The sequence below is a fragment of the Nothoprocta perdicaria genome, unplaced genomic scaffold (assembly GCF_003342845.1).
Source record: "Nothoprocta perdicaria isolate Ctin4 unplaced genomic scaffold, notPer1 scaffold_24, whole genome shotgun sequence".
Classification (NCBI taxonomy): Eukaryota; Metazoa; Chordata; class Aves; order Tinamiformes; family Tinamidae; genus Nothoprocta; species Nothoprocta perdicaria.
The window spans coordinates 1,183,541-1,255,629 of record NW_020455466.1 but is presented as its reverse complement, the minus strand read 5'-3'; the positions used below and the strand labels follow the sequence as shown (position 1 = coordinate 1,255,629).

Here is a 72,089-nt window from a genome sequence, read left to right as displayed (position 1 = left end):
AATAGAGTGCGTGYGTAAGACATGCTTAAAAAAATTATCTTCTCCCTAAACCATATCTTCTCCCCTTCACTTCAGAAACAGCATTTCCAGTATTTTCTGTTTTATGTCATCATATGCAAAAAGCAACCAATCTTCATCTGAGTGACATGTGAAGTGACGTGACATTCTTTGTTCTCCCTCAACAGGCAGCTTCCAATGTCACTATTGTCTTGGTGTGCACATATCCAAGCAGGRGAGAGAGAGAAAAAGAAAAAAAGCCCTGACTTCRTGGAATAAAGCCAGATTTTCTGGTCAGATTATTTTCTCGTATTGAACAATGACCATTTATATTGAAAAATAAAAAGCAAGCTCCTCAGTGAAAAAGATAAGAGTAGTGAGGTGTAACTGGAAAAGGCTTGGAAAGAGTCCAGGGGGGAAGCTCCCCATGAAAGGCCTGATGACAAGCCTGTAGTTGCRCTCTGGAAACAGCTGTTAGCTGCTTGCTGAGCAAGCAGGCCAGGTGCAAGAAAGTACTTGTGCAAAGATTAAAAAGATAGAGCAAATCAAACTGATCTTTCATCTCTTTCCACCAGCCCAAGCAAGGACTGCAACTGGAACCTTGCTAATGTAAGGGGAAAAGCTGCATACATTACATGCTGAATCTGCATTTTTATTAGGAATTAAAAGGAGAATGTGGCCAATTTAAGTGTGGAAGGAAGTGGCACATCGTGGAATATAACCAAAAAAGTCATTGTGCTGAAAGCAACTGCTTTAGATCAGAGGAGCTGGGATACCCTTAATCCCAAATGCTCACCACCACCTTGCAGAGCCAGCCACTATTTAAACTRCTTCAGAGACTTCCTTGTCCTTACTGGCAGCTGAAGGTATTCACTAAATATTTGCTCTAAGATATCTGCTAGAAGCCCTATCCGTGGGAGCCGTGTCCYGGTGAGCAGCTGGCTTTCCTCCCCGGGGCACCAGAGCCCATCCCAGCCTGCCAGGCCCGCGGGCTGCAGCCCTCTCTGGGGGCAGGACAGGCAGGAGGTCGAGGCTGCTGCTTTGAAGCGCAAATTTAGCACGTGAGGGAACATCTAGAAAGCAGGCCTTATTCCATATGCCTTGGGCTTTGTTTTCTCCTGAGCAAGAGACATCCAAATCTATTCTGTGGAATTAAAGAGTAACAAAAATGGTCCTAAATTTTGTCCATGTGTCAAGTAAGATGGTTTTGAACTCCTGTACTTGCAGGCCAGAGAATAAATAGAAAACAAATGTCTGTTCAACCAAAGGAAAGCCATGCACAGCAAAAGGTCCGAGGAAACTAATATTTCAAGTCCTAAAAGATTCCCTCCAGGTCAAAGATAATTTTCCTCTGTATTCATGCAATAACTTTTGTGGCCAGGGAACTCAATTTTCTCCGACAAGGTCTCTGCAATAATTGCATGCCGTTCTCCGCCTCACAGCACCAAAGGGAGGGCCTGGCCAGGTCAGCAAGGGGCTRCTGCAGCTATTTTCCCCATTAGCCACTTCTTCAGACCCCATCCTACAGGCAGGGGCACGAGGCAGCCATTCCAGCCCCCCAGATGAACTCAAGGGTTAGTGTGTGATGGCAGCTGCCCTACTCTTCTCCCACCTGCCTTGGCACTTGTGTGCCAGAAGGGATTTACCCAGCCCAGCTGCTGCTCTCTGTCCTCCTCAGCTGCTGTGCACATGCCAAAGAGCGCAGCAGGAAAGCCCATAGCTGCTCACCCATCTATCATCCCCCAGCCACACCATTGTCCTCAGGCAGGCCGGAAAGATGAAGCTGCATCCCAACCTGCAACACCAAAAGCTGCAAAACCAAAACACCTGCAYAACAAAAACGGCAGTCAGAAGTGACCCAGTCCTCCTACAGCCAGGCTCCCCCTTGCAACTGGTCACTTAAGCCAAGAACAGAGCATTARTTCTCTCCCAACAACTCCCAGCTGCATTTACTACTGTACTCTCTGTAAAAAGCTACCCAGAGGAAGAAAAAAAGCAGTCTGTTCATAATCATTTTGAAGTGAAAGATAAAAAAAAAAAAAAAAAAAAGTGACACACGCACACAGACGCCTTTGTGTGCAAAAGCAAGGGAGACAGCAGAGATATCTCCAGCAGTGTACAGTTGAGCAAGCTAGGATGGAATTAGTAACAAACTCATTGTGATGTGACTTAATCCCTCTGCCCAAAGACAGATCTACTAAAGAAGCGTGCTGGTGTGTATTCAAACACCCACCACCCGTGAACATTATYTGATTATTTGATAGCTCTTTATCCGTCACCACTAGACTAAAACTAATGAGTTTTAACAGTTCAGGATTAGTCAGATGAGCAGAGTCTTTTCCTCCTAGTTTCCTTAGGACTGCTGGACAGGAGGCACATCGTCTGCAGGATTGCAGCCATACAGTGGCTGGTTTATTGAAAACATCACTCAGTTATTACCTTGGTTGTTGCCAAGGTCCCTCTTCCCCTGCACAGAGGCATACACCAGCCCTCCCTGTTGGATAGCAGCACTAAGCCTCACTGCTGGCCAAAATATGAATCAATAGGAATTAGCCCTCCAAGCCAAGCAGCAAGAGACTGTGAAGCAGGTCAAGTCCTGCTCTGTCACGGAGGGCAGCAGAGGTGCACCCAGCCACAGCCTGTGTGATGATGGTCATGTGTTCTGAACCAAGTCGTCATCAACCAGCTCCCATCCCTCCTTCAGATGGTGCTGTGCATACCTATTTCATTAGCAGTGCTAGGGAAGCAAGTCTGTTGGTGAGTAGAGAAAAAAATAATTACTGTGTAAACAAATCAATGAGCTGTAATCAGCCCTTTGGTCTTAACTATCTTGAAGAGACCAATGCTCAGCAAGGAAGAGCTAAGCTCCCTCCAAGAACATCAGCAGAGCAAAAGCTGGGACTACCTGGCCTGTTCTGCTGGAAAACAGCTTCATTAGTGTTTCACAGGTGCGTGTAATGGTGCCCTGATCACATGTCAATGCTGATTATTTTATAGACTCCCACAGCAGTGGTTATGAGAGGTCAAAAATAGAATGGTTTCCTAAGGCTAGCTCTACATTTACCCAGGWTTTATTATATTAATGATCCTGTTCTTGTATTAGCTAGTGTTATCTGTGAAACATTCAACACAAAGCCTCCAGGTGCCCTGGAAACCAAAATATACTGCTAAGGCCAAAAACTTTTCACTGATCTTCTGCCACTTCTGAATTCAGAGCTCAGCCTATCTGGTTACTCTAATTATTACGGATTTATTTCCCTTTTAGCAAAGCTTGTTCACTTGAAATTGCACAAATCCTTGCAGGATGCGCTTGGGAAGTGTCAAAAAGGAAGCAAAGAGACAGGATTGCTATTCCTGTCAGCCAGTGCTAGTCAGCCAGTTCTTCATTAGAAATGGAAGCAATCAGCTAGAAGAGGAAGCAGACCATGATTTAAGATGTCAAGGTATATTCTGTAGAAAAATRTTCTTCACTGAGACATCTCAGGGCTTGCTGGAAGTTTCTGGCTGTTGCTGGGCAAAGCATTTGAGCAAGCAGCTCGGGGGTGGAAGCAGCTAACCCCTCAGCACTCCTCCCGGGGCTCGGCATTGCCACCGGCTGAATCTTAGCGTTTCATCCATTATTCAGCACTTGCTGCCAACTTTCATTCACATACATCACCTGAGCATAAATAAGTAAAGCACCATACATACATGCATACCCATGACAGCAGGGAGAAGTAAAAGCTAACAGTGAAGCAGACTTCTCGCGTTTGTATTGCAGTCAAATGCTGACCATTTCACCAACACCCATTGTGTTAAAGTCCGGATCTCAGAGCATTTCTACTTCGCTAAACATGAGAAGCTCTTCTGCCCTCTTTTTTCAGTAAAGATTGTCTTTTTATCTGGACAAGTGATGTCCAAATAGATGTTTTTAGACTTCCAAAACAAGCCTACAGTAATTGGCATAAAAAATGTTCATACAGGGCATTACCATGGCACATTACCATGTTCCAGCACCCACAGCCAGGGCTGTTTTTGCGTCAGCTGCCAGGGCATGTTTCTTGGCAAACAGCCTCACACACAGACCTTTACCTGCTTGGCCAGTTTAACCAAGAGCCCTCTGTGGTTGCAGCCCTGAGACTGGGTCATTTGGCTAGKGTTAGCCCACAGACCATCAGCCGCAGAGTCCGGATTGAGCCTTTACAACATCTTAAGCAAAAAGCCCTACCACAGCATGACCCCTTCCTGAGGCAGGTCCCCTTGGTGGGACATGGTTAAGTCACTCGGTCTGATCAGAACCTGCTGCACGTGCAAGGGGATTCCAGCTCAGAAAGGACTCTTCCTCCTGCAGATTTTGGATTCAGGTCACAGCCGAAGGATAAAATAGTTCTGAACAGAGCSGGTTTTTAAATGAGGTTTAAACCTAACAAAGCTATAAATCACTAGTATATATCAAAATCAGATATGGTGGGAAGCCTGACTATTAGGATGTATCTATCTCTAAGCAACTTAGACTGCTTTGTTGCAACAGGGAGCATTTGCCAAATCCCACTCTCCCTCAAATACCTGTCAGGAGCAGCATATTTATAGCTGATCCTGTCCTGGGCAGAGATCAGCTGTTTTTCYGAGTCCCAGAACACCCCGGGAACTTGTTTCAGTTTGCACTGGATTGCCCAAGATACAGGAGATGTCCAGCACCATGGACGGGAAGAACACCAGGGCGGATCTCCTTGCCAGGTCTCAGCTTTCATCACCTTTCTGCATAACATTTCTACTGTAGAGAGCAAAGCCTGTTAGAGGTGATCAGAAACTCTGTCATAATGGGGCAGCTCAAAAAAAAAAAAAAAGAAAAACAGCAGGACTGTACAGGAATTAAATTATTACGGAATATAACTTACCAACACATAGTCGTGTTTTTTTTTTCTAGTTACAAACACATTCTGCTAGTAGAGATCTGCTACTTGTAGAGATCACTATTTGGACTTTAAGAAGAAAATTAAATTGGAATTAAAAAAAAAAAAAAAAAAAAAGACAATGACCAGGCTGCAATCTCCCTGCTGTAAGTCCTGGATACAAAGCTGAAGTTAAGCACTTTGTCTTTCTTTCTGTTAAGTAAAGAGAAGTCATAATTTGGAAGAATGATACATACTCCCCATCTCTTTTAAAGTTTCCAGAATAAGTTTTGGGCTTCAAATGGTTTTAAATACTATAAGATGTCCCATGGGAGGAAGAAATAAAATACTATTGAATACCATTTTACATAAAACTGGAAAGAAAGCCATAAAAAAATTAGATATATTTCCAATTTTTGTCAAAAATACTCCAAGTTACCTTCTGTAATTGCAATTCCTCACCCCCACACTTGGAAATCATTGCAATCTCCCACCTCTTCTATCACTGCCTGACCTTGAGGTGGGTGCTCTGCTCTGCTTGCTGACTGCCAGGTGAAAGGACAAGGCCTGGGAGGGTAAGCAAGCTCATTACAGTTGGCAAGGACCAGTGCCTCAGAAACGCCTGCTCACCACTGAGCTAAAGCAATCTCTGCACAGGCAGATGCACATCAAGATTTGCAGAGAGATAATAAAAACTGCCTGGAAATGAGGTTGTCCCAAACATCTGTGCATACACTGMAGAGCTTTCATTCATCCTGGCAGAAAAACTGTAGGCCTGTTTTTCATTCCAAAGGAATTAGCGTCTGACCCTCTCATGAATCTGTTCAGTCCAGATGGGCAGTGGCACAGCTCTGCTCCACCTGCTCTCACTTTCTCCAGGCAGCTCCTYTGTGGCTTGGCACTCATTTCCCAGGAACATCCACTAGCTATCTGCTTACCCTGTCACAGGGTCGGAAAAATAGTGGTATTAAATGTCAAGTAGAGCTTGTCAGGACTTGTCAGCTTGGGGAGGATTTCACTATTTCTCTTGAGCATAAACACTCTGCACCTCACAGAGGCCAGTTTTAATTGTATAAGGTAGAACTGACAGGGAGAAGGGGAGACATTTGTCATCATCGTTGCCTAAAGAAAATCCTCCTTGCAGCTGACACTTTTGCAGTCTGACTGTGGAGAAAACATCRCACTTCCTACCTTAACAGAAGTCTGATAGAAAAACTGCATTGGGTTGAAACCCACATAGAATGATTTGCAAAGACATGAATGTCTGGCTAGGGCTACAATTTAAAACCATCATCTTTGCAGGAACTGACTGGTTCAGTTAGCTGGTCATTATCGTCCAACAGCAGTTTAGTTTCCATTGGTTCTCATTAGATAAGTTTCCATAATATAAAATTGCAGCTGGCAGTAATTGGCATCTCAGCTGGTCGGAGGAAGAGAAGCAGTGAACAGAGATGTGAACAGGCAGGACAATCTCCAGCTGTGAAAAAAGTCAGACTAATACTACCTGTACTGACATGACATGTGAGCTTAGCATCTCAATCATCAGCAAAGCAGTCACTGATTATCCACATTTAYCCATATTTCCTTTGAGGTGCAAGGAGACTGTTAATTAGATAGCCAAGAAATTAGACATACAATAAAAATATGAGATACAACTTTCTGTTTTTTTTTGTTTGTTTGTTTTGTTTTATTTCTGAAACTAAGGATAATTACTGAATTCAGTAATTACTGAAATTTACTGAAACTAAGGAAAGATACCTGATTCAAACAAAATCTTCAGCTTTACCTTTCTGAGAAATTATTAGTATCACTTGTAAGTCAAAAGGATATTTGAAAATAAGAATTTAAACCAAAACAATTTCTTTTTGTTACAGCCAGCTGAGAAAAGCTGCAGCTGATGGAGTTATAGGGGCAGAAAACATAACAAAACAAAACACAAACAAACCAAAAAAAGAGCATATTTTAGGAAGAAACTTGCCTGACATTTGGAGATAACAAAGTAGCAGCTAGGGCTCCAGCACACGCTGGCCTCTCTCCTCATAGTTCAGATCTCTGTGTATTGTCAATAAAGATCACTTTCCCAGGGCTCGTAATAAATCCTGCACCAGTTACTGCTAATGAATCCCTCAGGGGGTTAGTTATTAAATATTGCARCATAAGAAAATGCCATAGAAGCAAAAAATAAATAAATAAATRAAGCAAAGGCACCTCAGTTTTAACTGAAGTATTAATCACAACGATCCAGATTCCTCCTGGAAGCTGATCTCTGCTCAGTGCAGGAGCATAGGGACATCTGTCTCAGCTCTCAGGACTCAGCATTCAAAACCTCAGTGTCCAAACCTGGCACAAGCTGAAGAAGTTCAGGGCATGCTCTGATTTATGCAATTGGTCTTGATGCCCTTAAGGCCACTGTGGGCAGAAGATCAATGAGGCCCACACCATTCCCATCATCACAGCAACAAAGAATCATGAAACAGGCCCAGGACTTCACCAGAAGAAATTCCCAGGCTAGCAAGAATTTTCCCAGTCGTGCATAATGACTCCATAACATGGTCTACACAAGGAGAGAGCTGTTGGATGTAGATTTACCTGTACTGGCAAGGCCTCTGAGCACCAACACAGCCTACACAGGCAACAGAATGATTTTGCTGGTAGCAATTGCTTTGGTATTGCTAGTGAAAGAAAATCTGACAAAAAGGGGCAGCTTAATACTGGCTTCAGCCAATATTAAAATCTCATAAAAAYAAACAAAAACTTTAAGCGTTCAGGACAGCTACCATTCTTGCACTCATAGAGGAAGATTTACAGTCAAGATACAAATGCCATTAATATCAACTTTCTGTTGACTTCCTGAAGGAGTACATGTTTAAACATATATGTTAGGACAAGGGCTTATCATGCCATGGTCTGTTTAAAATTGTGATTGACACTAAAGCACATGTTGCAGCGTCAGAATAGAAATAAGTTTAGCAGTACTTTGCTCAGACCGCAGAACAAGGTGCCATCTAAGAAGGTTAAAAAAGGACATATAGAATATAGAATTGATTRGGAGTGCATTAGGTAGTACGTAATCATGTTGTGCAAAGCCTTGGGAATAGTAAATATTCCCTTTCTTACGGTATGATGTAAAACAGTCTACATGCAAGACGAGGAACATCTCCATAYATCCTGTCTACCAGCCTGATGTCCTTACCTCCACAAAGTACATCAAAATGTCTKGCCCATAAGGTTATCAGTAATCATCACCAATAATTATGGACCATGAGCAGATGCCTCCTGTTTCTCTTACACCACACAGAGAACTGAATTTCAGCTCTATTTTCACCAGTCAAACCAGAGGATCYACCAGATTTACACCAGCTGTAGCAGAGATCCCAGTCTGTTTTGCCTACTCTAAAAGCCTAACAGCATCCTCTAAGGCCTGAGCCTTTCCTATGGGTAGCAAAGTTTGCAGAGGCAGCACTCAGGCAAATACATATTCCTCTCCTGACTCTGGAGACCAGGAAATAGCTATGGGCCCTTTCAGTTAATAGCTCCCAGCTGCCCCATGCCACCAGCCCACGCTGTCCAGGACACAGAAATGGGGATTTCCACAGTGTCAGGCAGCTGCTCCATCTACTGGATTAGACTACAGCTGAAGCAGTTCAGCTCTATCCACACGTCGGGGTGTCAGTCGGTCAATGAATCATAACGATGAATAATTTCAGCAGGAATCCAGGGATCTCATGAGTACTGTGGGTGAGCTGAGTTGTTAGAAGAGGAGATAAGGATAAAAAATGTTAAGCCCACAGACAGGCTTGTTGATCTGTAGTTGTTCTCAGTTCAGCCAGGCACTTGGAAAGTCAATTTGTGAAGTAATGTGACCAAAGGGACCAAAGCCAAGCCATAAGTGAGGTTTCTTAAAATACATAARCAAATTAGCAGTGATGCTACCCTTTCCAGGTTCCTCGGGTGCGCAAAATGTCAAGTGACTGATGATGCATGCAGAAAGCTCTGCGACAGAGAGGATCAGTATCTGCTGGAACAGAGCACGTCGTGAGGTTCTGCTTTTGATGGGACCGAATGCCAGCATACTCAGTCTTCCACACTGATAGGCACAGCCATCTAGGAGGAAAAAAAACAAAAAGATTTTTCTCTGTATCACTCTAACTAATAGTCTAGTAGCCATAAGTGCTTCAGCAGTTGAAACCTCTCTGAAAAATAAAAAGACTAGGTAAACTACAGCTACTACAGTGTAGAAAGATTACTAGTCAATATTGCCTTTATGAAAACATTTCTTGTTTAAAAGAAGATCTTGTTTTGGGATCTCAGGATGAAGAGATTCGTGTTTTATTCCCAGCTCTACTGGAGAAACTCTTTGTGGTGTTGGCCTAGCTGTCATTTCCCCATCTGTCTAGTGGTTATTATATCATGCTTTAATTACAATACTTGTATCACAGCAAGGTCACTTGCATCCTGAGATGGAAGGTCCTGCATAAATATCATTATTCCTTCATGAAATGATTATCTGCTACCTGCAAAATAGGTATCTTCTTTATTCACCAGGATATGTTTCACATTTTGAGAAATCTCACTGAAAGAGACCTTGTGCAATAGGAAAAAAAAATGTGGCCTTCCTAAAAATTGTTTGGAATTATCTTTTGTTTTCKGGATGTTAGAGCATGTGTTTCTTCTTTCCTGTCCCATGGGATTTGGCGAGTACACAAAGCTCCCGTCCTCATTTACGCTGTAGAGGCTAGAGATGGAGGACAGGGGTTGTTCTTTCCTCACATGCTTCTGCTTTCACAGTTTGCCAGCACTGCGGCTCACAGGCCACAAGGGGCCTGTGCTCGGACATCTGTGCTGGCATCCTGCTCCCTAGCCCGTGAGYCATGGTGGGAGCAGTGAATTTAGGCAAAAGGGCTCTGAGAGCTGACTCATGCAGTGTACATAACCCGCACGTATGCTGGGCCATGCGGCCCGKTTTCATAATCAGCTCAGTCACTGCTCTTACCCTTACCTTTCATTTCCACTTTCTTGTTTTTAATTCTTCCTTATTGTGTCTGGCCCAAGTAGACTGCAAACATTGGGGTCAGGAATCCTGTGCCTGTGAGTCTCTGGGCTGCCCCATAACATGCAATAATAGACAACTGTAAGAATCATATGGTAGCCTAGCCTTTTTCCTGCAAGGAAAACTCCCCTAGATCTGAGAAGCAAGTACCATGAATCCAAGTGAAGGCAAAATACTTATATTATGTGCTAAATGTCCTCGCAGATTCCACTCCTACTGCTTCACAATGATTGGCACAGATGTCTATCAGAAGGTACTTGAGAGACAGCTATATCAAAACATGAAGGTGACACATGCACCAAGCCTTTTTCGATATAAGTAGGATGTCATTACTATTCTCTGTTACATACGATGGTAAATATCACTTAAGAGAGTTGAGTTTGCAGCAGTGCTACTGGTACAGGGAAAATCAAGGACCTTTCCACTTAAAACACAGCAACACCRTTGGTGTTCTGAAGCCACAGACAGCTTCGTATTTCTTGTGCTTTTCATAAGTAAAGTAAGAAGAAGATAAAGGAATATCCTTTGAGGCTCGCAAGCTCCTAATGAGCATTCGGTGRTGAGTTAGTGGAGCCTGATGCCTTTCCTGAACAAACAGTCTCTGTCTGTGCAATGTGTACACAGCTCAGTGAATTTACTGAGGGTGAACGGAGAGTACATCGTACTGCTGAGTGTACATCATACACCTTTTATATTAACTCTTCAGAAACTGATGCCCATCCTAACATCTACTAATTTACGCAGAAGATACAGGGCAGCAGAGTGTAATTATGGGTAGGACACTTTTACCTTATGTAGCGAAGTTAATAATGCTTACTGAGCTGAAGTAAATACAAGAAGACCCTAAACAGAAAAAAAGCAAAAAAAAACAAAAAAAGGTCCCCTCCTCTAATCCTCAGTATAGGCAGAATAAGGGCAAACTACCCAGATTCTCACTTATCCCTTACCTGACTCAAGAGAAATTAATCTTCATTCCCAGTCAATCGTAGACCTCTCTAATGAGATGATGGTCAAAGCTGCCAGATACTGGTGATCATTGCATGATAAAGATGTCTGATGAACTGGCATTTGGTGTTAGTTGAGGAGATGGCCATGCTGTTCTTTGGACAACCGTCTGCATAGTAGAGAGCACATCTGAGGTGTGGGAATTGCCTTGCAGGTCTTCTAGCACTGGGCTGAGGACAATCTGATGGCAAGTGTGGCAAACACACTGGCAAGACACAGTGGGAGTCTGCTGTATAAGCTGTGGTCAGCTCTCTGCACTTGTATCTGTATTATCATTATTATTATTATTATTATTATTATTATTATTATTATTTATTTGTTTATTTTAGTTGCTCTTTGCAAATGGATGATTTGTACCTATTTAGCCACATCTGATTAACATCAGAACAAGTTAGTGAACAGCTGTTCTGCATCATCTATATTCTGGATGATGCTGTGAACCTGATGCATCTAGTTCTCTGAAGGAACCAGAACTATTGTCTCCAAAGACAGTATACTTCACAGGAATTCTCCCCTCATTCTGCACATCTTAATTCATCTCCTTACCTTTTCTACCCATACATAGCGGATCCATGCCTTCCTTATCACAGAGAGAAGTTGTTTTTTTTTTTTTTAAGTACTCTTACCTTTCACAAAAACAAACAAACAAACAAAAAAATTGTGACAAAACTTACATTAACACAGTGAGGGGATGGTGGAATATTGTAGCACATCTCCTGTCTGGAATTTCTACCAGATCAACTGCCATGTAAGTCTGATCCAGATGATATATGGTCTCACAAACCTTCCTGTCAGAAGGACCTGATCTAAAGAACCTTTCTGCATACTGTAAATAAATTTCAGCTATTATAACAAAGATGCATCTAGCCAACATGCATCTATCCAAGTGGTACAGATAAACAGCAACTGATCCACCAGACTCTGATGGAAAACAGGAGACCCACTGGCATTTTAAAGCAACCTGAAGGTTGTCACAGTATGTCACAACAGTGTGTATTAGGTGATTTTAGCATTTTCTGAGCTGCTTTTAGGATAATCTTTCCCATCCTTCCCATTAACAGCAAAAGAAATGACAACCTGCTCATGCGGAGGCTTAGCTCTCCTTGCAGATCAGAACCGTGTACTAGGTTACAGTCTCCAGTGTTCCTCCTGGGGCACCAGCTTGCAAACCTGATTTGCTGCGAAACCTCCCAGCACCAGGGACTGGTTTACAGAAAATATTTCCCACCAGTTTTACTATAATCGGTTATTAAGCTGATTCAGTTAATACTTTGGGAACTCCRTTGGGGACACAGTTAAATTCATTTATAACAGTTATGGCTTAGAGCAATTTACCTTTCAGTTGGTAAGTTAATTGTGATATCAATTTAAAGCTTAGCTTGGTAGTTTATTAAAAACTAAGATATAATTACTATCAGCCAATTCACTGTGTTTTTAGTGGAGTTTTCCAGTGATATGATCCATTCAGTGACTGACTGCTGCTAAGTCCAAACACCAAGAGCTGAAAATGCCAAAAACAACATGCTGAACCAAAAGAGGCAGCTGAACCTTAACAGAAGCAGATGTTCCTGCTAAGGTGGTTGTCCCAAAAGAGTTTCACTCCTGACCAGCACCTGCAGATTAATTAGCTGTGAAAACTAATGAAATAAATCAATGGCATTAAATTGATAGACTTAAATAAGATTAATAAAACTAGATTTTTTCTTGTTTCTGGTGTGCAAGGAGAGCAGTGGAGGAAAAGACAGTGGAGGAAAGTCCCTGTTTTCTGACTCACTGGTGCAAAAAAGAAGCAGCGTTGAGGTGCTGTGAGCTTTGAGGCCTGTTTTGTCAGAATGACTCAGCAACAAGCAGCCCCTACCATGCTGGCAAACCCACCCGGGAAGCTGGTTGCCCCCAGGTCAGGCTATTGGTGCCAGTGGKCCATAGGATACAGGAAAGTGCGTGCTGGCAGGCAGTGAAGCAGTGCAAGGCTGGGTCTGGCTGGCCACTCACCTCGTACTTCCAGCCACGGAGCTGCTTGCCCACACATGGGTCAGGAAGCCAAATAACTCCTGTAGCAGCTTTCGGGAAAAGGGACAGGGAAGTTAATGAAGATTAAATCACTTCACACTGTGAGCACTTCGGAGTAGYCTCCTGGGAAGTGAATGGCTCTCGGGACACATTTTCCATCATAGCATTACATTGCATTCTCCAGGGCCACTGCTGCTGTGAGGAGGAAAGCAAGAAAGGAGTTTTCTGCCTGCCTCTGGTGGCTGCTGCTTTCTTGGTTTCATTGCAACTGTAGTGATCTTTTCCATTCTGAGGGTATATATTTCTAAAGTCATTAACTATTTTGGGGGTGGTGGAGCATCAGTTGTCATAGCAACACACTGAGCTATGTCAAAGTTTTCACTTTGTGTTCTGSCTTAAATCTCTGTCATAATTGAAGTTAGCATCAAATTTCTCCTGATCTGACTTCTCAGCTTTTCTTTGGACAGTCTGTGCTGCTTGAAGAAGCGAACAAGGCAGAGAATTAATCAGCTTTGTTGGTGGGTTTTTTTTTTACCTTCCACTRCCCTGCTGCTGCTTGACATCACAGCTCCATAAATGCAACTCATGTGAGCCTGCCTACTTTTCTTTTTCTAGCAATTGGCATGCTGCTTACTAGCAAGAAGGCTTCTATAAAGCTTAAGTGTAAAAAGATCCTTGTCCTTARCAAAAAAAAGAAGATCCTGTCCCTCAGCACACAGTGCCGAAGTCCATTACTTCTTCTGCATCTGGTTTATGGCAGTATCACAGGGCAGCAAAGAAAGAGTTGCTTAAGCTAAACCCACTCCTTTCTCTGGCCTCCCACTCCTGCATGGCACTCAGGATCTCCATCCGCATCCTTGTTACCTGCAGCGCGGGAGGTCTGATGGATGGCTCACCCATGCCAGCCATCAAATGCCTTCCAAAAGCACTTTAGATAAAGAGGGAAGTTTTTGCTCTATCCATTCATCTAGGATGTCTTCAGTGGGAGTGGGAGATGTCTCAGGGCTGATGGCAGCCTCTTCTCTAAGCTCTGCAACTATTTCTTCTTTCACCTGGGACTCTCATCAGAGCTCATTACTCCATTCATCAAACAATCCCCAATAACAAGCCTCCATGCTCTTTCACCYTCTAATTATACCCACAGCATTCCCTCTTGCTTCCCTATCCTCCCACATTTTTAAAGAAATATGATGACATCCAGATCGGTCTTMGAGAGTATTGTAAAGGAAAACCACACCTGTGCTGTGAGCAACCTGTTCTCCTTCRCAGCCAAAATCTGCTGAGCAGGGATGAGAAGTGTCACATTCCTGGTCACAGCTCTCTGGTGTTGGGATGGGGCAAACTGCTTTTATCTACGCTCTTGGTATAAAACTCTTCACCAGTCACAGACGGATCACAACCTTGCTGCTATCATTCCCCTTCAAGTCTTTGAGGATGCTTCTTGCAAAAGCTGCCTTTGCCAGCCTCACACCACTGTGCTAGTATTTTTGAGAGAGACAGTTTCCCTGCTAAGCATCTGCAGCCCTTCACTACCCACTGCATGTTGCAAGAGGGAAATAAATGCGACCCAATGTACTCATGAGAACAACTTACCCTGAACAGACTGCATGGGAAAGAAAAGACATGAGAATAAATGTTTCTTTGTGTGAAGCACYTGCACATAATTACACAGGATAAAATAAGAAGACCTGTGGCAAACTTTGGGACAATTTGAGACAGCTCAGGACTTTACTTTACTTTTATTTATTTGTTTATTTATTGCATGCATGCAGAATGCTCAAGCCCCCAGAAGAATGCCCTCAAGCAGGGCTTGTGAGACACTCAGTGGTTTCTCCATGACACTCCTGACACACTGATGCAGTATCTGACCAGCTCTGAGCAATTTTTGTCACTGCTTTGCCGCCTAGCCCACGAGCTTGCCRGAATTTAGGGAGGCTTTTCTATACAGAGGCTTCTTGAGCAGAAAGAGCCAACCACTGAGCAATTTGGTACGCTGCTGGGCTGCCTGGTATCTCTGTTTTYAGGAAAAGGACAGAGCACCAAAAGGGTAGATACCACCATTTACTTCCTGAGGCACTGAAATGGAGGTGTATCCCCCTGTTCACACCCAGGGTAGCCAGGGTGGATGGTGCAGATAATGCTGAGCTGAGCCCTGCGGGAGAGGACTTAAGACCTGGTGGAGCAGATCTCCTCATAGCATTGGCGGTTGGTGCTGGTATCAATCTGTAGCAGCTTTGATTAGAATTGCAGAGGATTTGCAATTTGGACTGTGCTATCAGGAACTGTCCATCACAACACTATTTTAGCAGCACTACAGAACTGCCAAAATTTCATTACAGGTCCAGTAGATCACTAGGCAGTTGGCTTCTGTCAGAGCTCAAGGAATGTGGTGTTTTTGTGCAATAAACCATGCTCTGCATCTCTACCGGATAGGAGATTTTGCTAAGGTCTATTCAACATAGTTAGGAGATTTGGTATCTCATGTCCTGGTTTTCATACAGACTGCAGCAGGAAACACAGCAAATACAAAACAGGCCAACTGCTTCTACCAAGATGTTTTGGTTTATAAGCATTTAAAAATATTGCAGGTCATTTGCAACCCACAATTTGGACATGTGATGGCCAATTTTCAGTTTGAAATTTTGGTTTACTATTGGTATTAAACTAAGGAATTCGAAGAATATGAACAAAGGGAAAATGGCACTCTCGGGTTGTTTCAGACTCATGAGCTTGTGGTAGGCTTGGATCTAGATCCCTTTTCTTCTAGTGAACAAGTTGCTACTTTTAATCCAAGCAAGAATATATTATTTCTTATCTGCAAAAAGTCTCAGATGCCACCCAGTGGAATTAGGAATCTCTGCATTATCCCAATCATTCTCAATGCAACCTCATAGATTTTTKGCTCTAGGATTTTAACAATCATCAATAAAACTGCTTTTCTACAGTGCTTCCTGCCTGTTAATTACTAAACATGCCAAAGAAGTATCATCATTTCCATTTTTCACAAGGGAAACTGAGGCATGAGAGCAAGGTGATCTGCCCAGCCACACTGCAGGTCAGAGTTAAGGCTAGACCATGGTCTAGGGACATCCTTGCCTSATGTCCTGAATATCATCCTGTGTTTGCTGAGCCAAAGACGTTCCTCCTCGTTGCCCTGAAGTCCAGCTTGAGGGGAGGGAACAGCACAAAGCAGGAAGAGAAATGATCACACAGAGGCTTACATGGGCGTTGGGAATGGTATTAATATCACTTTTAACCAGGACAACRGGTTGCTGGGGGGGTTGTAGTTTTCTGGGGTTTTCCTCACAAGTAAAATGAGTGAGCAGTTTACACTAACATGAGTGCTAAACCTCTATTAACTTTTTCAATGAGAAAAGCTAGAATATCTGGAATACTTTTTCTCCATTCTACACAAACACATTGCCCCAATCTGCAAGCCTGTCATATAGCAGGAACAAGGACCAGTAAATGGTACTAGGATGGATGGAATGTCCCTAGAAATTAGTAGCAGCAGCAGCAAGAGGCATATTTATTTCTAAGGACAGTGTGGGGATAGGGGTAGTGTGCATTTACATGGGCATGCATATATTTACTACTTGGAAGATGAAGAAATTAATGTCGTATTCCCAAGAGACCCAAATTCCAGAAAAGGTGGCTCCCAGTTTTTCATAAAGCTTGAGCTGGTGTGACCTAAAGTACAATGGCAGGATATACATAAACAAGTTATCTTTYAGAACGGGAACTCTTTGTGCCTTCTGCTAAGCTCCTGAACAGCACTCGGCAAACAATCATCACCAGCAAGTGCMCAGCTGTTGTACAAGCCTGCGTCTTCCTCCCCAAATAGCCAGATTGGAAAGATGCATCTCCAAAGACTCATCTGGAGATGCAGGTAGCTCAGAGCACAAAGCAGTGACCATTAGGGCTTTATGGAGTCRAGGGAGGCTGTTCAGCAGCTGACAAGTCCAGCTGTTCCTATTCAAAYGGCAGCTTTACCTTTTAAATTACATTTGCAGTGCTTTTATTCTGGTCAGCAGAAAGATGCAGGAGTTACTGAGCAGGAGGTGAACTGTCACATTYATCTGTTCATCAAGGCTATGGAAGMACCCACTGATGTTTTGCAATATTTTTACTTTCCTACTAAAAGTTCACATCACTKGAAGCCAAATTCAACCAAAAAGCCAACAGTGACTAAGTACCGCAAAATAATCCCAGACTACAGCGGATATTGTGGCTTTATTTGTCAATATTATGAAGCCATGATATAAATAACTTGTGTCAGATTTACCAAATGTGGACTTCATCTCAGATAGGGGCTATCAAGTCAAACTTTGTATTTTAAAGATAAAAATGACCTACTTAATTTTTAAGTTCACTTCTGAAAAAGAAGGCATCTTTTATTGCTGTAAGGGGATTTTAAAATAGTTTCAAGTTAAAATAAGAAAAATCCTGTGTGGTGTTTAACRTAACAGCAGGCCTCCCTGCTACCATTATAACCCCCAAGCACWGTTGGAGGATCAGATTCACAATTGGTGCAAATCTCTTACTAATGGACTTCACTGGTCAGGGGCCAAATAATGATTATTAGCAACAGCTAATAGAGAACAAGATGTGGTGTGAAATTTTGTATTTTCTAGGCAGTCTCATGCAGATCTAGGCACATATATGTTCAAGTAGAGAAGTCCATGAAAGCCTCAAGAGTGTCTAGGTGGGGCGACTGGGGAAAAGAAAATTTGAGCAAGTGGAAGTCTTATTTATCAAACTGTTTCTCTGKATGCATGGCAAATTAAATCCAGGGAATACAGTCTGCCACCAATTACCTTATGATGGGCAACACATCTAGGCACACAGTCTGCTGAATTCCCCCCAAATCTTCACCTTGGAGCCATATAGGACACCCAGCTGGGCTGATGGACTGATTCCCTCTCTAAAGAGGTGGTGAAAGGTCAGAAACCCTTGTGCTCCTACACATTACACACAGCAGACCACATGTATCTACTGCCATCTGTCTCTCCCTGGGGAATGTGCAACGTTGGCTGTCCAGTTGCACTTCCAGGTGCAATTTCCGCCTCAGCCCAGGGGCTCACTTATATACCCAACAGTGTCCAAACTGCACTGGTTAGCTCATGCATATTTTAAGTGCTGCATGTTAAAACTACTCTTGTCCTGACATGTTTGGCCTTCTTATTCCTTGTGTTAAAAGCAAACAAACAAAACCAAACCAAAACAACAACAACAACAAAATCAATCAACCAACCAAAAAAAGCCACCCCATATACTCATGGATCTTTAAAGCTAAAATGTACAAATTAGATGTTCCTATGCTATTCAAAGGAGGTACTCTACCAGTGTCCAAGAGAAGAAACCATATTTACCTGCTTGGCAAGGTACTGCCACTGTGAGTTCACATCCTTGACTGTGAATTSAGCTATAAATATATATGAAAAGGATGCAGAAGAGAACTGCAATATCACAGTTATTCAGCCTTGCTCAGCAAAACTGGATTTCCTTACATTACTTTACACGGGGTTGTTTCTCCCTGTTGACTGGATTTTGGTGGGACCAAGAACTCCACGCTCTTCAAACCTCTTCAGCCCAAAGGGGTGGCTACTGTTCAGCTTGTCAGATTGATAGTGTCTGAAGCACTTGCTGAAGTGTGAAAGTCACAAACTGGAAGAACTGGGGTCAGAGATWTAAATGCCCTTTAAATGCCACCAGCCTGATGCCCTGGGCTGTGCTAAGGGAACCCACTTGGAGAGCTGTGCTTATGGACTGACTCTACAAACTGGAGTTCTTTGTTTTTCTTCATTCCAAACCCCTACATCCATCCCAACCCAACTGCCATTGCTCCCTGCACAATACCTGTCCTATGAAAAATTTCCACTCAAAATGAACAAAGCTTATGGTCAATGATCAAAACGCAAGTAGAGTTTCCAACATAATTTCTTATTAAAAAATAGATAATTCAAATGAAGTTACTTATTCAAGTCTCAAGCAATTACAATTCCCAAGACTRCTGTTAACTAGGAAGTTTAGCTGTACATCAGTATTTCATCATTAATTTTATTCTGCTTTGACCACACTCGTACAAATCCAAATTCCTTATAATCAGTGAAGACAAGTGTGGTTTAAAAACTACACCTGCACTTTGTCTACATCCAAAAGATCTCTCGGGGCTATTTTAGAGACTATCGCAATAGCAGGAGTCCCCATGAAGGCTGCCTACTGGACACAATCTCTGTAACTGAGGACATGATATATAAGAAATTTAATTTTAACTGAGGTTTTGCTAAAACAAGAACACCTAGGGGGAAAAAAAGACCCTATGAGACTTAACCTATCTTTCTTTCTATTCTTAACCTGCCAGTCAGCAGGAAACAGAAAATGTGAGTAAATAAAGTAGAAGGGACAGCTGTGAAAGAGGATTTAGAAAATTCAGAAATAAGTACTTAGAAATGACAGTTTTGGTGTTTATTTGCAATACGCTGTCTAGCACATAAGAGTCATATGAAAGATAAAGTGTCAGAGCTATTCTCTAGAAGCTTTGCATTCCAAATAAATACATCAGTATTTTGATGGTATTATGATGTCCTCACCRTGAGAAAGGATTGGGTTCAATACAGACTAATGGTTCCTGCCTCAGAGAGCTTATGCTAKAGCGAGTCATTAACTTATGGAACAGGCAGGCCACAAAAAGCCCAGAATAGGGAATTACGTTGTATGGCTTTGGAAAATGAATTTMACAGTCGATTATGCAATATCTAGTCAATATTAGCAGCAAATTTCAAGTCTTTTGCCTGGACAAAGTCAAAATTCTGGGAAGATTAAGAAAGAAAACCAATTCTTCTTAAGGGTTTTTTTGGTTGGTCTAGTGACTGCAGGAGAGTGGCTTATTTCTGAATTTTGGTAGGATTTCATTGCCCTTGGGGGGAAGAGAAGCTAGGACTTTTTCTTGCAGTACTCCCATGTCTTCCCTGTGAAGGACTAGTGCATTGTATGCAAACAAGTATAAGTCTGTCATTCCTATACCTGTCTTTCTCACCTTGCGGTCAACTGTATCTTTAGGAACAGGCAAACAAAGCATTCATAGACACAGACTGACACAGGGCCTGCAGTTATCCCTGACTCTTCTGTCTGAAGAGGTAGAAGAAAGCTCCTCAGGTTCTCTCTCTTTTTGTCACCTTTGCATCACCTTTGCGACAATATATTGTTGAAGGTTGTGAAGTTCTTCATTACAAGGTATAACATCCAAATGATTTTTGCACTGAAACTCTTGTCCTCATCAGTGTGAAAATGTACAAATTTCTTCAAGCTTTTCCTCGTATTTATAACTTGCTCCAACAGCTACTACTCCATACTCTTGAGGCTTTGGAGGATAGCAGAGCTGGTTTGATCTACTGGCTCAGAGACCACAGCTTCTGGTTGATTAATATTCGCAGAAGATACCTCTTTTTCTGGTAGGTCGGTGACAGAATGATGTCATGCTTCTGAGATGGGAATAACTGGAATGAAAAGCATAATTTCATTGATCGCTTCAAACAACATGGGTGTTTTTCTCTTGCAATTTCCATTACATTTGCAGCATACTAAAGCTGTCACAAAGTATGATCCCTTTCACACTAACAGCATTATCGATCTAAACTAATGAAGGGCCATGAAAAGGCAGAGAACTACAGAAATAGGTTTAATATTTGATGAAAGGATATGATCTGTCTTAATTTTTGCCATTAAATCACAATTTTGTGCAAGGTTTATGACAGGCAAGAAGAAATAGAAAAGCAACAGAACTCTGCTGGAATGATTCACTCCAAGTTACCAAGCAGCAACTTCATTGCATAGATATGGAGGAGAAACTAATTTTCCTCCTTCAGTAGTGAGTGAAATTCAGCATTTTGTCACATCATTTACGGCTGTGTTCCCACCATTGCCCAGGATATCTGTGATGAGACATTGGCAGCAACAATAGCCAGCAGCACAGCAGGACAGGCGACAAAAATGCCTCTTTGAAACCAAACACAATTACTGAAGCCTAAAACTCTTGTAAACAAATAAGGACGAATCTGCCTATACTTTTTGGTTTTGGAAAGTCATAYAGAAATACATACACTAAAACATCGCCTATCACCTTCATTCGAGACACAAAATGAAGAGATAGAATCATAGAATCATAACTGTTTCAAGTTTATGATCTTTTAGATGATTCTCAGAGGCAAGCAATAGCTAAAGCTTTCTTAAACAAACAGCAGCCCTCTGTTTCCCTGTTCTTAGCTAGAAGAACACTGCCTGGGTAAATACACGTTAGCTCCTCTGTGATGCACACACTGCTGCTCCTCAAGGTTAATGTGAAAGGACAAATACTGTGGGTCGGAGTGACAGGTTTGTGAAATTGGGCTCCACAGACCTTCCTCCAAAGTCATAGGTMCTCACTTCACGGAAAAATTAATTTTTTCCCTTTTTCATACTATGATTCTATGGTTTTTTGATCCCAGCTGGAAATGTGCACAATGCCTAAGACATGCACAATGCCTAAGGCACACCTAAAAAGGCTGGGGAAAGTCAGAAGAACMTTTCTGGAAGGGATGTTCCCTAAACTAAACACTTTTATCTATCTATTTATCTATCTATTTATTTATGTATTACACAATAAGTTGGGAGGACAGGAGGTTTAGAGTCACGCACCACCTTCCTAGTGCAAACATGGTAATCCATTTTGTTTAATTTAGGCACAGAGATTGATTTGTGTCCTTGAGTTTCTAGCTCTGCTAGGATGAGCTTTAAGACAGATCCGGGTGTGAGAATGTCACTGGTTCTATGACAGGAAAGGGAAGGAGTCAAGCAAGAGCTCTGGCAATCTCAGTGGGAGTAAAAGGGAAAAAAAAACAACAAAGCTCTGAGGGATAAGCTAGAATGAGAAATGCAGCCACTAAATAAACACAGATACCTGCAGCAAGGCAATTACAGCAGCATTTATTTCATATGCTACTAYTGAGCTCCTGCCTTGAAATGTGGCCTGCCACCTTCCAGAAGTCTGATGAGAAGCTGTTTTTGCAATTGCCCCCTCCCTGAAGTGACCAAAGAATGAACATTTACCAAAGCAGCTTCACATTTTTCTGCCTTATATTTGGGCCAAGCACCTCTAACTTGAGAAATACAGGTTGCAATATCATGCTTTCTTGTTTTTAATTAAAGAAAAAAAATAAGTGTCCGTGTGAATGGGAAATGCATTAACAGCTACAGCTTCCTGAGAGAGATCTCTATGCTGGTTAGTGCAATTCATCTACAAGACACCCATATGAAATCGCTCGCTAGTTACTACAGCTCATCTTTCTTTTCTTTAAACTTAACTGCCTTTCTTGCTGTGACCTATTTTCTAGGAAACATATACCCAGATGATGCCGTCAGATCAAATCAAATCAAAACTGCAGCTACGCTTCCTTTGAACTGAGATACCTTCTTTGCATTTGAAAAAATATATATATATATCGGTTTCTTTCTGACACAGTTCTAAATGGAAACACTAAAGCTGATGGGATGCCTAACAATCTGACAATCAGCCATCCTTATTACCATAAGTACTTCTGGGCAGCAGCAACAGAAGGCCATTCTTTCTCAAAACAGGTTGAAATGCCTCTACAAGTAACTCAATTGCTACCTCTTATGCATAACACCCAATAAAAAGTGGACTGGATTAGCTCTGCTAATCTGATATATTTGTCCCCTGCTCTACATCTGTGGGTTTCCTTGATGCTTCTGAAGCCGGTTATATCCTCACCAAATGCATTAACTTAAATTACGAAGCTAAATCCAGGAGCAAGGGAAATACCTTTATGGCTCTTCCCACAATCACAARACATGCCCAGCTCTGCTTTAGTGCCGGGTTGCTGCTCATAAAAATCATTCCACCCCTAAGGTATTCCAGAAGAAGGGTCACTTCATTGCTAATCAGCATCAAGTGGCTAATGCAACATATATTTTGTACACAGTAGGTATCCTGGGATGGCTGCAATTCGTTTCAGTGGGCAACCCCAAGGAAGCCTGTGGAGGTGAGGATATGCTCCCCCTCACTGTAGGAAACTGGCTGAGTTCTTCAGTGGGAATAGCAGGAGCTTCAAGCTCATCTCCATTTCATCAGCTCTGGGTTAAGTGATCTAAATWGCACCCCCCTTTTCAGAATACATTAATTCTCCACAGCTTGAGCCCTGAAAGAGAGGTTGGCCTTCCRAAAGGGAGATTCAGCATGGGTTCTGATGTATGAATCTTGGCAAACTTCACCCTGGCAAATTCAAACTGTGGTATTTTTGACTGTTGGTCTGCATCCTTTGCCATATGTTATAGCACTGATAGCACTGATTCTTCAAAGCTTTAACAGAGCAGGTTTTGTTGTTGTTTAGGAGCTGCTCCTTGAGTCTTTGTCTGACCTGTGCCTTTTCAGAACGCCACTCTCCACAGTTTTTCTCAGAGATTGTGCTTTTAAATAAATAGAATAAATGCACCTGAGGATTTATGCTCCCAAAACATTTGAAGTTATTTCAAAAATAGCTCTTCCCCACCTCTCCCACCCAAGGGCACAGTAGACAGCCCATGAACTGCTCACACTGGAAGACAAAGCTATTATAGATAAAGATGTCAGAGCAAACCTGCCTGCTGCAAAAGGTTCCATTAAAATGTTTTGTGTCACGAGCCCAGAGACATATCTAAAACTCTTCTCGAGTTAACGGGCATCTTTCCATTTGCTTCACTGAGAGCTAGCTCAAACCCTTGGCTTTTGTCCAAGAGCCCTACACTGTAAACTGCACAGAATTTAATTTATATCTGCACCACTTGGAAAAGGCTGAGCTGACCTTGCAAGGATTTGCGGCTATACTTTGGGGGGAAGGCTGCCACACTGGTGGAGCAAAAACAGTGGCACGGTCATGTTTGTTTTCTATTAGCTCTCTATTCTTAAGCTGTAKAGGTTATTCTACATTCCTATGATTTCCTGTTCTTATTTTCTTTTGSAGTTGTGATTTTTAAAGTGTTCAACTTATTCTTTAAAACATGTAGTTGTGTTTTGGATCTCTCAGTTTCTTCAGTTTTTAGATTTTTCTATTCATTAATAAGTGAGTGTATATGAATATTTCTGTAAAAAAAAAGTACATTTAAAATACTTTCTGGAAACTAACATTCTTTTCTTTGCCAGGGAAGAAAACCAGATGGCAAAGATTCTGTTCCTTTAATGTAACATGTTGCCAGTTCCCCACATCAGTTCTATTTGCTGGCCCAATGCCTTGAGAGCCGCTGCCCTCTAKGAAGGACAGAAAAAATGCTGGATTTGATTGGCAACCATGAAAGTCCTGAGATTTGTTTCATGTTTCCCTTCAGGTTTCTCTGCTTTTATCCTGAAGGGSCTTGTGCTCCAAAAGTGATAATCAGGGTTGTGCTGGGCCTCCTCCCCACCGCCCCCCCCCTTTTTTTTTTTTTTTTTTTTTTTTTTTTTTTTTTTGTAGACAGCAGCATTTCATTTACATGTGGAAGTAAAGGGAAAACATAAAAACATGTTTGGATTCAGGTAATATCTCTTTTACTCTCTAGCAAGAAGACAACATACAACATTATGCTCTGAATCACAAATGTACATGTGCTTGTGCCATTTTTTCAAGGATTTCCAACTATTCTACTCTATGTCACATCTTAACACGCATATTCTGCAAGAGGAAAAAAAGGGAACTTATTTCATCTTTTCATATAATCTCCAAAACAAATTAGATCATATTTTGTTACTCCTGAAGAACTTGATGCAATGATTTTAACATATAGCTGCAGGCATCCACAGCTACCTTGCACAAGATCACATCGACCTTCTAATGCTTCAGTGATCTGCTTCCATTTCATTATAGGGATCCTCATATTTAGAAAGCTGCAGTTCAGGCTACAGTGGGGTGAGTATCAGGAGTGATAAATAAGGGAATGAAAAATCCTGTCTATGTTCTGCAGTTTCACCTTGAGAAGACAAAAAGACCTTCTAACAACACATGGAGTTTAGAGGACAGCTTAACCAAAGAATGAGAAACTAAATTCCCTTGGATTTAAACTCTTTTGGAATAAGAGGGATGTGACTCATAAAGCCACACACCAGCCCCACATGSAGGAGCACTGACAAGAGCAAAAGCAAATCTGGTTTGACTACAGGGCAGTGCTCTACAGCTGCCAGTGATGTTAGAGATGACCAAAGCAGACATCTGTATAGAGTGGTTATTGACATCAAGTAAATATCCATCAAAAATTCTCCTCGTGAAGCAGCTGCTGCTTGTGGGGAGAGCCCCTGGGCTAGCTGCTACGGCTGCCAAGTATCTCTTGCAAGCTGAGGCCAGCTACTTGCTCTGTTGAAACTCATCCATCAAAGCAAGTAGTTCCATAACTCTTCAGCACAGATGACAATCCAGGAGCACGCTATTAAACATGAATATTGTATGGTGTTAAATCACCAGCAGCTATAAATAGCAAGGGATTCTTTCTAATCATTTTATTGGAATATAGTGGCCTAGAAATATTTTGTTTGAATATTTGAATATTTATTACCCTTTGSAAGGTTTTACTGCTCAGTAACATCCCCTAAATGGTAGCTGTTTCTTCTATTAAAAACTCATTTTATTTTTTCCTAAGTGCTGCAAAGCTGTAGAAAATTAGCTGTAGAAAAGAAACAGACATATCTGCACCTTGGGCTTTTTAAGAGTTGAAAGAAAAAATCTTTTTGTTTGGTGTGTGTAGGTAAAAGCTTGGTTTTAAACAATAGTTGAAAAGAAGATTTATCAAAGTCAATGAAAATGAAATCAATGAAAAAAAAAGTGTGCTTGATACTCTTACCTGGAGTATCATTTGGTCCCCTCAGTGCTTTTATCAGTTGCCATGAGATGCAGCTGCACTCACCTTGAAGTTTTATCTGTGCTTACTCATARAAAACTATTCAGTGTTAAAGTGGCAGAGCTACAGTTAAATTTGGGGGATGGGGGAACAAGAAAACTTACTGCTAAACTTCTCTTCTAAGRTATAACTTTTCTTCACTGATCTTGTTTCTTCCTCCTTTCCCTTCGTTACATCCAGGGCTTGCTGGAGAGGCAGCAGTGGTTAACTGACAATAACTGATTGTCAATTACCACTCAAGATTAAAACCTTCTGTGTGAATAGTGTTCAGGTACCCCATAAACCCTTATTCTGGGCCACGGATATGACAGAGCCCAGAGCAGAGGCTCTGGACTACCTTTCTCAGAAGCTTGCTGCTTCACCTTTTGCAGGGAAGGTGCTCCACTGAATGAAGACTTCAGTGCAGCCATGAAATCAAGGCTTACTTCAGGTTTAAATCACCCCGTGGATATGTGAAAATATATCTAYCCCATGCTAAGACTTCTCTGTGTAGCAATGAACAAGGTTAAAACATGTGCTGTATTTCTTGTATAGATGTGGACAATGCTGTTTTGGAGTTCAGGAAAACAAATCCTGTACAGAGYTGACTGGAGAACCTGAATACCCCCTGCTAATACTACCTAGGAGTATAAAGGCAGGGAGAGTTGCTTCCCTCTCAGGACTTCACACTTTAATTTTATTCTTTCTTCCAAAGAAATTGAGGTAACCATCCTGGACAAAGGGGAGAAGGCAGACTTCTTTCTTGCACCACAAACTTATACAACCCAGGTTAATAGCCTATTTTACAACATAACCTGTTCCATACCCTTTAACACTCAACAAAACACATAAATCACAAAGCATTCAGCAATAWAACGAGAAGAGTAAAGAAAAGACACGTTTCACAATAAAACAAGGGGTTAAGAACAGCATCCATTTTTCTAATTTCATGCTGGCTTTTAGCTAGCTGGAGTAACGATTATGGGTGCAATGCCCATTTCCCCTGTCCTGGATATGCTGCCTTGTGCATTTGCTCTCTGCTGATTTCTCCTTGCAACAGCAGCCGTGTCCTAGTAACCATGGAAACTGCTCTGTGGCAAATTCCATCAAAACACAAAGCAGAAGGATGGAAAGCAGCAAACATTTTAAGAAGGTAGTACACAAAGGGCAGCAGAGCACCTTATCTTACCAGAAGCCTTCAAGATAGCTTGGAGATTATTCAGGAAGAGCAGAAAAACAGCTCCTTAACACTGGCGGGCTGGCTGTCAGGCTACTTACCTTCCTAACTGGACAAGCAACARGGGGATTTTGCCCAAGATATTCTTCAGCATCTTAGCTGTACTCTGAACACTTGCACCTATACCATGCCAAAGCTTCCCTGAACRTCTGGTGGATTGAAGAACTCAGCGATGGATTTTGACACTGTATGACAMCATTGTAAATGCTTAGGACAGATGCATTGTGTTAAATAAACATAGTAACTTAGATTTTTTCTTCAAAAGTGAAAAAGAAATAAAGACACGCATTTACATAAAACTGTAACAGCAGAGGAACAAACACATTCAAGCAGAGGATGGGTTCACCTAGCTCAGTACTCTGCTTCCAACAGCACCTGTAAATGTGGAAGAAAGACTTGCTGCTTCTGCTCTGATTCTTGCCTCCAGCTCACCCCAACCCAGAGATCTTCCTGAGCCTGTTTTGTTTAGTTAGTGGTTAGCTTATTTAGTAAACCTCAAGAAAGATTTTTCTTTTCCAAAATATTTTCCAGATTTTCCATCTCTAGAGAAGCACTGCAATGATTATGATCAATAAGGCTTTCAGAAAGATTATTAGGAAATGAATTTTGGTAACTAYACACAGGTTGAAGTACAGAACTGAAACAAACCACAAATTCAAATTTTACAGTCATGTTCCACCAAACTGTAAATCTGCAGCTTTACAAAGTCCTGMGAGAGCTGTTCAAAGCAACTGAGAAGGGCAGGGTGTCAAAAAGTCAGGTTTCATTAATGTAAAAACAGTCTACTGTAATATCCTGTGAATGAAATCAGGAAAAAAAAATAGTTTTACAGTGCTCTATGTTTGAACTGACAGGTTTCTTCCCTTCATCCTTTCCTCCTTTACCTCCTTCACATGTCTCTTTTGTTACATCTTTCTCAGTGACAAAATGAGAAGGGAGAAAAATATGGATACAAACATTTGGGAGAAACTGAAAAATTAGAAATTATATTTTTATCAAAAATTGTTCAGGATGTAAATTGCTTCAAAAAAACCCCATTGCCTCTACRGTGTAAGGATACATGAAAAACCAAGCCTAGAGGTAGAAATGATCTTCTTTTTTAAGTCAATAGATATCGCTGGTAAATTTTTAGGAAACCAGTAAGAGTTAYAGAGGAATTCTGCATCTAAAATCTTTACCTTTTTCCGTTTATATCAGTCACACTGATAAAAGTTAATAACTGTCTACAAATTCTGCTTCTTAAATGCAAATATATATGAATATATGTATGTATATGTATTTTTAGCTCAACCAACTAAATTATTTATCTTCAATCACGTTTCTTTAACTGTCATTTCTAAAGTCAAGAAACACTGACAAGAACAAAGTCAAATGAAGGAAAAGAAGCATCATAATTTCCTCACTTTTAACCCTCAACTTTAGTTCTGCATTTGAATGTCCCTGCTAGGTTGTAGGGTTTTCTGAGGAAGTGATTCCATAAAGCTTCTACCCAGAGTTGGAAAAAGATTTTTAGTAGGAGTAATTGTAAGAGCTTGCGCTATTCAGCTCCGCAACTTAAACGGAATCGGGATTTGGAATCTTGGTGCAAAGCGTTCCTGGGAAGGGTTTGATATATGCCGTGTAAAACAAGACAGTTGATCTTGCTCGAAGCACAGGTGCTGCTGCCTCTCCTTGGCACACAGTCCTCTTAGCCCAGCAGAGAGTGTCAGAGCTGAGCTTGGTGCTGAGCTTGGTGCCGAGCTTGGTGCCGAGGTGGCTCCCCAGGACCAGCTTGTGTAGCGAAGCGCCACGCATCCAGGCCCAAAACAGAGAGACAGCGGAGTGTTTTGGATCCTCGTCAGAGTAGCAAAYGAATTCCATCCCTTTAAAAAAGTGTGGTAACAGTGGGGAGGCAAATTAAGGAGGCAGGAATAACTACTTTGATGGAAATGACCTGTGTTGCAGAAAGCTGACTACAGTGTTTTAATTGTTCAGGATAATACTTCTTCCAAAGGGGCCCCCCATATGTCTCTTTTAACTTGAAAACAGTCAGCATTCATGTGCACTATCTGTCCGTGTTTCYGAGCCGTAACCACTGCCTCTGCTGCAGAGACAGCCAGTGTGCAGCTATTTTTAGCTCAATGGCCTGGAATCCCGTTTAATGTGTCACTGGCTGCTTCCCAGACCAGGGCAGCAAGAGTATCACACCCGCAGAGGCATATTTCCCCCTTCAGGCTAACTAAATGTGTAAAGGAACGCTCCTAATGGCAGTATCTAACTGCTTATAAAACACAAAAGATATCTATCTTCCTTTGCAGCTATTAATGACTCACCATTTAGGAGGATGCCTAATAATGTTTCACAAGAAATTCTAATTGCTTTCTGCTTCCCTCATTATCTTGGAGCATCCTACCTATGGAAAATATGTTCTTCTAGGAGGTGTGATAGTGTCTGATACCCCCCGCTCAGATCTGCAGTCTCAGAGCTGTCTAAAGTAATAAGCTCATCTCTTCTATTTATCACAGCCCTGGAACTGCTCCTCAATTCCCTTGTGACTCACGGAGCTATATATTTCTCTGCCTTATGCTTCCTTCATAAAAATCCAGCCTGGCACTGTGGCTGTATGGAAAATAATGCGTTTTCCATGTAAACACTTCAGATGCCTTCAGCCAAAGTCCAGTGAGTTCATTAGGCAGTGCTGCAGTACCAGTTACTATAGCCCTCAGCTATTGTAACAGGTCTTGCCTCTGTTCCGTTAACATCTGCTTATACCCATTAGGAGGCAGCTTTTCCTCTCCTCAGTCATATATCTAATCACCCTTCTTCTACGCTTTGCTTGCCTCTTTCAGCATTTCTCAGGTTGCTAAGTGCAAGGGAGACATTTAATTATTAACCTTTTACAGCCTAGAAGCCACAGTTCAGTGCATTTCAATACAGATGRGCTAAATATCTTTATTGTCTCCTTGACTTAAGGAGTGGGACTCCCATCCCCACCTTTCACAGCCAAACTTCCAAGCTATTATGGTGTTTTTCACCTGCACTTCAACAGCGATTTAATAGAAAGGAGATGATAATCATTAATTCTGCAAGTTGTCTCTGCTTGAGCAGGGAGGTTGGACTGGGTGAGCTCTAGAGGTCCAACCTCAGCCTTTCTGTGAAAGTTGTACAGCTTTCCCATTTAGTGAGAACATGACCGGCAATGACTCTGCAAGTTCCACGCGGTGCCTCGCCAAACACTAAAACTCYGACCTTTCCCAACTATTTTCCAGGGGACTGCACTTTTCCTCCTGCTATCATCATATTCACCTTCTGGAGCTGTTGAGCATAGGGCCAGCCTGGGTCCCATTTTGTGCTTGCTGTGATGCYAGCTTCTTTGCTCGTATTGGATAGTTATTCATTTTACATGAGCTGCCCATTGATAAAGTCTCTACCAATCTGGAATTAGAAGAGAAACAGAAGGAGAATTCCCAATACATGATTTCCACTCTCAAAGCCTACTGAGTGGTTACTTCTACAAATTGCATGTGAATATTTCATCATTTCATTCCAAAACCCCAAATCTCACTTATTTCTCGTAAGTACCCACGTCACACCGTATTGTTGATAAATTCTTGCAAAGATGAGGCTAAGCACAATTACTAAGCAAGCACGGGAAGTCACTGACTGTGAGCACAGAAAACCAAAAAAGAAGAAAATAAAATTGATCAACTATAGGAACATAATACAGATATAATCAAGCAGATTTTGGAAGGTACAAGCCAGGGGCAAGGTGAGCACCAGGACACTGCACAGCAGCTCTGGAGCAGGGCTGGAGACAGGTCCAGCTYAGCAACATCTGGGTGCCCAAAGCTGAGGGGCAATGGGGATCCAGGGCAATGGGCAGGGAGGTGAGGGCATCACATGGGATCAGGCAGGGGAATTAAGACCTATTCAGTGTACTACAGCCCATATGCATTTTTAGTCCTACACATACAGAAATGAAGCACGCAGTGAAAGACATAAGAGCAGTGAAAGATACACGGGCTGAAACACATTAGGTGTRCAGGACTTTTAAAAGGCAAGTGCCTTTTAATTCTAATTCTTCTTGCTGCAAAAGGTCTATTTCTGAAGAGTTCAACACATTTCTCTCATACAAGCGCTCCTCATCAACACAGGAACCCCCTCCCTCTAACGGGGAGATCAACAGGGGCTTGGACTGCTCCTTGTAGCGTAACTAGCTGGGAACTGGGCAGAACCAAGCCCATGCTCTCCGTGACAAAGATGACTTATTACAGCGGGTGCTCTGAAATGACCCCCGGAGCTCTCCTCTGTGTGCACTACAATCCCTCCCTTCTTTCTCCATTGCGCTCCTTCCAAGGCATCCTGGCTCCTTCTCCCCCCTCTCCACACACGCCCACTGCTTTCTTTTATATCTGAAGGTCAGCTCAAACCACTGAATTCAGAGGGTGGTATCACTTGCACCCGGCCACTCGAGTCAGCGCCCATCAGACAAAAAGAAACTTGGCACAAAGCTCGGGAAAGTTCTGCTTTGAAAAGAGCATATATTCATTCGGAAGTCATGGATTCTGTTCTATTTATTTTTAATAGTGCCAAGAGAAAAATAATGGGCAATCGTTGCTTTGTTGGTGGCACTGTTTTTTGTTTTTTTTTTAATATAGTAAATTTGTCTTTGGGTAGACATGATTATTTCCATGTCCAGCATGCTCTTCACAAGGTGATACAGCTAAATACTAAAAAAAGAGGTCACAGTTACTTGCAGATGGTTTCTAAACTAAGCTAAATAGCTAAACTAAGCAAACTCCCTAACGTAAAGCACGAAAGCTGTTTGGAGGCCCCACAATGCTGGAGGTCATGACATGGAGCTTTGTAACAAGGACAAGTGCCTCCAAGGAGTTGAGAACCTCCTTCCAGATGCTGACACCCGAGGGATGCCAGCTGTCCTGCAACCAGGACAGAGCTGCTGGAAGGGACTTGGTGTCTCGCAGACCTTACGGATACACTCGTCGCAACTGCGGCCAAATATTGGATAGTGCCAAGCTGTGTCAGAAACAGCCACGTAAGGACATGCAAAGCCTCAGATGGAGCTCCAACATACGCTATACAAGGGTTTAGAGAAGAATGCTTTATTTGCTGAGGTTCAGTTGAAAACACACACAGAAACCTAGCTCTTCCTTGGAAGTCATTAATCAAGACTCAGTGTTCACCCTGGGGGGTTTTCTTGCCAGCATATCAGCTGTTATTCCTAGCAGTGAGTCCTTGCATTTTGCTTAAAGTTGTTTAGGTACTGGAAGACAGCTGGTGAAGGCATTTCCAAAGCCTGGGGGAATGGGGAGTGTGCATGTGGGCAATCCAGGCTTTTCTGGTAAAAACAGGCCCTCGGGAAGGTGAAAGCCAGTGTGGAACCAACCAGTTCCAGTTTGGTGATGAAGATCATACCAGCAAATAGAAAAGGAATTTAACTACTATGCAGGATTTGAAAGGATTGAAGGACAACAACCTTTCAATTGAAGGACAAGCACCCCATCCTCTGTGCCACCCGCTGTGGCACAAGGCATCTGCCTGCTGGCAACAGGACAAAACCCAAGGGCTGCAGAACTTGCGCAGCCCTCCCTCGGTGACCCACCTTCCCCTCTGCGACAGGGGACTTCTAGCTCTTCCCTGTCCCATCAGRGCACCGTGGCACCATACACCTTGCAGAAGCACAGACAGGGGCTCCAGGGGCCCCCCAAGGACAGGCGAATTCACACCACTACAATGTAAATGCTTCCAAGCCATTTCCACACCTTTGCAGTTGCTATCAYCTTTTAGGTGAATACAAATTCCTGAGATGTTAAATATAAATACATTAAGTCTAATACTACCTTGATATTATTCCCTTTCCTAAATCCCCTACTGCATGTTTTACTAACAGGGTTAATTATAATGAGAATGGTTTAGAGGAAGAAGCTATTCTGTGACAGCACTGGAAATGAGAATACTGTATGGAAGCAATTCTTGGACAACACTGGAGATGAGAATACTGTGTGCTATAAAACTTGGAAACGGCACTTCAGGGTGTAAATATTTCCATTTACACTGATGAGAGCTGTCCAATAAAAACTGCCTGATTAATTTTTGTATGTACAGGGAAGAAAGTTCAGAGAGAGCTGACCAACACAGGAATGAGCATTATTATAGGAATGAATTAGAAAGCATTCATATAGTTAGTTTGTAGAAAGTTTGATGCTGACTTATCCAACTACAGATGCTAAAAAGAACAGCTTTGGAATCCAAGGCTAAGCTTTTTAAACATTCCCTGTAACAACAAATTATAACAAAAAAATTAGCGGTCAAGAAGTGAAATCTGGTATCTTTCTCTTCCCCTGCATGCTGAAGATCTGACAAAATTTTCTTGAGGTTTGAAAATATTAAAATTAAAAAAGAATTTTTCCATTGCTATTCCTCCCAGGAGACACCTCCCGTTCCTTCAGGAGACACTAGAGTACTTCAATTTTATTCTGCTCATGCAACTAATAGCAAGAACTGGGACAGACTATTCCTGCACAGCATGCCAAAGGAAAAAGCAGAAGTTACAGAGAGAAGAAAGACTGGCTTTTTAACAACCCAGCAAACATAGGAAATGGCTTTGCATTTAAGGGAGAGGTTTGGGGATAGAATTATTACGCCACTCCTTTTYGCTAGAATAATCAAGAGCTAACTAATGAATATTGCAGAAAATTACATTTTCATTGTCAAGTTTCTGAGGAAATACACCACTGAGATGAATGGCAGCACTATGGACCTCAGGAGATATTTTTGCAGGGTTCTGCAGATCTAAGCAGAGAATTTTATCAGCTACACAGGGTTCACAGAGGGGAGCTCTTGTTTACAAATCTATGAACTTGAATTTGGTTCAGCTACATTTTTTTCACATGATGAAAGATTGGTTTCTGGAACACAATAGTGCAGCAATAATTCAATTCTGCAGCATATTTCATGTGCCCAGAATACCAGGGTACTGCTTAATTTGCTGAAATGGAAAAAAAAAAAAAAAAAAAAAGGTATACTTTGGGCAGCAGAAAATGAGCCTTCGGGGCCACAGCCTGAGAGACACCCCCACCCTGCCCAGCCCAAGCCCAGTTTCAGTGGGACCAGGGTCGTTACTCCCTGTCCCACAGCTCTGCAGCAGGGGTGGACTCCAGACCTGCCAGCCATCAGCCCCTGGCCCTGTCAATCGGCACTGATACCTCTCCATCTCCCCAGCCATCTGCAGCTTTTCATGTTGGACCGTCGGTAACTCTCCATCTCCACTGCAGCCTTCGTTCTGGTGCTGATTCTGCTCCTGGGATGTGCCAGTGTTGATAGGCCACAAAATCAAGAGGCCATGCTGAGAACCACCAGCCATATCTCTAGGGAACAACATGTATAGACATCTAGCCCTATGGAAACAAATCAAAACCATTATTCAGCTCTTGCTCTTGGACTGACTGTACTCCCAGTCTGCATCRACAGCTATCAACATCACTGCCTGTAACTATTATCACTACTCTGTGATTACCTCTTGATAACCATCACTTCGGAAGGCCAGTCCTTATCTATCCTTATCAATAGGCATCTACATTGATCCTATTGATCAACTGATCAAGAGAATRATTCTTCTCCACAGCCATCTACAGCTTAACTGTTTGGACCATTGATAACTCTATTTCAGCCAGCATCTATAGCCTGCATTCTTGCACTCATTCTGTTCTTGGTATGCACTGATGTCCACCAAACATTGACCATTCATGGTATCAAGAGGCCTTGAGGGGTATCAATTACCAAATGCATTACTAGGGAACGACATCTATTGATAACCAGTCCTACCAGTAGGCACCCATACCTCTCCATCTRCACAGCTACCACAGCTGCTGCTCTTGGACTGAGTTTGCTGAGTTTGGGAGGCATCAAGGGTGCCCTGGGTGCCCAGCTCTGTCACAGGGTCCTGCCAAGGCCTGGTCCTGCCCCGCCGGAAGCCCCCAAATCCTTGCTGCTCCTGTCATTCAGGTTAAGAAACTTGGGGAAAAAATACAGAAAAGAAAGGAAAAAAAGCAACATATTCAAATAATCAGGTGGGAAAATAGCTGCCCTTAGCCTGCATTAAGGACCCAAGCAAAGGCTTCAAGCAATGTTTCTACAGAGTGATTTACACATTTTTTTTTTTCCAGCAGCCGCTTTTAGCCTTTTGAGATAGATCTCAACATGAGGTCTTCCTTCAGGCACCGAACCTGGAATGAATTTAGATTCTGCATTCCTTTTCCTACTTTCAGGCTACCATGACAGGGGAGAAACCCACTCACAAAGCAGCTGCAACTGGAACTACAGTTCTGGTGAGTGGAGTGGAGCATGTTTGCTGGGAAGTCTCACTCCACTTACTGTGAACACTACAGCACAATGAAGGGAATTGCACTTCACTGACTGCTTTTGCCCATGTGTTTATGCTGTCAGTAGAACAAGGTGTTCTTTTTTTTTTCAGCCATAAATTGGCAATGTTTCCATAAAGATAAATGTACATTAAMAGCCCATGATCGTTGCTACAGTAGGACAAAATCTTATTTTTTTTATGGCAGGAATGGTTAGTGGTAATTAGCAAAAATGAGAGAAAGGGTCGTCTACGCCTCAGAATTTCCTCTACCCTAGGGACTACTCTTTTTCCTAACTGAAGAAGAGCAACCTGTGAGCTTAGTGCAGTCAGACAGCTACAATTTCCACTGACACAACCCGTGGGACTAAGCTCAGTCATACAGACAGGCTCTGCAAACAAGCCCCAGCAATGCAGTTACTATCAACCACAGAGAAAAATTAAGGTAAATCCCCCAAAGCAAAGACAATTCTGGATGAATATGCTTCTCAAGACTTCTTTTACCCTTTCCAATGGAGAAACAATTGCAAGAAGATAGGAATGTTTGGGGGAGCTTGACAGTGGCCAGCCTGGCATGAGTGCCTGGGACAACACYGGAGATGTTGGGTACCTGCTCTGCAGGGATCTTGTGCCCTCCACCACTGTGGGTGCAGCATGTGCCCATCCAGTCCTGAAAAGAAATTCAGAGTATGACAACACGTCATGTTAGCCACCTCATGGCTAACACATAAGCTCAGGGCTGAAATCTGTTTGTGTGATAAACCACGTGACACCATCACTGGCACATATCTGACCAAAAGGCTTCTGAAAAACCCAGGTGAAACTGGAGCAGCACCTGCCGTTAGGACAGTTCTGTTGCATGAGGCTCCTCCTTCCCTGAAGGCTTCACTGCGCACGCAGCTCAGTCGTGCACACAGGAGAAAGGTGGCTGTGCATTTTAAAAATCAGCAACACTTCTCTATTTACTTTTAAACTATGGATTTTAAAGGACTTTAAAAAAAAGGTAGGTAGCTATCAGGGTTAAAAATTCACAGAAACGTTCAAATGAACTAGGGGCCAATACTGCATCAAAAGCCAAAGAGACTCAAGTGCTGTCGTAAACATTACTCAAGGGAAAAATCAGGCACAGGAAGATGAACTACAATTACCCCAAAGCAGCATGGTAAGCTGACAGGGCCAGGAACTGAGAGCAAACATTTCAATTCCCAATCCAACACATTTGTTTACTAGATACTGTTTCTATCCYAGCACGGTTCAACAAGAGCGCTGTTACAAGTTAAAACCGATACGATTAAAAAGATCAGCAACCAAACAACTCCAAAATGGTGGTGGCAATTCAAGGGGCTGCCCAGAAAGCCTCTGCATGAGTAACAAGCATGTTTCCTTTTCTATTCTACAAGTTTCATATGTAATAATATGCTTTACTCTCCAAACACCTCAGTGCCAGGTTTCATTTCACTTGCAGTTGTGAAAAGACAGGATTCTTCCATGAAACCTAGTGGTATTAAACCATACAGGCCTACACACAAGATCAGCAGCCAGGCAAAAAGGTTTCTCATGAGTATACACCCCATCTCCAGTATGGGCAGCATGTGGAGACTGGAAAGAATCACCAAAACTCAAATATGTTTCCAAAACTACTGAAGTAAAAAAGAGGGTTTGCTATGGTTGGGGAAGAGTCCTCAAAGACAAATAAATGGAAGTCACTGTTTCAAGGTGCAAAGAATATATTGAAGGTGAGTAATATTTTATTTCATTAAAATATATTTTWAAAACRTACTGTGTAAAAGAATTAGGATTCTCAATAATTTATTATTTACATTAGCAAATTCTGTTTGTTATCCTACAGATAGGAATTAAAATTCTGCAGAAAGAAGGGAGCTGTACCAACTTCTTCAAGTCCRAGCAAAGACCTGGTACAAAGAAATAAGTCCAAAGTCCCTTCTTCTTTCAATCCCTTCCAATTCATTTTTTTTGCAATTATATCACAAAAAGCTCAATGAAAGATCATGGTGTTGAGCACTTGCAATTAGAGCTGGGAGTTTAGAGCACTCAGCAAGAGAGACCCCCAGAAGAGATGTTAACGTTGCACTACTCAGTAGTAAAGAGACTGCAGGGTCCAATCCTGCTCTTGTTTCCGTTGGCCTAACTCCACTGAAATCAATGGAATTACATGACCATGGGGCCTGCATCCAGCCTGACAGGCATTTCTCAGAAAGCTAGACACACTCTTTGAACCAGGTCGGCAAGGGAGAGAGTGTTTTTCCTACCACTGTAGATACACTGTAGCTTATCATCACTTCTCAGTCCAAACACACCATAAATCTCATCGGCTACCTCCCCATTCTCTGGGGAGAAACACACATAGGGAATTCCCTCTGATGTAAACAACTGTAAGGACCATTCCCATTTTCTGATCCATGTGACACAATTCATATCCAGGTATCACAGCTTGCACCATTCATAGCAGGGCAGTTCAGCTTTCCCATCAGCTTTCCAGAACTCCGAAATCATTTGGGTACCAAACGTTACAAACAGTCCATTGCAATGCCAGCCACTTTCTGCTTTACTATTTCAGGAAAAAGCAGTCATCTCTCCAGTGATTATACAAGAGCCCGTGACTAAAAGAAGTAAAGCAGTCAGTTCATGTGTTCTCTTTCCTGGAGGCACTCAATGGTGTTTCTGACATCTCGTGTAAGGCACCAGTCATCTGGTAGCTAGGGAAAAAGTGACCTGACAGGCCTGTGCTAAGAAATTGCAGAGGGAACTGACGAAATCCAGCTGTTTTGTTCCATCTTCTCACTTACACAGCATAAAAAGTGTGGTTGCTACATCCTGAGAAGCTTCTGGTGGCGTCCTAAAAGAGGAAGCTTCAGCTTGCACTGCAAGGTCAAGGAGCAGGAGTGACAGCAAACCACAGCACGTGGTTTGAAGGCTGTGTCAGAGCAGCAGTTGCCATGGACATTGTAGAGACTTCCTTGAGCCCAGAGGCCACTGCTGTCTTGCTTTCAAGGGAGTTTGTTGTTGGCAGTGAAGCAGCTACTCCTTTACATGATGTCTCCTTAAAACACAGTGAAGCACTGGACCACAAAGCCACCTTTGTGGCGTCCTTGCTGCAATTTCTCTGTTCTTGGTCAGCCTGTATAGCCTTGTTCACAGAGATGCAGTGTTGGAGACAGCAGAGCCTATGGACAAAGAGGTCAGCTGGATGCTAGAGGAGGAGGTCACTGGGAAACCTCAGTCCAGGATATCAGTTTCAAAAGGGACCAGGTGGTAGTATGTCAAGTTGGTGACATAAGCTGTTGGATCATCACTGTCTTCCAGCTCTGAGGTAAAGTCACTAACGCTTTCAAACCTAAAGAGAAAACAAACAAGCAGAAAAGGCATTAAGTTCTTTTTTTTTTTTTCATGTTAAGGTTCATGTTTCATTTTAAGGTTCATCTGCTGTATGGCAGACTTGGAGACCAAGTTCTTGATCTCTTTTATTGGCAGTCTTCAGTAAAAGGAACTTTGGTGGCACTTCCCTAGTATGAGAGAGAYTACTCACAGCATTTGTCCTTATAATGCCAGAACTTAGTAGTTCATGACACCTGGTTATCAGAATGATGATGCCTTGTATCAAAAACATTATCAATTCATTTTAATTCTCTAAAACTCTCTCTCCTACTACTAATAAAAGAACAATTTCCTTGGTCACAGCTTCTTTTTGCCAGACAATACCCAGATACCTCTAAAAGATTTTTATAAACCTAGAGTAGCTTTCATTGTGGCATATGAAGAACTTCACAGAAAGTACTTGATGTTGATCCCATCCAGCTCCTCACCACACACATGTATATAAATAAACCATAGGACCATGAGAACCACGGTGTACATCAATATATCATCTGGTCCTCTCTTTCAAAGGTACTAGTGATGAAGGAAGGAAGCTGGGAGCGAGCWATGGAAAAGTGAGTCATGCAGCTGAGGTCCACATTCTTCCATTTCATTCTCACAGTCTTTGGCAGCAACACAAAATGCCTCCATTCCTAGACAAAGGCAGAACGGAAACTGCTTTTGTTTTGAGTCTGAACTCAGAACTGTCACCCCTTTACTTTATAGATACCTTCCCTGCACTTGGCTTTTACACAAGGTCAAATGTTCARCCGGAATGGGAAATGATGACTACTGTATCCTTCCTACAGATTCTTGTTGTCCTCCCCACGGCATGAAATTTAGATTTTGACAACCAAAGACCATCCAAATATAAAAAATATTTCCAAATTTAGTTCCACTTGTTTGAGTATTTTCCTCCCCACTTTCTAATTTTTGTGTTATAATCAGATTTTTTTGCAAGGATTTCCCACTCTCACTCCCACACACCATCAGAAGGCATCGACTCATTGAAATCTACACTTTCCTCAGTAATACTGAGTAAAAAAATCCAGTTTCAGGAAGGCTAGAGAACATCTAGAAAACATCTTTCCTCTTCCCAGATAGCCTAACAGTTAAAGGAACTGCCAGTGTTTAAATCTTTGCTCAATTAGGTAATGGACTTAAACTGTCCAATTTTTTCTCTCATACTCWGGAAGATTTTGAAGATCTTGGATTCATTCTCATATAGATTGAGAAAAAATAAAATTGAAACTGAAAAATGGCACAAGATGGAAAATAATTTCTAATATGGTTCTTACCATAGGACATGTCCGTCTAGGGATGTTTTTTCTAACATCATTTTGGCTGACATACTTCAATTCTCTGAATAGCAGGCAGAGAGATGAAGATTTAAAATAATTTCATYTAAAATTGCATTTCACCTTCACAAGAACTAGTGAGACTCCTGCAATAAGGCKACTGAAGCCATCTTTCTCCAGCCTACACAACCTCAAAAATCAGGTAGAAGCACTGCAAGTTCCTGGAAAGGATAGTCTATGCATTCTGCAATGTATAGACAGCTTTGTGTTTTTTCTGCAGTTCTGTTTTGTTCTCATTACAGCTATTAGGACGACAGCGCTTTTGAACAGGAATCCAAGGATTTTCTCCTGCAATGCTCTGGCTGACTATTTACTGCCCAAGTACCTGGAGAGATTCACTGTGCTTAACCTAGTTCTTGTGCTGTAGAAGACCTGCTCTTCCTCAGTTTCACTCTGATACTGAGAGTTACTGCTCATGTTTGCCAGGAAGAAGAGGAAAACAGCTACCTGGATGCTCATGCTCTTCATGAGCACAACTCACAGGAGTTGCCCCAGTGTAAACAGGGTGTGAAACAAGGCTGCATTGCCTCTCATCAGCCTACATAAGAGTAGTATTTGAGAAGGACTCCTTCCATCAACATCTAAGCTTGAAGAAGTCCCACAGCAGTATATTCTTTCCCTGTTTAGACTACGATCTTGTTTCCCTGGACATATTGTGTATCTAACCCCAGCATTTCCGTTCTGCTCTTCGGCATCTCCATCCGTGGAGCACAAGATGCTTGTGACAAAGCAGCACTGCCCTGAAAACACATTTAGTACTGGAGCGAGTTTGCCAAAAAAAGCAACACGTCCAACTCCACAGCCTTTGCTGCCTGCTGCTGGCCAAGAAAGCAGAAGTGCAAACAGTCCTGAGAGGCGGAAAGGCACCTCCCTGTAACAAAACCAAAGCACAAGTTAGGGCGCGTTTTTTAACCATCTTTCCTTTCAGAAGGACTGCAGAGCCCTAGAACCATTTGCAAAGGCCTTTTTATGCCAGGCTGAGGCTGGGCACACTGGTTTCACCACATCTTGCAGCAATACAGTTGCACTTTAGAACAGGATGCAATGAGTACTGCCAAATAAAATGAGAGACAAAACGAATGCAACAGAAAGCAACTCTTTTGGGACAGCCGAATACGCATCTCCAATTTGTACAAATGCTACAGCTTCTTTTGTGACAAATATCAGATGTTTCAGCTCACAGACCACTCAGCACGCGGCACTGCGGAAATCCAGCAGCGAGGCTTTAGGGAAATGAATGTTACCTCCTCACATTCCAAGCGATTCTCTCCAAAAGATAAACGTTTGCTTTGCAAAATRTCTGATTCAAGCACATGTGCGGCCAAAACCTACAAGTCATGGAATTTAGTGTTGCTGAAAGGAAAAAATTCCCAACTGAGGATATACAAGTCCACAAGGGATTAACTCTACTTTCAGAATAGGAAACACCAATCCAATAAATCCAGTTTTACAGAGACCTAGAAGGAACTGCGTAAGACTGTGAAAGATTTAAAACTTCCTTTCTGGGCTGCTAACATACATTTACAGCAACAATATAGATTTTTTTTTTTTTGCTTTTTTAAAAACGAAATCTTTACAAATCAGCTGTGTAGAACAGTGTCTTTACTTCCCAGCGATGAAATACACCCACAGGAAGGGCAAATATAGCACACCATGTGCAACAGACTTTTGCAATTAATAAATTACTTGATTGTCCCCTGAGTCTCCAGTAGGATCACAGAGAGCCAGGCTGGACCCTGACTGCTGATTCTAGAAACTYGTGCCTACCATACAGATTTTCCTGGATTCATATATTCACATTTTCTGGCCTTAATATACTTTGACTCCCAATCCAGAACAGCCAATGGAACATCAATTCTGTGACAAAAGTTTCTGATCCCCAAACAGAAAGTTTTGCTTGTAACAGAGCAGATTTTTTAAAAATCRGGGCTGTTGTTCGTTTTGTTTCTGAAATAATGAAAAACAGAGAGGGTAAAGAAAAAGAAAATGAATATATCCTTTTCCTTGGCAATCTGCTCCAATGGCTTATGACTCTCAGCCCTAACAAATGATACACTATGAACTAAGTCAACTTCCCAGAAATCGGCCTTGGAGAGATTTTTTCCAGTGTATGGCTACAGTCTTGTGTTAAACTGCCATTCGCAGGACCCAGGTTCACAACAAGATGTGATAAAACCCCCTTTCTTCTGAAAGTTAATAGAAAGACTTCAAGTCATTACAGTGGGGCCAGAGCTGCACTCCAGCCTCTGACAAAACCCTGTTAAATTCTAAACCTCCCTGCAAACTGGCAAAGATCATATTTCAGCTGTGGCAAGGCAGAGCTTTATGTTCAAAGATCAAACTTCCAGACGCCTTTATTGCCATTTCCATCATTCTGACTGCCCTCATGACAGAGTAGGTCAATGTTTCTCATTAAAACTGTGTAAATATTTAGTTAGCTGAACCGCATTGACACTATTAAAGGGAAATATCAATCACCTGCAAAGACAGAAATCTGTAGGTGCTGATTTCCATGAATACCCATTTGTYAACATACTCCCTGACTTAAGACCTACATAAAAGCTTTATTGGTTACAGGTCTCTGACCTCAGAGTACCTACGGATAAAAGGAGGTGGAATTTACAAATAAGGTTGACCTAACTTCCCTCTTTCTTAATGCAATACATGTGTTCCAACATGCCACAGCATGTGGAGGCATCAGAGCAGCTGCCCAGCTTCCTTGATTAAGTTCAGGCCTGCGCTCCCTCCTCAACCTCTGAGGATGGTGTTTTGCTTCCCAAATTATTTCCATCTTAGTAGGACTTTTCATTTGTAAGGATGTTTCAGGTTTCCACACTTGGGTTCAAGTGAAAGCTCATTACAATTGTGAGAGAAAGAAAGAAATTTCTCCTGTGTAGTTCTCACTTGGCAGGACCCTGAGGACAGCCACAGCTTTTTCCATACAGACAGGTCGACTCTCCTTAGGGTCACAGTTCTCACTGTAGTGATTTTTATCCATGCTCCAATAGAAGGAGCATTGAGGCACTAGCAATGAGACTCTTTAACAAGCCCGAATGACCACCGTGCCAGCCTTGCTCCTATACAGASAGCAGCATTTTGCTTGGGAAAAAGGAAACGGCAGCCTATGTTAAGCTGATCAAATTAGTCACAAAAGAAACTGTACTCACAAGTGTTCTGCTGAATCCACGTCCACGTGTTTTTCTTTGCCATTGGGTATACTGTGGTCAATGACTATTGTTTCAGTGTTTGCTAAACAAAATCCATTCGATCGCATGATTTCTGCAGGGAAAAGAAAGGAAAAAGATTTCAATGTTGCCAGTCCAAAAAGTTCTCTAAAAAAAAAAAAGTTGGACAAGAAGTGTATATCATATGTAAATAACATGGTTATGAACAGCAATGTGCACCTGAAGTACACAAATCTGTACAGGATGGCTAAAATGAAGAGCAGGCCACACACCAGTTCCATAGCTTGTTACCTCTGCAACCTGCCAGATTTTAAGCAATTTTATTTTCATCACCAATTCATGAYGAAGAGATTACATTGTGGAACACTGCACATATCTTCCCACTGAAGCAAGATCCCATTTCAGTCCCATTAATGCCGTTGGCAAAATTCCTATCACTTTTACCAGAATGGCAGCTGGTCTGTTGAGTCGCAATCTTTCACTTCTCTTAATTGTGTTTTTCCTAGACGGACTTCCCAGGCCTAAGCCGATTAAGCAATTATAGATATTTCTATTGACTCACTACCAAGGGGAGTTTTTTTGCCTAAAAATAGCATTTGTTGYGAATAAGAAGTTAATCCCAGTCTGTATGACAAGAGAGGGCAAACAAGGCAAATGACAAAGATTTCTTCTCATCACATAACCTCAGATGAATGCTAGAGCCGGCATATTATCATATTTCTCAYTTTAAAGCAGCATTGACTTAAATAAGTTGATTCATGATTTAACTCAAAGTAAGAGGACTCTGTATTATGTCCCTACATTATCAGCATAGGCGAAAGGAAACTATTCTGTGACAGCAAGTATAGTAGGCACAAAAGATAAGTATGGGTAATCCCTAAGACCTTGCCYCAGGCAGACCAATTTCAACAATACAGTTGAAATAATGTGTGAGGAAGAGCAGAGGAGAAAGAAAGGAGGCAATTTTTAACTGTACATTCACATATTCCTACATAAAGGTAAAACCCTCCATACTTCTGTTGAAAAAGATCTCTGACTTTCAGTCTCTGCATCTTATTTGCAGGCCACTTTAACAGAGCATATGTGGGAATGGTAAAAACACTGAATCCCAGGAGAATCACACTTCATTCATGATTCATCCTGAGCCAACATCATTCACCCAAACAGGATTTACACCATAAATTCAAATTCAGCTTGCAGCTAAGAGAGAGGCCTCTTTCTCCCTTCCCCATCACCCATCACTCTGAGCAGGACCACGGCGGGGACAATTTGTTGTTTTAGAGAGTACAAAAGAGTTTTTATTCCAATTCCATTCTGCATATTGAATTATTCTGATTCTGCAGGCCGCCTAGAAAGCTGCTCCGTGCCCGACAGGAATGCGGCAGCGCTCTCCTGGTGTCCTTGGCATGAGCTAGGAAGAACAGCACTGATGTGCAGTTCAGATGCCTTCAGGAGTTAACATTTACTGCCATCTACCGACACCGCTGCCAGGCACCGAAGCCACTGCCAGGCTGCTGCATCCAGGTGAGGCAAACATCAATTGCTATCAACTGCAGCCACTTAAATGATGCGGTGGTCTGTACAGGTAGGAGAAAAAAAATCTTCCCCTAGTTTAATAGGCATGACTTGTCTATTAAAAACAATTTAGGATAAAACAAGATGTTGTTATTCAGCTAGGATGGTTTTCACAGCTTCTCTACRTACCGGCTGACTCGAGGGTTCTCTTTGTTGCCAGCCTCTACCTACCAGCTGGACACCCTCACACTGTGTTTATAGTTTCACTGTGATTTTCTTCTATCTGTCATATCAACCATGCTGTATATTCAGTCAAGCACATGCACACAGTGCCTGCACACTCCACAAGAATTCAGCGAAACCCTTCAAAACAACAACAAAAAAATCAAACCAGACCAATGCTGTAGTTTCTAGCCAATGCAACTCCAAAGATATTTTTCTTGATATTTGCCTGCTGGCAAAAGGAGCAATGTATCAGGTGGCTGTAGCCATGCTTTTAAACATGTCTTATAACATACAGTTTGAGGGCATTCATTTCATAACTGGAAGTCACTGTTATCAGAGTAGCAACACATTTCACATGGACACCACTGAATAGGCCATTGAGGATCAGTATTGAGAACACAGGCAGGCAGGCAGACACGCCTGAAACCCACGTTCAGCCTTTGCCTTCAGAAGAATGATGCTAAGAACCGGCACGTGAGAAATGCTAAATGCAATTTCTACATCAACTGGGACAACTCAGACATCATCCAAGCCTCTCTAGTCATAGATGGGGCAAGACATACCAGCTGTATCTTTAGCATGTTAGCATCCTGGCTGGCCATTAACCAATACACCCTTAATGGTTACAAAAACTAACCAATATTTCTTCCTAAATACTTTATGCACCTTGGAGGACAACATTGCATTGCACTCTCTGAAATAACTCTATTTGGTTGACATAAAAACAGCCACCTCGAGGCACTGCAGAGACTGCAGACTCTTAAAGTGTAGTCTGCACTTTATTTTAGGCCCAAAGGAAACTTTTCAATAGAGAAATACAGAAATAGGCACATCAAAGGTCCACACACTCGCTAACCACGGTCAGTAGTGGATTCAGAGGGGAAAGACTAAAACAGTGCAAGTATGGTATAAAACTCCTCTCCAGTACACCCGCCAGCAATCTGTGGCTTAGAGACTTCCTGAGCCTGCGACAGGTCTCAAGGCACATTTCTTCCATTTACTTGTCTGAGTCCTTTTGAAGTCATTTATGCTTTTGTTCCCACAATATTCTGATCCGCTACTTAACCGCTTTGTAGGACAACAAAACAGACTGTAATTCTTTTTATTGTTTAATATCTGTTACCTGACAGTGTTAATGCATAAACCTACTGTTCTTGTGTTTTGAGGTGTAAAGGGCAATGGGCTCCTGCCATTCAGTTCTATACATTTCCATCATACTGTCAACTCTGTCATCTCTTCTCAAAGTTGAACAACTCTCTATTGAATCTTCTTCATAGAGAAACTGTCCTTCAGCTTGAAGCCTTGTCCTTCATTTGTTCTTTTGCTTTTTTTTTTTTTTTTAATTCTGTTACATCTTTTCTGGGAAGGAGAGACCAGGATTGCAGAGTATATTCAAGTCCTTTCATCTTTTTTTCTTATCTCCTTTCCTTAGAATGCCCAATATCCTAACTGTTGTTTATGACAGCTGCTTAGAACTGAGCTTACATTTACATAAAACCGTATCAATATCCTCAGAATCTCTTTCCGGAGCAGTAATARCACTATCATGTGCGACTGTAATGAGGATTGCATTTTCCTCAGGCCCACTTGTTTCAACCATCATTTTAGTGCCTGTACATGTGCTGCATAGTTTGTTAAGAGAAAGAACGAGAGGAACAAAAAAATAAAGCAATTCTCGTTACCTAATTCTAAGCACTCTTACCTGATATTTTAACTGGACTTTGAAAGCTTGGCTGAATTTTATGGACATTGTCATTCTTTAGAACTTGATCCAAAGGAGATCTCTCAAAGAATGTGAGGACCACTTCAGATCTTGAATACTTAAAAAGAGACAAAGAAACAGACACCTGCTTTAAACCAACAGTTTTCTCTGTTCATTTCCTCCTTTGAAACTCTCGTTACTAAAACAGAAATACTTAGTATAAGCAACTGTATGGACCTATATGTAACTGTATGTAATGCAATGGACCTTGCACCCAGCACTTCTCCAATATCCTCAATACATTGCTGCTTCTCTCAGAGTCTGATAAAGTCCATCACTCTCTAATCTGCACAAGAGTGCATTTCACCACCCAGAAGGAGTCAGGATCTGCACTCAAGGTAGAGCTGGGCATACTCACCTTCCATGGCATGTTTATAATGGTCTTCAGAAGCTTTTCCACTTCATTAAGTCTAGCTTCTATATCTTGGGCTTCTTTTATTGTAATGAGTCCTAGAAACAAAGTAAAAAAAAAAAAAAAAAAAAAAAAAAAAAAAAAAAAAAAAAAAAAAAAAAAAAAAACCCTACACACTTTCATATGCACAAGATGTGGCATGACCTGGAATGTCATGTCTCCCAGAAATAAATCTTTTAAGCCATCCTGATGACAAAACATGTAGCCAAATTAAAGATGGGTGTACCAGCATGGGTGCAGGCCTGACAGATTCATCTGTTTGGGATTGTGTTCTGGAGCTGCAAGACAAGCAGAAGCGGAACCACCTACTCCCTCACCCACAGCTGCACTACACAGCATTCCCAGCAATGGTAATCAAACTGTCTGTTTTCTGCTTTCAAAAGCCATGATTCATCCATTTGCTGTCAGTAAAAGCCAAAAAAACAACCCCTCAAAAAACACAACCCACAGATAAGACCAAAAGACTAAACATAAGCTAAACAAAAGACTTCAAGAAGTGTCTTCTCTGAATGTAAATCCCAGTGGGTTTACATTCCAAAAAATCATCCCAAAGGATGATTTCTCAGTACCACATTCTTCAAGTGCAAAACAAAGTTTTGGGGGTTTGTTTGTTTCTCTAAATCACAGAATTATCACAGAGCTGTAGGAGGGATTATAATGGAAATTTTGCAGGGTGATGCAGTATAATGTTTCTAATTTTGAACAGCTCAATACAGGGAACCTCTATTGAGATGCTATATTTCACATGTATAGTTTGCAGGAAATTTGTAACTTCACTCTCCTTTAAGGGATTTAAGAGGAAGTAATAGAGATGATATGCACCCACAGGTAATATAAGGAGAACCTAGCCCTAAAGCCTCCTATCTCTCTAGTGCCCGTCTATTTGCCTCTGTATTTGTGTAGCCTTTCAAAGTAAGAATGCATATGGATCAAAATTTAGCAAACTTCATGACTGAGAAAAAAAAAAAAGGGGAAAAAAAAGAAACTGGAAAAAAAAAACCCAAAGAGAAATCCAAACAACTGGAGAAGATAAAGATCCAGTCAATAAAAATTGTCTAAATAAACATCAAAACTAAAAATCTACAAAAGAGCCTCTGACAAACCACTATACAGAAATTGTAAATGCTAAACTCCTCTCAGAGGACTTCTTTAAGGAAATGCATCAGTACCTCCCTGCATAAAAGCTGAACACACAGCTGTAAAATACACAAAAGGTGGGTGAAAAAAAAGCATGACAAAATGTTCCAGTCTTCACAAATCCTTGTTGTTTGTTACTTGTGTGACATGAGCACGTACAAACTTTCCAGACAAAGGTGCGAMGTCTAAGCTGTCGGCTTTAACTCTGATTATGGCTTCAAATAAAAGCAGAGATTGTCTCCAGAGCAACCAGGTTTATTTTGTGGTGTCCCACACAAAAATAGCCTTGCTGTGCAGGCTTTTCTAAGAGTCCTGCATTTTGCCTTCTTCGGCTGGCTTTGCTACCATTTCTTCCTCTCATACTGCTTTCCTGGCAGGAGACAAGGGCACTCACACAGGCATTTATGCAATGCAGCAGGGTGTCATTTTTTTTGCCTGGTGTGTACTATAGTTGAGTGACTTTGCAACAAAATTCTCTGAAATCGTATGAGCCAACTAATGCAGGCTGTACTAGCTGGGTTTTGCCTTGGCATTACAGGCCTGAATCACAGCGTGGTGCCCTTCATCTTCCTAACGACTGGGTGTGAGTGTGAGGTGGCCTAGGTGGGACTGCTTCACCCCTCCGCAAATATGTTCCCTTCCCACATCAGAATGAACTTCAAATCTCTCTGCAAAGTGTTTTCATCTTCCCAGAAAAAAAAAAAAGCTGCCAAATTCCTCACAGTTCAGGCTCCCACCTATGATGTTAGGGACACGCTGTTGCTCTGCTGCAGCCCACACCAGAGACATCTGAGCTAACCACCACGGTGCCGGCTACTGCAGGGTGCCCCTGCTTCTCCTGCCGCACAAATCCTGAAATATTTGGGCCAGAAACTACTGGACCATGTCCCGTGCTCCAGACAAACACCCTCACTACTGACCTACCAGGAATTTGGCCATAAACTGTTTTCTCTCAAATCCACCCYGGACCTCAGACTCCCAAATTAATATGTGTTGTTGAAACTAGTGTTTTGCAAGGAGGAGGGGTACTTTCAACCAAACAAATAAATTTAGAGCAGCAAAGAAAGAGGCCAAGAAAAAGCCCTCATCTCCTCAAAAAAGAGCATTCATACTATGGAAAAATTGCCAGGCAACTAAGGTTTTCTCTCATTAGTAATCAAGGAAAGAATCTGCAGCTCCATCCTTTCTATATCCTTTCTACATCCTTTCTATATTTTAGCCAGAGAAAGCCAGACCAGACCATGAGTGTGTGACACTTCCACAGATCACCCAGTAGGAGGTTTTACAGCTTCTTTTATTAACCAGGAATTTCCCCTCCTCTATATTGCTCTTCCTAGATCTCGGAAAAGAACTAGCCACGCAAACCCTCACTCCTTTTTGGAAACTGGCACAGAAAACATGTAACATCTGACATATTAAAAACTTCTAGTAATATAAGGACAAAAAGAAAAAAAAAAAAAAAAGCAGACAGTGTAGGAAGAGTAAATGATATAACTGCCTGGACAAATTCCCATGTACGTGTTTCATGATTACAGAAGCACAGCTTTGGGTTGTAAAAAGATGATGACCTTACACTGTTAGTCACAGGGAATTCAGTTTGATTGGGTTAAAGCTTTCCTCTTCAAACTCTAACAATCCACATAGATGGAAACCACTTGATTGGTTATATATATATATATGTATTTATGTATGTATGTATATGTATATATGTAAACCCTGTAATTTCTTCCACAAGAGCTACAAAGTTTGTGAAGCCCTTATTTATCGTCATTTAAGCGTCTCTGACAGCTAACAGATGCCCTCGTGGCTTCCCGTTAGTCACAGGCTACAACCCAGGCACTCACGGGATCACTCACAGCCCAGGCCCGGCCCAGGCCCAACCCAGGCTCAGGCCGCACCTGCCTGCGCTGCCCACCCAGGCGCAGCRGCGGCCCTCGCCCCGCACTGCCCTCCCTTTCAGCTCTTGCAACCCCTTGCTGTTATCAGCCACAACGCAGACAGGCTCGAGTAACACTGTGGTCTCACAAAGTGAAGTCTCCGGCGGCCGTTGTGGGTTCAGGTGCTCTCAGCCGCCCGCGCCGCTCRTTTCCCCTCGCGCACCACAACACGTCACTCCCTCTGTTTTGCCAGCATAATTAGTTGAGCAACAGGGAATACCTCAAACTAGTATTACCAAATATCTCACCTCAGAACACTCTAGTCTTAGCAGGAGAAGCAACACTGCAGGCTAGGACGCCTGCTTCAAAGTCCTTTCTCGCTCGGGCACTAGAATTGCACCCAAATTTTCCATGTCTATACCCATACTTTCTAACAGCTTGCACGTACTCATGAAGGGCACTACCCTTCATGGGGGTGTCTCTGCCATCTGTCTGTCTTCTTCTTCTGTCTTCTTACAGGAGCTTTAATGAGGTGGGGAAAAAAAATAAAAAAGAAGAAGAAAAAAAACAYGAGGCACGTGTAGGATCTCCTGACACTGCAGCACTTGACAAACAGCTGGGACACACGTGCCGGCTGACTGCAGATAAACAGCCCGTCACTTCCGCAGTTCATTAATCCTGAAATGACAACACAACAAGTTGGATCCATTCCGAGTGCACTGGCCACAAGCATAGGGTTTGTACGGCAGGTATGATGGTTGCTAAAGCCTTTCCTGTCCTTCCATTGGAAGTGGTAGACTCCAGGTACCCTTATTCTGATAGYTGATTCTAAAAGCAAAGACACAAATAAAACAACTAGTAGCAGGAGCCTGTTACACTTTCTCCCACATGTTCATTCCTGCAGCAGAGCTGGGAAATCTCTTAGTGAGGTCATGGAGAAACGCTGTTCTCATGCCTTTTCCTCTGCCCTGGCTGCTGTCTGACTGCTAATTGAAAACATGTGCAAACTCCTCCCAGGAAAACTTTGCTCTCTGTCTTGTTACACATACTGTGCTCGGACAATTAACTATCATTTCAAGTAATTTAAATGCTATAAACACCTATGTTTATAGGGTTTGAGGTAAACTGGAGCCCCTCTGGCTCCATCTTTACCACAAGACCTTTTGCCAAATACCACAGACTTCTAAGATTTCCTCACTCTGAGCACAAGGGAGAGACGTGCTAGGTCACGGGATGGAGAGCATAGGCGCACAGTGTCAACGGGGCTGGTGCTCACCTGTATCTGGGATATTTGCTTTAGGTACGCTTCTGCTGTGCACACAATTCCCCATAGCCAATGAGCTAATTTTAAGAAAGAAGGAGAAAATCCCTTTGACTTTTCAGTCCTCTTCTTGCCCGAGAGTCCCGGGTTGMTTCCTTAAGGCTGCATGAATAGGATTTGCCCACACAGTTAGCAACTTGACACATAGCAACACATCTCTGGAAAAACACGGCACAAACGGCAACACAGGCGTGCAGAGTTCTTCCTGCTCCAGGACCCCAGTGCCAGAGACAGCTGCAGGAGAACCAGAGATCAGGCAACCAGCTGTGTACCTGGCAGGCTGGGTCATGGCGTGGGAGAGAGGCCCAGGGCTCAAAACGACTCAGCAGAGGAGGAGAATGAGATAAGAGCCAACTGTTGATGTCAACACACAAGCCTTGATGGGCTTGTAATATTACTGCCCTGTGAACCACCAAATCTGCAACAAATGACCATTTGGCAATGACATGCTTTGATGCTGTATGTTTTTACTAAGCGATGGGGGACTGGAAATGCAGCGCATGCTCCATGGCTTGTAATGAAATCACAGTGCAATCTTGACGATCAATGTCTATGACGAGCAAACTGTTTCAATAATCCTCTAGCGTCTTTCAAGGAAGTCAAGTACATCTCACACCATCTCTAGGCRATGATACAGAGGAGTCTGTTTCTCTAGTGCTGTGTTGTTATGTGGAAGTTGCTAGGTACACATGACCTCAAACTGCAGGCAAACCCTATCCCTTCAGCCTGAGGGACTCTCCTGGAGACACTCAGTCAGAAGAGGAACAGACAAGAATGGCAAAGCAATCTCTTACTTTCTCAAAATTAATTCAGTRACTACATGCTGAGGTTAAGGTGAGGCTATTTTGAGAGATATATGTAAGATGGAGTGGAGTTACTATTAAATGTTGTGTACTGTACTATGTATATGAAGACTGARATATTGAACTGAGCTCTCCTTACCTGATCCTGTCCTTATGCCCTATGGGGAAGCCCACAGAACAGATAATAAAGTGAAAAAAAGAAACAGCAGATAAATCCAGGAAGAGATCCTACCATATTTTSCTAAACCTGTACAGCAAGAAAGATGTAAGGCCTATAGATTAGGAACTTGAGCACATCCTCATGGGAGACATGAGTCGATGAGAGGCAAATAGGGATTTCAGATCTTCAGGGAAGACACATAAGCTGTCTTGTAGAGATGCCTGTTATTCTACTCTCTGTCTTGACTGGAAGCCGTATGATTTCAACAGATGATATGTCCCTTTTCCCCAGCTTCAGTATTCAATAACATAGCTCAACCCAATTCCATGCTCAATGTCCTTTTTATTATTATTATTATTATTATTATTATTATTATTATTATTATTATTATTTCTTTTAAACCTTGTACCCTCATCCCTCCTTTGAGGGATGAGGGGACACTCATACTGCTCAGGATGAGGATGCAATGGTACGGATGCATAAAATCACAGAGTAATGAACACTGGAAGGGAGATCGGATTGCCATCTGCCTCAATACATTCCTCAAAGGAAGGGCAGCATCAAAATTAGGCTGTTTGTGGCCTTGTCCAGTCAAATCTTGAATATCCCAAGAATGGAGATTCCACAACATAATGCAGGCACTGAAGCTGCTGAGCTGGGATGTGGACGATGGCTGAAATGTGGCATCACAGCTCAGTTATCCTCCTATTTTACTCTTCTGCATTGCTTCCCATTTCCTTCCCTTTGCTGATCTGAGCTCTTCTCCATACTATTTCAGCTACCACCTGTCTCTRCTTCATGACCATGTTGCCTCTTTCCTCCCAGCAGTTGCCCTAGTAACATCCCTGCCTCCCCACAGACATGCGTTCCCTGAACTTCACTGTCTCAAAACTACCGCATTAGCAATCTAAGACTGGACTCTTAGGAGGAGAAAACAGCTCCCATCTGTTACTGTCTTGCCTCTGCATGGACAAAATGATGATCTATAAGGTTTGTTACAAGGACAAAGGACATCTAAAATTAGGATATTCAAAAGTTGAGAAAACTCATTTCACTTCAATAATTCTTCAACACCACAGGAATCTCATAAGTCCCCAAACTGAAGAGATCCAGAGAAGGGAAGACAATTAGGGATATCAGATCTCCAAGTACTAGAGATCACAATCATCACTTTTCTGTTCTTTGACAGTTATTTATGTTGTCTTTGGGTACCTCTGGTTTTCATCACCGGAGACAGGATCCTAGACCTAGCTATSGCACAAGTCTGACTTGGTCAGACAACTCTGCTTCCAGCCAATTCTCTTCAATGTCTCTTATTCTATGATATTAGGATGTTTCCTAAAACTGTGACACTTCTCTCAAGGCAGATTTACTTGCCCTGCTCTAGGTGCTCTAGGTGTCCCTGCTTGAGCAGGAGGGTTGGACTAGATATCTCTACAGGTTCCTTCCAACCTCAACCAGTCTCTGATTCCCCTCATGGAAAATCCATCCATCCATCCATCCATCCATCCATCCATCCATCCATACTTCCTTCCTTCCTTCCTTCCTCCCTCCCTCCCTCCCTCCCTTCATCTCATGTTCCCCTAAGCCATTATGAAGGGTTTGCTCTTCATGCAGCATCACTGATAGCACTCTTCTTGGTGGCACTCCCTAAGGAAAAGCTACAAGGGTATGTTGGAGCTGAAAAGACAAGCAGAGGGTAAGGGGTTTTGCAAACTGCTGCATGTTGTGCTGTCCTTCTTAAACTTGATTGTTGAGGGAGAAATTAGAGACAGAAGTGAAAACACACATGAAAGAAGGTACTATTTGTACAACCATTCGACTGAAATCCCCCAGAGCAGGGATTACAAAACTGAGTAACCACAGAATGGAAGGAAGTGACTGTGACCACTTGAACAGTGGCATGCTCAAGTAATCCTACAAAGCACAGGAGGTAAATAAAAAGCAGAGAAGCCCAGGTCTTCAGCTGATAGACACTCATTATTAGTCTTCTATTAGTCTTCTAGACTTCCCAGGARCTCTGGAAGTGGAAGGACAACTCCAGGGACACCTGGGACAGATGGACTGGACTAGCACAGCTTCTTGTTTAGATGCCTGATGAGCCACAAGAAATAGAAACATGTCAAAGAACCACAAGATGAAAGTGAACCAAAAAGAAGGAGCTTGTTGGAAAATGTAAGCTCCTAAAACCATTTTTAATCATGGTTTTTTATCAGCTGACGTCTACTAGGAAAAAAAAAAAATTCCTAATTTCTTTTCTTCTCCACCAAAATCCTCCCAGGCTTATTGTTTCAGTTCATCACAAAGAGGCAGTTTGTGCCAATCATGACAGAGGGCACTTCATTTATSTTCAGTGTTACAGATGCACCAAGAAASTCAACTAAAAAWAAAWAWAWAAWWAAATAAACAAACAAACCCCAGAAGCGCCAAACTTCAGTTATGCAGTACTGGTAGAGTCTGATAATTAAGTGCTGCATCCTTTGTCTGCCAGACAGAAGCTCTGAGCAGGCTCCACTAATGAACTGTTGACAGTGTCAACAATGCAAGCACCACAATAGATGTCACCCTTATGTTATCCTATTGTCACAGCCTTGGAACAGCTGCTGTCTGTGGAAACCACTACGTTGCTTCTGTGGAGTTCCCTCTTCTCATAAATCCAACTCGCAGATGGACTTGTAAACAACAACTGTATAATGCAGAATATATAATGTTATGAATACAACATTTACAGTAAACTATGCAGAAAAAAAAAAAAAAAAGAAAGAAACAACAGAAAAAAACCCACAGTGATCTTGGGTTGAATCTTTTCATCAACTACCTTCTGCTTCATGCAAGTCCTTCAAGCTGCAGCCCAGGACAAGCTGCCCATGTGCTTCTAGGTTGATGCACACAAAATAGCTCATCTTCTGCTTCCCACACAAGGCAACCAAGCTAGAGGGCAGACACAACCCACAGAGCCAAAGTTCATCACTCCTCTGTGTAGGACTGCCGAGGATCTGCAGCAGGTGAAGAGGGGATTCCTCTATGTCGTGATACAAATTTCTGCAAAAAAAAAATCCACTGCCACTGGATAACTTGTATGGGCTGAAAGAGGTTGAGAACCAAAACAGCAGAAGACAACAGAAAAGTTCTCATGAGCCATAGATAATGAGGGATGCCAACAGGCTTGGAGAGAAACTTGAAGGCAAAGAAGAGGAACAGCAAGCAATTCGGGGAAAGCAACTGGAACAAGAAACAGAGATAAAAATGCTCACCAAGAGCAGAGTGAGAAAAACAAAACACAGAGCAGAGTGAGTAAGAGGAGGGACAGAAAGAAGGAAAGTGGAGGGAGAGAGACATTTGGAAAAAGTGGTCTCATCTAGCAAAATAACCCTGTAAGACTGAAGCAACATTTTGATTTGACACCTTGGGGTATCTGAGCAGGATTACATACTACATGCAGGCACAACAGTGGAAAAGCATCTCAGCTTCCAAAAGGAAACATAACAGCAGCATCAGATAGTGAAATCCTAGCAGACAAGTATTGCCAGAAAACACCCTACCGCTCTTAAAAGGCAAAACTTTAAAGAGCTGCTAACAAGCTCCTCTGGCTTCCTTGTTCAGCATGTAAGGGCCTGATGCTGGCCACTGAAGTAAGAGGAGRCATTTGGCTGTATGGATTGGACTCAGTTCTAGGATAAATCTTAACCAGAAAGAAACAGCTTTTAACAGACTTAGATACTTAGAAGTACTTAGTAACAGTATATAACAGCAGAAATAAAAATGYGAACCTTACCAGGACTATATTTCATTTCTAGCATCTACTGGGTTTACTGCAACTATTTCTAAATCACTGAATTTAAGTCAGCTCCTGGGTCCGTGGCGCTGCCTTTCTCATGATGAGGTATTTAACTACACAAGTCATTCATTTGGAAGCTGCAGGCAAAACAGACAGATTAGCAAGAATTAGCTGGTGTTCTGGCTCTGCTAATAGTGAACTAGCCTGTGCTTTTCTGTGATCCTGTCTTACACATTTACCTAGGCCAAGGGATGCGCACATTTCTGAAGGGATGGGCACAAATGAAGTATCATCAAGTTACTGTAACACCACAGTTATTTAATATTTAATCATCCTGCAGGTATGCATATATCTAACCTTGTTTACCAGCTTTCTAGTAAGACGCTTTGTGTTGCTGAATGTCCTTGGCCCTCAGCACCACGGCACGCTCCAGATACACACACAAAGTGCCCTTTGCCATAGGCTGCCACTGCCTATTCAAGACAAGGGCAGGTTGTGTGAAAGCCACAATCTGCTGAAACCAACAATTAACTACTGCTAATACTGCTGAMATATTAAATAGTTCATCTTAAGACCTTAATAACAACAAATAGCTCAAGTTTTCCCTCCTCAAACATATCCCTTGAATGTTACATACTATAGTTTGACTAAGCCATAAGAAAATTCTACTTCCTTCAGTGCTACTTAAGCAAATCTGTASGAATGCAATGCAAATTTGGTTCGCAATGTTTTACCACTTCCTCCAGATAAAAGGAACAGCTAATATTCAGTAACTTTTGGAAAGCCTGAGCTAACCTCATGAACACTCCTCACACACATATATGTTTATGTCTGAACGCTAATGCTCACAAGAGTGTGAGTCTGTCAGATGTTTTTCTTGGGCTAAATACACTGAGCTGCAGTGGGGACAGCAGGACCTCTGCTGTAAAAAAAATAATTAAGAAATCATACTTGCCCCCAAAGTTTCCTGAAGATAGGGCATGCTGCATGCATTCCCTACTTACAGCCAAAGATTTGCTTAGGGGTCACTTGGCTAAACTAGATTTTTATGTATCTGCTATGAGGCTGCAGCCAGTCATCTTAAAATGCTGCAATGATGAAATGCTCTCTATGCAGAGAAGCACATCCATGTCCCATCCCTACAAAGCAATTTTCTTTAGAGCAGCTTAATTTCAAACAGAGCATTACTGAAACTGTGAATTGCACCGCGATTGCTTAGAAACTACCCCTGTCTTTCATTCCATCTCTGCTGCAAGGTTCACCCCCACCCCTACCCAAGCTGAATAGATCATGATCTCCTTACATTAGCTTCCCATTTCTCAAATCCCAGCCTGATGCTTTGCTCATTTCGGATTCCACTGAAGTCGGTACGTCTACTCCTGGAGATAAGGATAAGGGAAGGTTATTGGCTCAAGGTTTTACGCAGGAATTGAGCCGAGGAGGCTGCTTCGTGTTTCCAGCTGTTCCTGCACAAATAGCGCACGTTACCTGGGTCTGTCAAGCAGAGCTATCAGTATTCTGGTGCCAGTGAGTGCAATCCCATCCAGCTCCATCTGCGCAAACGGAGCCTCAGAGGTACGTGGAAGCAGTGGAATATTTTGCCAAAGCCGCATCAGGCTCCAAGGCCGGGGAGGAAGGTGCTGGCCAGCGACTCCGGGGAATGCCAAGGGCTGTGGGGAGCCAGGGCCCCCTCTGCCTGAAGCAGCGGCCAGGGAGCCAGCGTGGAGAGGCAGGGGCCAGGCCAAAAGGACCAAGATACTGAGCAGAGTCTGTCCCCAGACAGACCCAGCACCCACCTCAAGCTCAAAAAAGCCCAGAAGGACAATATTTGAGCTCCTATTTTCACGCTCTGCCTATTACCTGTGCTCTGGGAAGCCAAATTCAGTGATTCTGGCAGCTGTGCCTTGCTGGTCTGGACCCACCGGACACCCTATAAAGCAAAGGCCCTGGCGCCACGTAGTCCCTAAGTCACTGCTGCTTTGCATTTACTGCCACGCGACATTGCAGAGACGCAAGACCAGGGTGCTTCCCTTTGGGCACACACAGGCGCAATCAACCCTCCCTCTACTTTACATCCTTGCTCAGCAACCCAGTCGCTGGGGTCCCGGTCGCTGGCACCAGCCCCTACGGACTGGTGGGGACGGGGGGCGGGCGCAGGGGCTCTGCAGAGGAGCCTCCCGCTCCCACCTGCCCTCGTGGGGCTCACAGCCCCCCTGGGACCCACAGGTGCTCGGGCTGCCCGCCCCACGGCGGGGCCGCGGCGCATCCCCTGCAGCACTGCAGTGCTGCAGTCTGCAGAGGGCACTCGGGCCTCGCCGGCGCCTGCGGGATTCGCAGCGCGGCGGCCGAGCGGAGATGCCACATCCCAGGAATGAGGATGAGCCAGAGCAAGCCAGAGGAGGCATTTTCCATTAGCAGCGGGGCAAAGGACACTCGCTCCTGTGAGCGCGGCAGAAAGAAGATAAGGAGAGGAACACGGATGACCATGTTTAAAGTAGACAAAAGGAGAGATCCCGATAGAGGTTAGCGAGTGACAGAGCCCACACAACATATCGCACTTCAAATTCCTGTCAAGAGCCAAACTTGACAAGGAAACCCGGGAGACACCCTCTCGATGCCACATTCCACCCAAGGCAAGACTTTTGTGGAGTCTGCTTCCACAAAAGTGGGTCTCAGAAGTAAATCCAGCGGATCTACATCAGTGTAAAGGGTGCAAATCAGCTCCTAGCATTTCAGACACAGTCCGTGTGCTTACGAAGCTTCAAGGTAAACTGAGATCAGCCAAGAACTTGTCCATTCTCTCTGAGAGAAATGTACACCACAAACTGGCTTYTCCCCGGTCCTATTTAATCCAGCCATTTATGGGGTTACTCAGACATGTGGGGAGACTGCAAATGATAAGCACACATCACCTTTTAGATAGCTCACGGTCCACACCACCTTATTGGCTTGAAATATTTTAGAACAAAACACATAAAATGAACTTAAAAAAAAAAAAAAAAAAAAAAAGCCAAAACACCAAACAAAAATTAAAAGCAACATCCTAGAAATATTAGCAGGTACACACTGCTTCTGCACAGCTGGGCCCGAGTATGGGTGACATCCCCTGAGTTTGGTTAATCCATTTCAGAGGACGTCAGAGAAGAGGAATACGGCTTTAACTGCTGCAGCAATTCTGTGCTTGAAAGAAAGTTATGTGAGGAATTATTTTAGCTCCCTAGTTGCTCCATCCACTGGCAAGCGCTGCAGCTTTTTTATTTTTTTCCTCCTCCCTGTGGCAAACAACATACCAACGTGCAGAGATTCTTCAGCCGTGGCCCTTCTCCCGCCACCGAGTCCCCCCTGCCCATATCCCTGGGGATGTGGCAGGAGGGGGGAGGCGACAGCAAGGACCCTTTAGAGCCCCCAAACGCAGCCTGCGAGTCAACACCCCCAGCGCAGCCGGGGACACCCGAGGGACAGCGAACGGGGGGGGTCTGGGCACTTCGGAACCGAGACTTCACCTCCCTACGGGAGCGCCCACACACGCACTGCGGGGCAGCCCATCCCGTCCGCTCCGCAGTCACTAAAAATAGCAATAAATAAATAAGTCGGGAGGCGCCGGGAGGAGCTGCCGAGCCCCGAGGCCGCCGCAGTTTCCTGCCCCCGCGCCCGGCGCCGTCCCAGGGGCTGCGGGGCTGCCCGCGGGCCGCCCTCGGGCAGCGGCCCCGAMGCCCGCGCGCAAAAACCCGCAGGCAAACAAATAAATGAATAAACCGAACAAGCAACAAGCTCCCGGCTGCCGGGAGCTGCTCAAACCTTGGAGCAAGGGGGAGCGGGAGAGCTCGGGGCGGTCCTCGGGGAAGGAGTCGAGGAGGCGCTTGAAGAGGCGGCCCAGGTCGGAGTAGCTGCGGTGCAGGTAGAGCACGTTGCGGTCCGACCACTCGGTGCGGATCTCGTAGAACTCCTCCTCGTCGCCGCGGCGGCTGATGATGAGGCGGCGGACGCCGTTCACCCAGCAGCCGCGCACGAACATGTTCACGAGCGAGGTGCCCTCGAACACGGCCGAGGCCATCCCGGCGCCGCCGACGCCGCCGGAGGGCGACGCGAGCGCCCCGCGCCCAGCGCAGCAGCGGCAGCAGCAGGAGGAGGAGGAGGAGGAGGAAGGCGGGACGGGGGTGCCACCGCCCGGCCCGGCCCCTGCCCGCCGGGACGAGCCGCCCCACGGCCGCCCCCGCCGGGGAGGACGGTTCTCCTCCTCCTCCTCCTCCTCGGGACGGTTTCGCCACTGCCACGCACACGGCGACGATGACTTTCCTCCCCCGCCCACAGTGACCGTAGAAGTTGCTTCTTTGCCTGTTTCTTTTTTCTTTTGCTTTTTTTTTTTTTTTTTAAAACTTCCAGCTCGGCCAGCTGAGGAAGGAAGGGAGGGAAGGAAGGAGGGAGGGAGGGGAAAAAAGCAGCGCCCGTTGCGTCCACGGGCCACCCCCAGCTGCTTGACGCAGGGCTGCCAGCCCCCCACGCAGCCCTGTGCCACGCAGCACCTGCAGGGAGACCCCCGGGGTGCTGAGGGGCTTTGGAGGGGGCGGCGTGTGGCCGGAGCGGAGCCTCGGGGCAGGGCTGTGCTGCGCCCGGGAGCTCGGCCCTCCGCCACAGCCGGGAGCTCATCCCCTCCGCCATGCCAAGGGCCTCTGGAAGGGCCGAGGCGCTGGCGGCTGCGGGGTGCTCGGCCTGTGGGCCCCGTCCGCGAGGGCGGCCCGCGCTCGCCCTCCTTCCCACAGACCCCATGCCGGCCGTCCAAGGCTGCCACTGCCCGGCAGAGGCGTTTTACAGCAAGGAAGCGTGGAGGAGACTCCGGATGTCTGGAAAACTCCACAAGTGGCGTTTTTTAGTAATTATTGAACACGAAAGGAAAAGGTAGCACGGAGATGCAGGATGCACCCCAGGACTGGTGTCTGCTTGCAGCCTGTGGCCTCTGGCTTCACCAGGGCTCGGGTGTGCTGAGGGGAWAGGTGGGTGATGCTCCTGGCTCACACAGTGACACAGGACACAAAAGACCCTTGCAGTATTTTGGAGGGGGTAGAGGTTGCTCTACTCACACTCCACATTATCGGACAAAACCTGGTTTGCTGGCGGGACGTGTGTGGCTCCTGGAGCCAGGAATTCACACAGTAACAATTCAGCTCCTGTTAAACTACTCGAGTGAGGCAGCAGAGGCCTCTGATGTGAGACACAGAGGGGCTCTGATGGTACGGCCAGCACAGGAAGCGGGAAAAGGCCCCACCTGCAGCCGCTTGGGCCAGTACATGTAAGCACAGGCTGGATGAAACGGRGGTGAAAGATGCTAACAGCTTTTGGAAGTGCCCGGCATAACTCGCTCATGCTCTTCTCGGTGTACACGAGATTGCTGATAAACGGCCAAGCCATTCTGGTGCCCTGCAGCACGGTGATAAACCAGCTCCAAATCAACAGCGGGTGTTTCGCCCCCATTGATGGTTTGATGGCTTTTTAGTTCACTTTGAAGTGCATTCATATGGTAAGAAAACAAACCACCRAGCCACATTAATACAGGCAGAAATGCACGCATGTGGTTAATGTAGTCCCACTCTGCAACACTGACAGGTGTTTCATTAGAGATATCTAAAATTTTAAAAACAGCATCAATGATGCTGAAAACACGGAACTTGAGGCGTGCAGCACCAATTCCTGCCAATCGGACCTCATTGAAAACAGGGTTGGGCCTGCAGCTTCCGTATAGATATAAACTAAACAGACAGGGTAGAGGCACACGCAGGGTAATATACCCCATCAGGGAGAAAAGCGTGTGGTAAAGGCCCACCCGCTTCACCTTGGCTCACCGCAAAAGGGCTTTCCCAGCACCAGCAGGCTAGACCTCTCCTGTGAGCCGGCTGTGTGCTGCTCTGGATACTCAATGCGGTTTCGCAGGGAAGAGGCTGCTGTGAACCCTTGTGGGGCAGGAAGATCTCAGCATAGTTCTTTTCTGCTCGGGACAGGCCTTTGTAATCTCTCCTCTTGTTCCAATGGATGATGCCTTCCCCGGTCTTTTCCTGTAAAAACAAAACAAGAAGATAAAATGCATTCTTCTCCGACAGACGCTGCGGTAACCCAAAGTAGCCCCATGTCCTAGGGAAGTGAAAYGTCTGGGAAGAAAACTACAAGGCTAACACTTTTTTTTAAAGCATGTTGGCCTTGTGTTGCCAACACAACCGTCGAAGCGGTGAAAGCACTTGACTTCTGAGTGTTGTCCACTCCTGCTGCTGTGTTCCTCCTTTGCAACAGAACGTTTTTTTGCTGTTTCGAGCCTGCCCAAGAAACCATGTGCAACCCAGCAGACCTCGAGGGCTCTCAGAAGCTTGGATAAGCCCGTGCTATGGTCTGATTCTGCAAGATTTTGGTCAGGAGTCCTCAACTTTGGCTGGCATCCACCATCTTATAGGCTTAGGTCTGCTCGAGTATTAAATATTTGGCTCTGTTTTTCAACACTGGTGCCACCCTTCCAAATGAATAAAAATATTCAAATCACATAAATCCTATGTGCCTGTCACTGCCTGCTGCTGGAAAATGATCCTGTGCCAAAAATTTTGCATCTAAAGTGCTTGATGCTGACAAACGGATGCCAGATCCTGATTTTGAGCAGCGCAAAATGTAGAAGTAGTCACATGCCTAATGCCTCCCAGGTACACAAGCATGTGCAGGATGTGTTACTTCTCCCCCACTGAGTGCAGCATTGTTGTATAAAACGGAATCTTAATCCAATAAGTGCATGAAGTACAAGATACCCTTTTCAGGGTGTGAGATAAACTGAGATAGAGCTTTAAAATCTATCACAGACCACTTCTGCCAGGGCCATGCCTCTGGGCTTGTTGATAACTCACTGGAATTTAATCTTGTTCTCAGCTCAAGCAGCCGCTTACATCCTGCTGCCTACCAGGGTACACTCTTAGGCTTCTCTGTCAGAGTGGTGTGGTCCAGGCCAGCCATTAAAACTGGGCAAAACTGCTGTATGTGAAGGCTGGCTTAGTAAAAACTCTGTTACTGACCAGCTCCATAAAAGCTCTGCGGTAAAATGCTCTCCCACAGAAAATATACGTTTGCAGTAAAACAGTGGTGTTCCAAGGAACAAGGCAGTTCTCGCAAGATTATCTGCACCACAGGATGGAAAATGGATGCTCGCAAGGATGGATAACCACAAGGCACATAAACATCTTGCCAAAGGAAATATCTCTTACTGTTAGCACCTTCTATTGTTGCTCCTCAAATTGTATTTATCATGCCCTTTTAAAAGTAAATATAAGGTGATCATTTGCATTTGACCATTTTTTTTTCACCTATATGCAGCATGGGCAGAGACACTGCAGCAGCATCTGCTCTTCATCAGAAAATAGGAAACATTTGTTTTTTCTTAAAGAAAGCCTTTTGTTAAAAGACACATTGCTTTCTGTGTGACACATAAGATTACTATTTTCCATATTAACTGTTAGGACAAAAATAATTAATGGAAATTGCACCTTAGAGAATAAAGATGCCAGCAGAGCATGCATCTTATCACCTTGCATTGCTGCAACTTCATTCTCTCGCTACAGTCAAAAAATACTATTGGAATGTATGGGTTCTTTTTTTTTTTTTTTTTTTTGCCAATTATTATTTTGATTTCTGCCTCAGATTTTTCCAGTTTTGTGCTTTACTTTCACAGGCTGGTAATCAGTTTCTTGCATTTAAAATGCATGCACACAGGCTGTTCATTGGGTTATTGAAATGACCCAGGCCCTGCGACTCTGGCCAAAAATTGACTCTCAAGTATCCAAATGATGAAAACATCAAAATTGTCTGAACTGGAGAAAAAAGCTTAGGCCAAATCCCCATGTTTGGCTTGGGTTGCAAACCGAGGTGAGAGATGTTGGAGAGTGTCTCTGGAATAGGCATCCCCGCAGGAGATGGTTCTCATGGAAGAGCMAAGACTGAGTGTGAGAACAGAGGCAGGCTGTGATTTGAAAGCAGCCTGGTTTTGGCAGCACTAGTGGAGATCCTTCTTCTGCACCACAGGAACTGTTCCTGCGTGTAGGGCTGCCAGCAGATCGGGGTAAAAACCACAGTGTTGAGGCATGGAGCAGAAATGAGGAGCTGGGGCAAGGACATCCTCCTTCAGCTGCTCCTGCCACCATAACCAGACTTTTGGAAAAGGCTGGCTTGAGGATAAAGTTGTAGTAACTGAGAGGCATCACTCTCAAACAGGCTAGAAGTGAGGTGAGGATAATTCTGTCTCCATTAGTAATTTTTCATTCTAGATGGAATGGGTATTTGAGACCCAAACCTTTTAGCAAGCCACTTAAGTCAAAAAGCAGTAACAACTCCTAAGCCTGGGGTCACCAAAGATCTCTTGCCTGGTGACTCTGGAACATCATTCCTGCTGTGAATAATTCACTACCTAGACTGAACAGTTCAGAAATAAGTCACACTTCCAGGCCTCCCTCTCCTAGCAGATTTATAAACACAAAAGTCCAGAGTCTTTGCAAAGACAATCAGTTAATCTCATTCTGCTTTGCTGTCACTGCAGTATTGAAATTATTTTTAAAAAATCATCTATTTTTATGTTCTGCAACACCAAAAAAAAATTTATTTGGAAATGATTTGGAAAACTATAGGGTCTGCAGCTTCATCCACTTACACAAACAGTGAAACTAAGATGATGAGATTTAAAAAGCAGTGTATACCTCTATAATAACTGCAAGCAATGTGGAGTGGGTGCTCATATTCAGTTCTCCCATGAGAAGTACACTTCTATTTATTTATTTATTTATTTATTTATTTATTTATAATGTGCAATCTCAAGACAAAGCAGCTCTTTAAATTCATATGACAAGGTCTCCCCTTCAGACTGCCTCTGGTGAAAGGGAGCCCTGGATTAAATGCGCTAGTGACTGAAAAAATCCTTTCATGCTCCTACAGGGTGGTTTGACGGCGAAAGGTTTGAATGCACAGCCAGAGCACTGCCAGGACTGYGTATTCTCACTTTGTTCTCCTCCTCACTCCTCCAGGCTGATTCTGTGAAGTACTGAGCCCTCCACAAGCCACTGGGAATTTTAAAAAGCGCTCTATACCCTTCCAGCTTTGGCTGCTTCATAATGTAGCCATTAATCTATGCACAGCCTATTTTTAGAATCCATAACATGTTTTCTGGGGAAAAAAAAATGCTTGAAAGACCCATTCCTCTCCCTCAGAGTTGACATTGAACTTGATTTAATAGAAGAGACTGAAATTCTTTCCATTAAAAAGTGTATTATAAATGCTCAAGGAGCTGTAACTGCGTTTGAAAGCTAGGTRTATTCCTGCCAAAGGGGTAAACTTGCTCTGTCGACCAGGAGAATATTTCTAGCTGAACAATTTACCCTTTAGGAACCTTTTTCCTAGGGGTCCACAGAGCAAGCAGATCTTAGCTATTTTTCTGACAGAGCAAAATAAATTTAATCTACCTGCAGATTATTAAAGATCAGTGGTGTAAAAACTACCTACCTGCTCAGACTCTTAGCCTGGTACCATCTAGCAACTGCGTGCTGAAAGGTCCAAGGTACTGGGTTTCAGTGTGGTGTGAAGAGCTCCCTGTGATGGCTTAACACTGCCAGTTTGTACTGCACATTCAAGTAGGAAGCCTTGAAGTCTTCCACAGAGACAGGCATCACTATTTGGAGTCTGCAGAAGGGGAGACAGAGCCACAGAGCAGAGAAAGCAACTTGCCTAGGACTGCAAGGAGAGTTTATCCTAAAGGTTGAAATAGTATCAGCACTTCACATAGGGACTTAGATGTAACCTTTAGAGAGCATACTTCTTTAGCAGGAGCAGGGAGGAGTTTTTCCATTGCATATGTCCCCTCGTTCCTTAAATGTGCAACAAAGCACTATGCACACATGGTCTTTTGAAAACCATGGTGCTACTCTTATATTCTTTTTTTTTTTTTTCCTTTATTGTGGAGAAAAAATCATTCTGAAAATGGTGGGCTGAGAATAATAACGTCAAACTTTCATTGTGACTGTTGTTGATTATTGGAACAAGCGCTTCCTCTTCTCTCCATACATGATCCCAGGATAAGAAACCAGCCTCCTTTAGACCTTGAGAAAACCGGCTCTCTCCTCACTAATGATCATCTCACTTAAGATACCTGATCAATTCAGCTGAGCTGCAGTAGGCTACTCTTGCACATCAGACTAAGGGCACATGTTAAGTGCTTTACTGTGAAAATGGAGCCCTTCAAAATCTGCTCATAGTGAGGAAAAGTCCTCAGGGAAAGAAATACCTAAGGAAGCCACAGCAACAGGAATGTGGAGCACGAAAGAAATGCACAACTGGACCCTGAGCCTGACGAACAAGTTATTACTGAGTTGCACTCATCCACATAGCTACATCTGTAAGATACAGCTCATCGATGTTTGCAGCTTCAAATTCTTCAAGTCAAAACAAGCGTGAGTGATTTGCTGTGTCTACATGGCATAATTAGAGATGTAAACAATGGCTGCCACAGCAGAAACTGGAGCAATATGCTAAGTAATTACCTGAGTTATTTCAGTCCAGCTGTATTCTGCATCATTAGTGTAATTATAGGAATTMAATTCTAGCTCAGCATACCTTTCATAGTTCAGTTTGTGCACAACAACCTGTCCATAGTTTTTATGATGTTCGCCCCACCGCCAGGGTGGCCCTTGCTCTCCCCCATTTTTCATTATCTGTGCCACAAAGGAAAGACCCATTAAGCAAAACAAGGTTAATTATGCTTTCATCAGAAGGGTTTCAGAAAGGAGTTCCTCTCAAAAACAGCAGAGTGGGGAGTCCATTCATTCTCTCCCCTTTCCTAAAACCACACACTGAATGTCTCTGCTTACATTTCAGAGTTCTCTTCATGCCTGGTATGTCTCTGTGAATGTATCAGATATGAATGAAGCGTGAATAATATGCAACTATTTTCCTCTTTTTTTACTCCTATATTGCTCAGTGCTCTATTTTTCTAACTCTTCCCAAGAGCAAGAAGGAAACCATTTCCCTGCCCCCTTCGTCTTTGTTTCTTTTCCTTCTTATTCAGGAAGGGGCTTGTATCTGAATCTGTTAGAACTATTGTGCTATATTCATCAGTTCTACTTAGTGCAGCTCATGTGTGAATCAAGGCTCTTTTCTCCATGAGAAAAGATATTTCCCTTTATACTGTTCTAAGTCAATTACTTTGTTGGCCTTACGTGCTTTTTCTTCAAGGCAGACGTATGATAAGAACTTTCCCTAAAGCCCTTTTTATTATTTGTCATGTTATAAGGACTGGAGTACCAATGGTTTGCCTCATGTAGACATCACACCAATTGAGTGAGAAAGGTCATAAAAGGTAGCACAGCACCTTCTTGTGATGAATAAAGACAAGTCCTACTGCACTCAACACAAGCAGATTAATAAAGCATCTACATAAAGCAAAACATTTTTTGTGTTTGCATAGGACAGTGATGATTTCTGCCTTATCAGACAAAGCCAGTTACTTCAACCAACAGCTGAATCTTAACTTATGACATTGTGAAGCCTCAGAGGAACGTGAACAATGAAGTGAGAGACATGCGATGCTTTCAGTACAGATGAATGTTGGAAAGATAACCTCGAAGTATGGTAAAAGCCTTTGGGCTTGATTATATAGTTGCTCTAAACACACCCACACACAAATGTACAGGGTTTTGACATTGTTGATTTGTTGTTGGTTTCTTTTGGGAGAAAGTGGGGCAAAAAGCCAGTCAGAATGGCCTGGTTCCAAATGATCCAGGTATAAAGCCCGTTGTAAGCTTTTGATAATCCCACTTTCCCCAGCTTCAGTTTCAAGCACCAACAGGCCCATGTTAGACCAACTAAAAGCCACCTGGTTTCAGAAGTGTTTTCACATCCCGTGGGATAGAGAMAACAAACATGCCGCTTCAACCCAATTCATTTTGCAAGACAGTAAGGATCTTTATGGTCAATATCAAAATTTGCTGCAGGCAGAAGCAAAGGCAAAAAAATCATGCAATATTATCTTGATCTAAGGATGGCAGAAATTGTATCTAGTGTTTAGTTTGCTGGCCAAGCTGGTAACCTCAGCTGCGGCCTGGAAAAAAAATGGAGAGAAAACAGCTTTTTTTCACTTTCTCCTGATGATAAGGTTTCTTGATGATCTAATTTCCCAACAGCTTCACTCAAGCTAGGTGACAAAAACTGCCTAGAATGGTTACTTGTAGCTGTTAAACTAGAACTTTGGGGTTTTTTTTTCACTTCTGGTTGCTGGTGAACACCATATCCCAGTTTTACGTTATCTCATGGTAACTGTGGTAACTGCTACCATTCCTAGGCCTACTGAAGAACGAGAGTCCCAGACAGTAAGCTGGATGTTTCTTTGCTGAACAAGAGGTGTTAATTTCACTGTTATGTGCAAGTCCCTTTAAGTTGCATTCAGTTTGGGAAAGGTGATGAATGGTACAGATTGCCAGTGCATGCTCTGATTCAAAAGCAGTGGTTTCACAAGAGTATGTCCCATGTTCTCATTGGGCTTCTGTTGCTTTCATGTAGCATTTGTATACAAATAAGCTCAAGATTCTGCTTGTGTAGCAAAGCTCCCCAAGAAAATGGACCTGGAAATATAAGCACCACTAACATTCCTTTACTCACAGGGTCCAAATGTAGCTTCATCAGTGTAAAAGTCATTAAGGAGCTCTGGTTGCACCCACGTAAAACCACACGCCAACACAACTCAGTAAAGGTGCCAGTAAAGCACATGCAGAAGTCAGCTGAGAAGTCAGCATAACTTGGTACTAAAATGCTTCAATGGGGYCATGATTTGAAATTTCTTTTCCTTCTACAGAGGAGGAACTAGGTGAGATCTAAGGAAGGTAGAGGCATCTGCATAGATGAAAAAGAAATGAAAGACCTAGGGAAGACCTACCAGGGATAAGAAAACTCACAGTCTAAAGCTTCAAAAGCACAGCAGCATGCAGGTCTTTTCAGCTACACAGAAAACATCARTACTAGCACCCTGTAGCCTCCTACTCTGAAAGGATACAAGAAATACAAAGGCAAATGGCAAAAATACCAGCAGCTGCTTGCCGGGAGCTGCCATCAGATGGTTTCCGATTGGTGACGGACTCAAGCAAGCCCTTCCTTCTGGCAGGTGGGGTAGGGACTCCTTTTTGTTCTTGCCTTGGTGTGATTCAGCAGTGCTATGTTCTCCAGAACAAAAAGCTCAGCAAAGTCTCTCTAGAGTGGCTGGATTCCCACCATAAGCCACAAAAAACCTGTCTTCAAAGTAGTGAAGAACTAAGTTTTTATATGTAGTCACCCCTTTGCACGGCAGCTCAGTAAAACAAGAGAAACTCTTTTGACTTCCTCTCCTCCACAGTTTTAATTTTAAAATGTGTGTGCCAGGGACCTTCAGCTGCCTCCTAATTGTTCCCTAGCTTCCTGTCAAARAGATCCAGACCTAAATCCCAGGAAACTTCTCACTCCCTGTGCGAGGCAGAACTCAGGAGAACAATAACTGGCTACAATCAATAGCACTGCAGCAGAGACTTGTTAAAATACACATTTGCATTGCTRTGTGCTACTGAGAAGTGTCAGCATGCAATAGCAGCACACAACAGTTAGAGCACAAATGTATTAAGTGCTGAAAATCACCAATTAATTTATCTTTTACCTTCTCTGGTGACTGCTACCAAGAACTATCTCTCTTTAAAAAGAAAAGCAGATGGATGAAATAAAAAGGTATACAAAAAAATTTGCTACCATACACATGCACACCATGCACGATCTTGTTTAAAATGTAAGAGTCCATTTCCCCAACTGCATTATTTTTTCATCTTGATGTCAGTTCCCAGGATTGATGGTGCCATAGTGCCTGAGCTGGTGAAATAGGATGGCCCTGAAGTCATTATTTTTCAGATCCTTCTGGATGCTGTATCACAGCTTTCCAAATTAATTAACAGTTTCTTTTGGCGCAAGCCCAAAATTTGTTTATCTTGAGACCCTAAAAGTACTTYCACTTCATAAGTGAAATAATTGTCACTTGTAACAATAATTGTCATAATTGAAAACCAAATAAACTAGTCTGAATTTCTCAGCAAAAGCAACACATCTTTCCTTTCTAGAGCAATGCCACAGCTACCTTGCAYAGAAGACATAGCATGTACTGCTAACCTCTTCACATGGTTGCCCCTATTAGATAAGAGATCCCAGCACATGACTAGGGGGAAAAAAAACATTAGGATATGTAACAGGCTTTGTTTTTCTATAAAGTCTCAGTGTTATTATCTACCAGTGTTAGCATAGAATTAGAAAAAAASCATTATTTATTTCAGGTTGCTTCAGTAAACCTGAAAAGATCTTGCCTGTAAATGTTTCCTTCTTCCAGCTCTGCAAAGCTTTCCCCTAATAGCAGGGGACATAAAAAGAGAAGCAGATCTGAGGCTGAYTTCTTTGAGAAGAGGGTGAAGTGTCACCTCTTATTTTTCTCTGCCATTACTGACACTTATCTGAGTCTCAACACTGGGAACATCTAAGATACCATCAATTCCAATTGATTTAGGAATGTGAAAAACCAATTCTGAAAACAGTGAATTGGACTGGAGGCCCAGATCATGCTGGTCAGGCATTAAGATAAAAATACACAGCGTATCTGTCCTTTTAGTTCTACAGTCTACAATAATAATACTAATAATAACAACAATGACAAAAAAAGAAGCCCAGATGTGATTGCATAAACCTTAGCGGCTTGCTTAAGAAGATGCAGTCAGACAACAGCACATTAGGTAAATTAAGAGGCTAAGTAGAGCACAACAACTTTTTCTGTCTCTTTGAGGACTAGAAAGATCAATGATCAAACTATCTGAAACTCAGGCTGCTTACTAAGAGCATCTCTGCATAACAGTGTCTGTTGCCAGCACATAGGGCAATCAAGCTTGACCAACTTGCACAGCTCAAAATGCCAAGATCACCAAGGAACTCTGTGGAAAAAAAAAAAAAAAAAGAAAAAAAAAAAGGAAAGAAAACCCTTATTGTCCTTTCACTACAAGGCTTTCTTTCTTCCTTTGTTGGCTTTTTTTGTACAGACTTAACAAGCTAAATCTTAAAAATCCTTCCTAAAACAGATTTGGATCCAAGCTACACAGAATGTTAACTAGTGTAACTGAAATGAGAATCTAGACTTTCAGTCTTCTTCATCCTTTACTAGATAGCCTCCCATCTCTTTCAAATTAAAGTGCATTTCTCAATTACAGAAGAAACAGTTTGTCTTCTCATGAGTAATTAAGACTGTATTTTTGYCATACATTTTGCTTTATTAATATCACCATGGTATGTCTGAAAAGTAGTGATGGTTGTTACAGCTAATGACTATTTCAGCAATAGATGTACCAATTCATTTTGCTTTTCCTATTACAAATCTGAATATGCAGTAGAAACAAACCCCTTGGGTGCATCTCAGCCTCCTGTGGAGGTCATTACCAGCGTGCACATTCTTAGTAGAAGCGTCATCCCAGTCTTSCCACTTCAATGGACAGGAAAGACCATTGTAATGAATTCATAATAATTACTAGGCTACAGGTTTTGTGTGTTGAGAAAGGAGCATGAGGACAGTCAAGCAAGTTGCCCCAAGGCTGTGCAGTCTCTATCTTTGCAGGTTTTCAACACCTGGCTGGGCAGAGACCTGAGCAACCTGGTTCAACCTCATTACAAAGTCTGCTCTGAGCAGAACACTGGGATTAGAGACCTATTGAAGCCCCTTCTAAACTGAATGA

General features: G+C 43.0%; 1 protein-coding gene across 1 annotated transcript; it reads right to left on the bottom strand.

Annotated features, from left to right (window-relative positions):
- Positions 1–37,265: 37,265 nt before the first annotated feature.
- On the bottom strand, positions 37,266–60,367 carry PXDC1 (PX domain containing 1). Its single transcript, XM_026039756.1, has 5 exons — positions 60,112–60,367; positions 47,184–47,275; positions 46,766–46,883; positions 43,306–43,417; positions 37,266–38,760 (listed from the first exon to the last, which is right to left on the bottom strand). Exons 1-5 carry the CDS (start codon positions 60,365–60,367, stop codon positions 38,643–38,645), a joined length of 696 nt encoding a protein of 231 aa, XP_025895541.1. The 3' UTR covers positions 37,266–38,642.
- Between the last annotated feature and the right edge of the window lie 11,722 nt (positions 60,368–72,089).

Bases quoted from the DNA above. Each gene is read 5' to 3' on its own strand.
- PXDC1 (XM_026039756.1), bottom strand. From the start codon at position 60,367: ATGGCCTCGGCCGTGTTCGAGGGCACCTCGCTCGTGAACATGTTCGTG. The intron at 47,276-60,111 runs GTTTGAGCAGCT...CTTTGTTTCTAG, and splicing joins CCGCTCCCCCTTGCTCCAAG to GACTCATTACAATAAAAGAA. The intron at 38,761-43,305 runs GTGAGTACAGTT...TTTTCTCTTTAG, and splicing joins GTGGATTCAGCAGAACACTT to GTTTGAAAGCGTTAGTGACT.